Source organism: Narcine bancroftii, unplaced genomic scaffold (assembly GCF_036971445.1).
Source record: "Narcine bancroftii isolate sNarBan1 unplaced genomic scaffold, sNarBan1.hap1 Scaffold_152, whole genome shotgun sequence".
Taxonomy (NCBI): domain Eukaryota; kingdom Metazoa; phylum Chordata; class Chondrichthyes; order Torpediniformes; family Narcinidae; genus Narcine; species Narcine bancroftii.
This window is the reverse complement of record NW_027211887.1, coordinates 601795-673387: the sequence shown is the minus strand read 5'-3', so window position 1 is coordinate 673387 and position 71593 is coordinate 601795. Positions and strand designations below refer to the sequence as shown.

At 51.2% G+C, this 71593-nt stretch overlaps 1 long non-coding RNA gene across 1 annotated transcript; it reads right to left on the bottom strand.

The window, feature by feature from the left end:
- Window positions 1-31145: 31145 nt before the first annotated feature.
- LOC138750469 (uncharacterized) lies at window positions 31146-63530 on the bottom strand. Its single transcript, XR_011349348.1, has 3 exons — window positions 63471-63530; window positions 49903-49998; window positions 31146-31296 (listed from the first exon to the last, which is right to left on the bottom strand). It is a non-coding gene; the product is annotated as an uncharacterized lncRNA (long non-coding RNA).
- Between the last annotated feature and the right edge of the window lie 8063 nt (window positions 63531-71593).

Here is a 71593-nt window from a genome sequence, read left to right as displayed (position 1 = left end):
GCACTCGTGCCTGAAAGGGCAGAGAAGAGGCACAGGGGAAGGAGATGAGTGTTGGGGGAGGGGGAGGGGGAGGGGGAGGGGAGGGGGAGGGGGGGGGGAGGGGGAGGGAAAGGGGAGGGGGAGGGGGAGGGGAGGGGGAGGGGGAGGGAAAGGGGAGGGGAATGGGAAGGGGAGAGGGAGGGGGAGGGAGAGGGAGGGGGGGGAGGGGGAGGGGGAGAGGGGGAGGGGGAGAGGGGGGAGGGGAGAGGGAGGGGAGGGGGAGGGAGGGGGAGGGGGAAGGGGAGGGGGGGGCAGGGGGAGGGGGGGAGGGGGCAGGGGGAGGGGGGGAGGGGGCAGGGGGGGAGGGGGGCAGGGGGAGGGGGAGGGAAAGTAGATGGGGAGGGGACAAAGATGGGGTGTGAATGGTGAGGGGATGAATGCGAGGGGAGAAGAAGGCGGGGTGGATGGGGAGGAGAGAACACTGGGTGGATGGTGAGGGTAGAACACAGGGGTGGATGGGGAGGGGAAGGTGGGGGATGGGAAGGGGTAGAGGGTGGGGGGATGGGGAGGGGTAGAAAGTGGGGGGGATGTGGAGTGGTAGAAAGTGGGGGGAGGTGAAGGGATTAAGGCTGGGTGTGGATGGGGAGGAGAAGAAGGTGGGGGGTGTGGGGGAAAAAGGCGGGGAGTGATGAAGAAGGTGGGTAGTGCATGGGGAGGGTTAATGTGGGGAGAGAAGAAGGTGGGAGGTGGATGGGAGAGGGGTAAAAGGCGGGCAGAGGAACGGGAGGGAAAAAGGTGGGGGTGGATGGGGAGGGGAAAAAGGTCAGGAGTGGATGGGGAGGGGAAGAAGGCAGGGGCTGGATCAGAAGGTGAAGAAGGCGGGGTGTGGATGGGGAGGGTCGGACATGGGGGTGGATGGGGAGAGGAAGACGTCGAGGGGAGATGAAGGCGGGGAGAAGAATGCGGGGTGGATGTGTGGGGAAAAAGTGAAGGGTGGATGGAAATGATAAGAAGGCGGCGAGGGAAGAATGAGGATGGTAGATGGGGAACGAAACAAGTTATGGGGTGAATGGGCATGGGACGAAGGCGAGCGGAGAAGAAGGTGGTGGATGGGGAGGGAAGAAAGCGAGGGGTGGATTGGTAGGGGACTGATCTGGGGAGGGAAGAAGGTGTGTTGAATGGGGGTGGGGAAGAAGGTGTGAGTTGCAGGGGTTAGGGGAAAAAGGTGTGAGTTGAATGGCGGAGGGGAAGAATGTAGACAGTGGAACAGGCGGGAAAAACAGTGGGGGTGGATGGGGAGGGGAAAAGGTCAGGGGTGGATGGGGAGTGGAAAAAGGTGGGGGAGTGGATGTGGAGGGGATTAAGGCTGGGTTTGGATGGGGGAGGGGAAGAAGGTGGGGGTGTGGATCATTAGGTTAAGAAGGTGGGATGTGGATGGGGAGGAGAAGAAGGCGGGTAGTGGAAGGGGAACGGAAGTAGGTGGGTGGAGGATGGGGAGAGGAAGAACATGCGAAGGAAAGAAGGCGGAGTGTAGATGGGTAGGGAAAGAGGGAGGAAAGTAGTTGGGGGTAGATGGGAAGCAGATGAAGATGTGTGGTGGATGGTGAGGCTAGAACACGGGGATGGATGGGGAGGGTAAGACGGGGGTGGATGGGGAGGGTAGGACACGGGGGTGGATGGGGAGGGTAGGAAACAGGGGTGGTTGGGGAGGATACGACATGGGGGTGGATGGGGAAAGGGAAGAAGGTGGGGATGGATGCAGAGGTGAATGCGGGTGGTTGAAGGGGAGTGGAAGTAGGTAGGGGATGGATAGGGAGAGGAATAAGGTGGGGATGGAATGGGAGGGAAAGTAGGTGGGGGTCAATGGGGAGGGGAAGAAGGCGGGGGTGGATGGGGAGGCGATTAAGGCTGGTTGTGGATGGGGGAGGGGAAGAAGGCGGGGCTGGATCAGAAGGTGAAGAAGGCGGGGTGTGGATGGGGAGGAGAAGAAGGCGGGTAGAGAAGGGGAACGGAAGTAGGTGGGGGGTGCATGGTTGGAGGAAGAAAGTGAGGAGGGAAGAAGGCGGGGGGTGGATGGGTGGGGAAAGAGGGAGGGAAAGTAGTTGGGGGTAGATGGGGAGTGGGACAAACGTGGATGGTGAGGGGATGAAGGCAAGGGGAGAAGAAGGCGGGGGTGGATGGGGAGGAGAGAACACGGGGTGGATGGGGATGGTAGGACATGGGGGTGGGTGGGGAGAGTAGAACACGGGGGTGGATGGGGAGGGGAAGAAGGTGGGGGTGGCTGGAGAGGTGAATGCGGGTGGTTGAAGGGGAGTGGAAGTAGGTAGGGGATGGATAGGGAGAGGAATAAGGTGGGGATGGAATGGGAGTGGACTAAGGAGGGGTTGGATGGGGAGTGGAAGTAGGTAGGGGTGGATGGGGAGGGGAAGAAGGCAGGGGTGGATGGGGAGTGGACTAAGGAGGGGTTGGATGGGGAGGAAAGAATGCGAGGGGTGGATAGGAGTGGAAGGTGCGAAGGGAAGAAGGGGGTGGATAAGTAGGAAATGCGGGAGGGAAAGTAGGTGGGGGTGGATGGGGAGCGGACGAAGATGCTGGGTGGATGGGGAGGGTAGGACACGGGGTGGATGGGGTGGGTAAGACGGGGGTGGATGGGGAGAGGAAGACGTCGAGGAGAGATGAAGGCGGGGAGAAGAATGCGGGGTGGATGTTTAGGGGAAAAAGTGAAGGGTGGATGGACATGATAAGAAGGCGGCGAGGGAAGAATGAGGATGGTAGATGGGGAACGAAACAAGTTATGGGGTGAATGGGCATGGGACGAAGGCGAGCGGAGAAGAAGGTGGTGGATGGGGAGGGAAGAAAGCGAGGGGTGGATTGGTAGGGGACTGATGTGGGGAGGGAAGAAGGTGTGTTGAATGGGGGTGGGGAAGAAGGTGTGAGTTGCAGGGGTTAGGGGAAAAAGGTGTGAGTTGAATAGCGGAGGGGAAGAATGTAGACAGTGGAACAGGAGGGAAAAACAGTGGGGGTGGGTGGGGAGGGGAAAAGGTCAGGGGTGGATGGGGAGTGGAAAAAGGTGGGGGAGTGGATGTGGAGGGGATTAAGGCTGGGTTTGGATGGGGGAGGGGAAGAAGGTGGGGGTGTGGATCATTAGGTTAAGAAGGTGGGATGTGGATGGGGAGGAGAAGAAGGCGGGTAGTGGAAGGAGAACGGAAGTAGGTGATGGAGGATGGGGAGAGGAAGAACATGCGGAGGAAAGAAGGCGGAGTGTAGATGGGTAGGGAAAGAGGGAGGAAAGTAGTTGGGGGTAGATGGGGAGCAGACGAAGATGTGTGGTGGATGGTGAGGCTAGAACACGGGGATGGATGGGGAGGGTAAGACGTGGTTGGATGGGGAGGGTAGGACACGGGGGTGGATGGGGAGGGTAGGACACGGGGGTGGATGGGGAGGGTAGGACACGGGGGTGGATGGGAGGGGAAGGTTGAGGGGAGATGAAGGCTAGGGAATAGAATGGGGTGTGGATGAGTACGGAAAAAAAGTGTGGGGTGGATGGGGATGGGAAGAAGGTGGGGAGGGAAGAATGAGGGTGGTGGTTGGGGAGGGGAAGAAGGTAGGGATTAAGGTGGGGGATGAATGGGGAAGGGGAAGAAGGTGGTGGGGGATGAATGGGGAAGGGGAAGAAGGTGGTGGTGGATGGGGAGTGGACACAGTCGAGCGGAGAGAAAGACGGGAGGGATGGGTATGGAAGAAGGCGAGGGGTGAATGGGGAGGGGAAGAAGGTTAGGGTGGATAGGGAGAGGAAGAAGGTGCAGAGGGAAGAAGGCAGGGGTTGGATGGGGAGGTGAATGCGGGTGGTTGAAGGAAGTAGGCAGGGTGTCGATGGGGAGAGAAATAAGGCGGGGTGGATGGGAAGGGGGAGGGAAAGTAGGTGTGGTTGGAAGGGGAGGGGAAGAAGGCAAAGGGTGGATGGAAGGTGAAGGAAACGGGTGTGGATAGGAGGGGAAGACGGCGGGGAGTGGATGGGGTGGGGTTGAAGGCGGGGGGGGGAAATGGCAGTGCATGAATGGGGAGGGATGGAAAGAAGACGGGTGGATGGGGAGGGGAAGAAGGCGAGAGGAGGATGAGGAGGGGAATAAGGTGGGAGTGGATGGGAGGGGAACTAGGGGGGAGTTGGATGGGAGGGGAAGAATGCGGGGTGGATGGGGAGGGGAAGAAGGTGCAGAGTGGATGGGAAGGGGAAGATGACGGGTGGTGGATTGGGGGGCGAAGAAGTTGGGGTATGGAAGTTGAGGGGAAGAAGGTGGACTGTGGATGTGGAGGGGAAGTAGGCGGGGACGTATGGTAAGGGGAAGGGGATTGTAAGTAGGTCTGGGTGAATGGGGGAGTGGAGGGTGGATGGGGAGGGGAAGAAGGCGGGGGTGGATGGGGAGCAGACGAAGGAGGGGTTGGATTGGGAGGAAAGAATGCGAGGGGTGGATAGGAGGGGAAGGTGCAGAGGGAAGAAGGGGGTGGATGAGCAGGGAATGGGGAGGGAAAGTAGGTGGGGGTGGATGTGGAGCGGATGAAGGTAGGGAGTGGATGAAGAGGGGATTAAAGTGAAGGGATAAGAATGCGGGGAGTGGATGGGGAGGGTAAAATGTGTGGAGTGGGTGGGGAGGGAAGAAGACTGGGGTGGATGGTGAGCGGAAGAAGTCGAGGGGAGATGAAGGCGGGGAGAAGAATGCAGGGTGGATGTGTAGGGGAAAAAGTGAGGGGTGGATGGGGATGGTAAGAAGGCGGCGAGGGAAGAATGAGGATAGTGGATGGAGAACGAAACAAGTTATGGGGTGGATGGGCATGGGACGAAGGCGAGCGAAGAAGAAGGTGGTGGATGGGGAGGGAAGAAAGCGAGGGGTGGATGGGGAGGGGACTGAAGGGGGGGAGAGAAGAAGGTGTGTTGAATGGGGGTGGGGAAGAAGGCGTGAGTTGGATGGGGTAGGGGAAGAATGTGGACAGTGGAACAGGAGGGGAAAAAGGTGGGGGTGGATGGGGAGGGGAAAAGGCCAGGGGTGGATGGGGAGGGGAAAAAGGTGGGGGAGTGGATGTGGAGGGGATTAAGGCTGGGTGTGGATGGGGGAGGGGAAGAAGGCGGGGGATGTATCAGTAGGTTAAGAAGGCGGGGTGTCGATGGGGAGGAGAAGAAGGCAGGTAGTGGAAGGGGAACAGAAGTAGGTGGGGTGTGGATGGGGAGAGGAAAAACATGCGGAGGGAAGAAGGCGGGGGGCAGATGGGTAGGGAAAGAGGGAGGGAAAGTAGGTGGGGTAGATGGGGAGGGGACGAAGATGGGGGGTGGATGGTGAGGGGATGAAAGTGATGGGAGAAGCAGATGGGGGTGGATGGGGAGGGTTGGACATGGGGGTGGATGGGGAGGGTAGGACACAGGGGTGGATGGGGAAAGGGAAGAAGGTGGGGATGGATGCAGAGGTGAATGCGGGTGGTTGAAGGGGAGTGGAAGTAGGTAGGGGATGGATAGGGAGAGAAATAAGGCGGGGATGGAATGGGAGGGAATGTAGGTGGGGGTCGATGGGGTGGGGAAGAAGGCGGGGGTGGATGGGGACGGAAAGTAGGTGGGGGTCGATGGGGAGGGGAAGAAGGTGAGGGTGCATAGGGAGTGGACTAAGGAGGGGTTGGATGGGGAGGGAAGAATGCAAGGGGTAAATAGGAGGGGAAGATGCGGAGGGAAGAAGACGGGGGTGGATGGGGAGGGGATGAAGGCAGGAAGTGGATGGGGAGGGGATGAAAGTGAGGGGAGAAGAATGCAGGGAGTGGATGGGGAAGGAAGTATGCGGGGAGTGGATGTGGAGGGAAGAAGATGGGGGTGGATGGGGAGGGGAAGAAGATGGGGTGGATGGGGAGGGGAAGAAGATGGGGGTGGATGGGGAGGGGAAGAATGCGGGGGTGGATGGGGAGGTGAATGGGGGTGATTGAAGGGGAGAGAAAGTAGGAAGGGATGGATCGTGAGTGAAATAAGGCGGGGATGGATTGGAAGGGAGAGGGAAAGTAGGTGGGGATAGCAGGGGAAGAATGGGGAATGGAAGAAGGCGTGGGGTAGATGGGAAAGGGAAGTAGGCAGGGGTGGATGGGTGGGGAAGACCTCGAGCGGAGATGAAGGCGGGGAGAAGAATAGTGGGTGGATGGGTAGGGGAAAAAGCGAGGGGTGGATGGGGATGGTAAGAAGGCAGGGAGGGAAGAATGAGGATGGTGGATGGGGAGGGAAAGAAGGTGGGGGTGGTTGGAGAGATGAATGTAGGTGGTTGAAGGGGAGTGGAAGTAGGTAGGGGATAGATAGGGAGAGGAGTAATGTAGGGATGGAATGGGAGGGAAAGTAGGTGGGGAGTGGATGGGGAGGGGAAGAAGGTGATGGGTGGATGGGGAGTGGACTAAGGAGGGGTTGGATGGGGATGGAAGAATGCGAGGGGTGGATAGGAGGGGAAGGTGCGGAGGGAAGAAGGGATGGAGGATGGGTAGGGAATGGGGGAGGGAAAGTAGGTGGGGGTGGATGGGGAGCATATGAAGGTAGGGAGTGGATGAGGAGGGGATAAAAGTGAGGGTTGTAGAACGCGGGGAGTCGATAGGGAGGTAAGAATGTGGGGAATGGATGGGGAGTGGAAGAAGACGGAGGTGGATGGGGAGCGGAAGAAGACGGAGGTGGATGGGGAGCGGAAGAAGGCGGGGGTGGATGGGGAGTGGAATAAGGTGGAGGATGGATTGGAAGGGGGAGGGAAAGTAGGGGGGTTAGGAGGGGAAGAATGCGGTAGGAGGATGGGGAGTGGAAGAAGGCGCAGGGTAGATGGGAAGGGGAAGTAGGCAGGGGTGGATCTGAGGGGAAGAAGTCGTGGGGAGATGAAGGCTGGGAGAAGAATGCGGGGTGGATGGGTAAGGGAAAAGGTGAGGGGTGGATGGGGATGGTAAGAAGGCAACGAGAGAAGAACGGGGATGGTGGATGGGGAAGGAAAGAAGTTATGGGGTGGATGGGCAGGGGACGAAGGCGAGCGGAGAAGAAGGTGCTTGATGGGGAGGGAAGAAGGCGAGGGGTGGATGGGGAGGGGACTGATGTGGGGAGGGAAGAAAGCGTGTTGGATGGGGAGAGGAAAAAGGTGTGAGTTGGATGGGGAGGGGAAGAAGGCGGGCAGTGGAACTGGAGGGGAAAAAGGTGGAGGTGGATGGGAAGGGGAAAAGGTCAGGAGTGGATGGGGAGGGGAAAAAGTTGGGGGAGTGGATGTGTAGGGAATTAAGGCTGGGTGTGGATGGGGAGGGGAAGAAGGCGGGGGGTGGATCAGTAGATTAAGAAGGAGGGGTGTGGATGGGGAGGAGAAAAAGGTGGGTAGTGGAAGGGGAACGGAAGTAGGTTGGGGGTGGATGTGGAGAGGAAGAACATGTGGAGGGAAGAAGGCGGGGGGTTGATGGGTAGGGAAAGAGGTGGGGGAAGGGAGCGGGGACAAAGATGGGGGGTAGATGGTGAGGGAATGAAGGCGAGCGGAGAAGCAGATGGGGTGGATGGGGAAGCGAGAACTCGGGGCTGGATGGGGAGGCGAGAACATGGGGGTGGATGGGGAGGGTAGGACACGGGGGTGGATGGGGAGGGTAGGACACAGGGATGGATGGGGAGGGGAAGAAGGTGGGGATGGATGGAGAGGTGAATGCGGCGGGTTGAAGTGGTGTGGAACTAGGTAGGGGATGGATAGGGAGAGGAATAAGGCGGGGATGAAATGGGAGGGAAAGTAGGTGGGGGTGGATGGGGAGCAGAAGAAGATGGGGTGGATGGATACGGAAAGGGGGAGGGAAAGTAGGTGGGGGTGGATGGGAAGTGGATGAAGGTAGGGAATGGATGGTGAGAGGATGAAAGTGAGGGGAGAAGAACGCAGGGAGTGGATGGGGAGGGAAGAATGCATGGAGTGGATGGGGAGGGAAGAAGACGGGGGTGAATGGGGAGGGGAGAAGGCGGTGGTGGATCGGGAATGAAATAAGTTGGGGGGATGGATTGGAAGGGAGAGGGAAAGTAGGTGGGGTTAGGAGGGTTAGAATGGGGAGTGGAAGTAGGCGTGGGGTAGATGGGAAAGGGAAGTAGGCAGGGATGGATGGGAGGGGAAGACGTCGAGCGTAGATGAAGGCGTGGAGAAGAATGGTGGGTGGATGGGTAGGGGAAAAAGCGAGGGGTGGATGGGGATGGTAAGAAGGGAGGGAGCGAAGAATGAGGATGGTGGATGGGGAGGGAAAGAAGTTGGGGGATGGATGGGGAGGGGAAGAAGTTATGGGGTGAATGGGCAGGGGACGAAGGCGAGCGGAGAAGAAAGCAGGGGGATGGGGAGGGCAGAAGGTGAGGGGTGGATGGGGATGGGATGAAGGTGGGGGTGGATAGGGAGAGGAAGAAGGTGCATAGGGAAGAAGGCAGGGTGTAGATGGGTAGGAAAAGGGGAGGGAATATAGATGGGGGGTAGATGTGGAGGGGATGAAGGTGGGGTGGCTGGATGGGGAGGGGATGGCAAGGCGAGAAGATGGCAGGGGGTGGATGAGAAGTGAAGAAGGGAAGGTGGATGGGAAGGGGAGGGAAAGTATGTGGGGATGGATGGGGAGGGGAAAAAGGTGGGAATGAATGAGAAGGGGAAGAAAGCAGGGATGGATGGGGGGGTAAGAAGGCGAGTAGTGGATGGGGAAGTGAAGAAGACGTGGGTGGATGGGGAGGGAAAGATGGCGGAGGGTGGATGGGATGGGGTAGAAGGTGGGGTGGGAAGAAGGTGGAGGGTAGATGGAGGAAGGGGAAGAAAAGTTGGTGGGGGTGGATAGGGAGGGGAACAAGGCGGGTGGTGGATGGGAAGGGGAACTAGGTGGGGGGGTGAATGGGAGGGGAAGGTCGAGGGGAGATGAAGGCTGGGGAGTAGAATGGGGGGGGCGGATGAGTTGGGGAAAAAGTGTGGGGTGGATGGGGATGAGAAGAAGGTGGGGAGGGAAGAATGAGGGTGGTGGTTGGGGAGGGGAAGAAGGTAGGGGATTAAGGTGGGGGATGAATGGGGAGGGGAAGAAGATATGGGGTGGATGGGCAGTGGATGCAGGCGAGTGGAAAAGAAGACGGGAGGGATGGGGATGGAAGAAGGTGAGGGGTGAATGGGGAGGGGAAGAAGGTTGGGGTGGATAGGGAGAGGAAGAAGGTGCAGAAGGAAGAAGGCAGGGGTTGGATGGATAGCGAAAGGGGAGGGAATGTAGATGGGGGGTGGATTGCGAGGGGAGAAGAAGGCGGGGGTGAATGCGGGTGGTTGAAGGAAGTAGGCAGGGTGTGGCTGGGGAGTGGAATAAGGTGGGGATGGATGGGAAAGGGGAGGGAAAGTAGTTGTGGTTGGAATGGGAGGAGAAGAAGGCGGCAGGAGGATGGGGAGGGAAGAAGGCGAGCGGTGGATGGATGGTGAAGGAAGCGGGGGATGGATAGGAGGGGAAGAAGGCGGGGAGTGGAAGGGGTGGGGTTGAAGGTGGGGTGGAAGATGGCAGGGCGTGAATGGGGAGGGATGGAAAGAAGACGGGTGGATGGGGAGGGGAAGAAGGTTGGTGGTGGATGGGAAGGTGAAGAAGGCGAGAGGAGGATGAAGAGGGGAAGAAGGTGGGGGTGGATGGGTGGGGAACTAGGGGGGAGTTGGATGGGAGGCGAAGAATGCGGGAAGTGGATGAGGAGGGGAAGACGGTGCGGGGTGGATGGGGAGGGAAAGAAAGTGCTGGGTGGATGGGGAGGGGAAAATGGCGGGTGGTGGATTGGGGGGTGAAGAAGGTGGGGTATGGAAGTTGAGGGGAAGAAGGTGGAGTGTGAATGGGGAGGGGAAGTAGGCGGGGATGAATGGTAAGGGGAATAGGATTGTAAGTAGGTCTGGGTGAATGGAGGAGGGGAAGAAGGCGGGAGGGGGATGGGAGGGGAAGAAGTTACGGGGTGGATAGGAAGGGGAAGTCGGAGGTGGATAGAAGGGGAATAAGGCATGGAGTCGATAGGGAGGGGAAGAATGTGGTGGTGGATGGGGAGTGAAGAAGGTGAGGGGTGGATGGGGAGGTGAAAAGGGTAGGGGTGGAATGGGAGGGGAAGAGGATGGGGAGAATAAAGAGGGGAAGAGAGTGGGGTGTGGAATGGGAGGGGAAGAGGGTAGGGGGTGGAATGGGAGGGGAATAAGGTGGGTCGGCAATATGGTGGCAGGTGGGTGGGGAGGGAACAATGTGGGGGTTGGGTCTGGAGGGGAAGTATGTGGGGGTGGATGGGGAGAAGAAGATGGGGATGAGGAGGGGTAGATGGTGGGTGTTGGGTGGCCAGGGGAAGAAGGTGGGGGAGGATGGGGAGGGGAAAAGGTGGTGGTTGGTGGGGAGGGGTAGAAGTTGGGGGAAAAGAGGAAGGGAAGAGGGTGGGGGGTGAAATGGGAGAGGAAGAATGTGGAGGTGGAATGGGGAGGGGGTAGAAGTTGGGAGAATGGGGAGGGAAGAGGGTAGGGGTGGAATGGGGAAGGGATGAGGGTGGGGGTTGGATGGGGAAGGGAAGAGGGTGGGGGGGTAGAATGGGAGGGGAAGAAGTTGGGGTTGGAATGGGCAGGGGTAGAAGGTGGGGAGGGGAAGAAGGTCGGGAGGTACGATGGTGGGGGATGTGTGTGAGTGAAGGGGGTGGTTCGTGGGTGGGGAGGGAAGTTGGTGCGGTTTGGTAGGGTGGGAAGAAGGTGGGGTTTGGGTGGCGATTTGAATAGTTGGTGTGTGGGTGGGGAGGGGATAAAGGTGGGAGTTGAATGGGGAGGGGAAGATGGTGGGTAGGGAAGATGGTGGGTAGGGAAGATGGTGGGTAGGGAAGATGGTGTGTAGGGAAGAAGGTGGGGAGGAAAGAAGGTGGGGAGGGAAGAATATGGGGAGGAAAGAAGGTGGGGAGGGAAGGAGGTGGGGAGGGAAGGAGGTGGGGTGGGAAGGAGGTGGGGAGGGAAGGAGGTGGGGAGGGAAGGAGGTGGGGACGGAATGAGGTGGGGAGGGAAGGAGGTGGGGAGGGAAGGAGGTGGGGAGGGAAGGAGGTGGGGAGGGAAGAAGGTGGGGAGGGAAGAAGGTGGGTAGGATAGGAGAATGGGGAAGGGAAGAGGGTGGGTGTGGAATGGGGAAGGGAAGAGGGTGAGGTTGGAATGGGCAGGGGTAGAAGTTTGGGAGGGGAAGAAGGTCGGGAGGTACGATGGTGGGGGATGCGTGTGAGTGAAGGGTGGTGTGGATGGGGAGCGATGATGGTGGTGGATGGGTGGGGAGGGAAGATGGTAGGGGTTGGGTAACGATTTGAATAGAGTGTATGGGTGGGGAGGGATTAAAGGTGGGAGTTGGATGGGGAGGGGAAGAAGGTGGGGAAGGAGGAAGGTGGGGAGGGGAAGTGGTGGGGAGGGAAGGAGGTGGGGAGGGGAGGTGGTGGGTTGGCGAGGTGGTGGAGTCGGGGGGGCGTTGGGGTGGCGAGGAAGTGGGGAGGCGATGGAGTGGGGCGGCGCTGGGGTTGGAGGGCGGTGGGAAGCAGGAGGGGGTGGGTGGGTACTTGAAAAAGGTGGGGGTGGGTGGGTACTTGAAAAAGGTGGGGGTGGGTAGGTACTTGAAAAAGGTGGGGGTGGATGGGGAAGGGAAGAAGGTGGTGGGAGGATAAGGAGGGGAAAATGGTGGTGGTGGGTGGGCAGGGATAAAAGTTGTGGTCAAAATGTGGAGGGAAGATGGTGGGGCTTGTGTGACAATTTGAATAGTTGGTGTGTGGGTGGAGAGGGGTTAAAGGTGGGAGTTGGATGGGGAGGGGAAGAAGGTGGGGATGGAGGAAGGTGGGGATGGAGGAAGGTGGGGAGGGAAGAAGGTGGGGAGGGTGGAAGGTGGGGAGGGCGGTGGGGAGGCGGCGGGGAGATGGTTGGGTGTGGGGGGCGGTAGGGTGGTGAGGCGGTGCGGAGGGCGGTGGGGAGGTGGTGGGGTGGGAGGTGGTGGGGTGACGGTGGGGATGGGGGGCGGTGGTGTGGGTAGGTGGTGTGGTGTGGGGGGCAGTGGGGAGTTCATTGTGTGCGGGGGTTGTGGGGGGCGGTGGGGTGGGGGGTTGGTGGCTTGAGGTGGGGTGGGGGGAAGTGGGGTGGTGGGCGGTGGCTTGGGGAGGAGGTGGGGTGGGGGTTGTGGCTTGGGGGGTCGGTGGGGTGAGGTGGCAGGGCGGTGGGGTGGGGAGGTGGTGTGGTGTGGGGGGCAGTGGGGAGTACATTGTGTGCGGGGGTTGTGTGGGCGGCGGTGGGGTGGAGGGTTGGTGGCTTGAGAGGGAGGTGGGGTGGGGGGATGTGGGTGGTGGGCGGTGGGTTGGGGGGGAGGTGGGGTGGGGGTTGTGGCTTGGGGGTTCGGTGGGGTGGGGTGGCAGGGCGATGGGGAGGTGGTGTGGTGTGGGGGGGAGTGGGGAGTTCATTGTGTATGGGGATTGTGTGGGGGGCGGTGGGGTGGGGGGTTGGTGGCTTGAGGGGGAGGTGTGGTGGGGGGAAGTGGGGTGGTGGGCGGTGGCTTGGGGGGGAGGTGGGGTGGGGGTTGTGGCTTGGGGGGTTGGTGGGGTGGGGGGAGGTTGGGTGGGGAGGCGGTGGGGTGGGGGGCGGTGGGGTGGCAGGGCGGTGGGGTGGCGGGGTGGGGAGACAGAGGTGATGTGGTGGAGTGTGGGGGCAGTGCCGGGGGCGGGGCCGGGGGCGGGGCCGGGGGCGGGGCCGGGGGCGGTGCCGGGGGCGGTGGGGTGGGGAGGCGGTGCGGAGGGTGGTGGGGAGGGCGGTGGGTTGGGGAGGTGGTGTGGTGTTGGGGGGAGTGGGGAGTTCATTGTGTAAGGGGTTTGTGTGGGGGGCGGTGGGGTGGGGGGTTGGTGGCTTGAGGGGGAGGTGTGGTGGGGGGAAGTGGGGTGGTGGGCGGTGGCTTGGGCGGGAGGTGGGGTGGGGGTTGTGGATTGGGGGGTTGGTGGGGTGGGGGGAGGTTGGGTGGGGAGGCGGTGGGGTGGGGGGAGGTGGGGTGGCAGGGCGGTGGGGTGGTGGGGTGGGGAGGCGGAGATGATGTGGTGAAGTGTGGGAGCGGTGCCGGGGGCGGTGCCGGGGGCGGTGGGGAGGTGGTTGGGTGTGGGGGGGGCGGTGGGGTGGGGAGGCGGGGCGGAGGGCGGTGGGGAGGGCGGTGGGGAGTTGGTAGGGTGGGAGGTGGTGGGGTGGCGGGGCGGTGGGGTTGGGGGGCAGTGGGGTGGGGAGATGGTGTGGTGTTGGGGGGAGTGGGGAGTTCATTGTGTAAGGGGATTGTGTGGGGGGCGGTGGGGTGGGGGGTTGATGGCTTGAGGGGGAGGTGTGGTGGGGGGAAGTGGGGTGGTGGGCGGTGGCTTGGAGGGGAGGTGGGGTGGGGGTTGTGGCTTGGGTGGTTGGTGGGGTGGGGGGAGGTTGGGTGGGGGGAGGTCGGGTGGGGAAGCTGTGGGGTGTGGGGTGGCGGGGCAGTGGGGTTGGGGGGCGGTGGGTGGGGGGGCGTTGGCGAGGTGGTTGGGTGTGGGGGGCAGTGGGGAGGGGAGTCGGTGGGGAGGTGGTGGGGGGTGGTGGGGAGATGGTTGGGTGTCGGGGGGTGCAGGGGTTTGTGAGGAGATGGTTGGGTGTGGGGGGTGATGGGATGGGGAGGTGGTGTGGAGGGCGGTGGGGAGGCAGTGGTACGGGGAGGTGGTGGGGTGTGGGCACGGTACGGGGTGCGGTGGGGATGTGGTTGGGTGTGGGGGTGGTGGGGTGGGAGGCGGTGGGGGGATGGTGGGGTTGGTTGTCGGTGGCTTGAGGGGGAGGTGGCCTGGGGGAGGTGGGGTCGGGGGAGGTAGGGTGGGGAAGCGGTGGGGTGTGGGGTGGTGGTGTGGGGGTTTGGTGGGGAGGTGGTGGGGTGTGGGGGGCAGTGGGGTGGGGAGTCGGTGGGGAGGTGGTTGGGGGTGGTGGGGAGGTGGTTGGGTGTCGGCGCGGTGCAGGGGTTTGTGGGGAGATGGTTGGGAGTGGGGGGTGATGGGATGGGGAGGTGGTGTGGAGGGCGGTGGGGAGGCAGTGGTACGGGGAGGTGGTGGGGTGTGGGCACGGTACGGGGGGCGGTGGGGATGTGGTTGGGTGTGGGGGTGGTGGGGTGGGAGGCGGTGGGGGGATGGTGGGGTTGGTTGTCAGTGGCTTGAGGGGGAGGTGGCCTGGGGGAGGTGGGTCGGGGGAGGTACGGTGGGGAAGCGGTGGGGTGTGGGGTGGTGGGTGGCAGGGCGGTGGGGTTGGGGGATGGTGGGGTGGGGGTTTGGTGGGGAGGTGGTGGGGTGTGGGGGGCAGTGGGGTGGGGAGTCAGTGGGGAGGTGGTGGGGTGTGGGGTGGTGGTGGGGAGGTGGTTGGGTGTCGGGGCGGTGCGGGGGTGTGGTGGGGAGGTGGTTGGGTGTGGGGGGCGATGGGGTGGGGAGGTGGTGTGGAGGGCGGTGGGGAGGCGGTGGGGTGTGGGGTGGTGGGGTGGCAGGGCGGTGGGGTTGGGGGCTGGTGGGGTGGGGGTTTGGTGGGGAGGTGGTTGGTGTGGGGGGCAGTGGGGTGGGGAGTCGGTGGGGAGGTGGTGGGGGGTGGTGTGGAGGTGGTTGGGTGTCGGGGCGGTGCAGGGGTTTGTGGGGAGATTGTTGGGGTGGCAGGGCGGTGGGGTTGGGGGCTGGTGGGGTGGGGGTTTGGTGGGGAGGTGTTTGGTGTGGGGGGCAGTGGGGTGGGGAGTCGGTGGGGAGGTGGTGGGGGGTGGTGTGGAGGTGGTTGGGTGTCGGCGCGGTGCAGGGGTTTGTGGGGAGATGGTTGGGTGTGGGGGGTGATGGGATGGGGAGGTGGTGTGGAGGGCGGTGGGGAGGCGGTGGGGTGTGGGCACGGTACGGGGGGCGGTGCGGATGTGGTTGGGTGTGGGGGTGGTGAGGTGGGAGGCGGTGGGGGGATGGTGGGGTGGGTTGTCGGTGGCTTGAGGGGGAGGTGGCCTGGGGGGAGGTGGGGTGGGGGGAGGTTGGTGGCAGGGCGGTGGGGTTGGGGGATGGTGGGGTGGGGGTTTGGTGGGGAGGTGATGGGGTGTGGGGGGTAGTGGGTTGATTGTGTGTGGGGGCGGTGGGGAGGTGGTTGGGTGTGGGGTGCAGTGGGGTGGGGAGTCAGTGGGGAGGTGGTGGGGGGTGGTGGGGAAGTGGTTGGGTGTCGGGGCGGTGCGGGGGGGTGGTGGGGAGATGGTTGGGTGTGGGGGGCGATGGGGTGGGGAGGTGGTGTGGAGGGCGGTGGGGAGGCGGTGGGGTGTGTGGTGGTGGGGTGGCAGGGTGGTGGGGTTGGGGGCTGGTGGGGTGGGGGTTTGGTGGGGAGGTGGTGGGGTGTGGGGGGCAGTGGGTTGATTGTGTGTGGGGGCGGTGGGGAGGTGGTTGGGTGTGGGGTGCAGTGGGTTGGGGTGTCAGTGGGGAGGTGGTGGGGATGTGGTTGGGTGTCGGGGCGGTGCGGCGGGGTGGTGTGGAGATGGTTGGGTGTGGGGGGCAATGGGGTGGGGAGTTGGTGTGGAGGGCGATGGGGAGGCGGTGGTGAGGTGTGGGGATGGTACGGGGGGCGGTGGGGAGGTGGTTGGGTGTGGGGGGCGGTGGGGTGGGGAGGGCGGTGGGGAGGTGGTGGGGTGGCGCTTTGGTGGAGTTGGGCAGTGGGGTGGGGAGGTGGTGTGGTGTGGGGGGCAGTGGGGAGTTCATTGTGTGGGGGTTGTGTGGGGGGTCGATGGGCAGGAGGTGGGGTGTAGGGGGTGGTGTGGAGGTGGTTGGGTGTGGGGGCAGTTGGGAGGTGGTTGGGTGTGGGGGGCCACCAACCCCCCACTCCACCGCCCCCCACACAACCCCCGCACACAATGAACTCCCCACTGCCCCCCACACCACACCACCTCCCCACACCACCTCATTCCACACAACCCCCGCACACAATGTACTCCCCATTGCCCCCCACACCTCACCACCTCCCCACCCCACCGCCCTGCCACCCCACCCCACCAACCCCCCAAGCCACAACCCCCACCCCACCTCCCCCCCAAGCCACCGCCCACCACCCCACTTCCCCCCACCCCACCTCCCCCTCAAGCCACCAACCCCCCACCCCACCGCCCCCCACACAACCCACGCACACAATGAACTCCCCACTGCCCCCCACACCACACCACCTCCCCACACCACCGCCCCCCATCCCCACCGCCACCCCACCACCTCCCACCCCACCGCCCTCCGCACCGCCTCCCCACCCCACCGCCCCCCACACCCAACAACCTCCCCACCGCCCCCCGTACCGTCCCCACACCACACCACCTCCCCACACCACCGCCTCCCCACCGCCCTCCACACCACCTCCCCACCCAATCGCCCCCCACACCCAACCATCTCCTCACCACCCCCCGCACCGCACCGACACCGAACCATCTCCCCACCACCTCCCACACCCCACCACCTCCCAACCGACTCCCCACCCCACTGCCCCCCATACCCAACCACCTCACCACCACCCCCCACACCGCACGCACACACAATCAACCCACTGCCCCCCACACCCCACCACCTCCCCACCAACCATCACCCCACCGCCCCCCAACCCCACCGCCCCCCAACCCCACCGCCCCCCAACCCCACCACCCCGTTTCCCCACCCGACCTTCCCCCACCCCACCTCCCCCAGGCCACCTCCCCCTCAAGCCACCGCCACCCCACCCCACCACCCCCCACCGCCTACCACCCCACCACCCCCCACACCTAACCACCTCCGCACCACACCCAGGACCGCCCCCACACTCCACCACCTCACCTTCCCACCCCACCACCCCCCAGCCCTGCCACCCCACCGCCACCCACCCCACCGCATCCCCACCCGACCAACCCCCACCCCACCGACCCCCCAAGCCACAACCCCCACCTGACCTCCCCCCAAGCCACCGCCCACCACCCCACTTCCCCCCACCCCACCATCCCCTCCCACAACCAACCACCTCCCCACCGACCCCCCCACACAACCCCCACACACAATGAACTCCCCACTGGGTATGGGGGCAGTGGGGTGGGGAGTCGGTGGGGAGGTGGTTGGGTGGGGGGTGGTGGGGAGATGGTTCTGTGTAGGGGTGGTGTGGAGGTGGTTGGGTGTGGGGGCAGTTGGGAGGTGGTTGGGTGTGGGTGGCGGTGGGGTTGGGAGGTGGTGGGGTGGGAGGTGGCGGGGCGGTGGGGTTTGGGGGCGGTGGGGTGGGGAGGTGGTGTGGTGTGGGGGCGGTGCGGAGGTGAGGTGGTGGGTTGGGAGGTGGTGGGGTGGCGCGGCGGTGGAGTTAGGGGCGGTGGGTTGGGGAGGTGGTGTGGTGTGGGGGGCAGTGGGGAGTTCATTGTGTGTGGGGGTTGTGTGGGGGTCGGTGGGGAGGTGGTTGGTTGTGGGAGGGGGTGGTGGGGTAGGGGGAAGTGGGGTGGTGGGCGGTGGCTTGGGGGGAGGTGGGGTGGGGGTTGTGGCTTGGGGGGTCGGTGGGGTGGGGGGATGTCGGGTGGGGAGGCGGTGGGGTTGGGGGTGGTGGGGTTGGGGGTGGTGGGGTTGGGGGTGGTGGGGTGGCAAGGCGGTGGGGTTTCAGGGCTGTGGGGTGGGGGTTGGTGGGGTGGGGAGGTGGAGGTGAGGTGGTGGAGTGTGGGGGCGGTGCCGGGTGCAGTGCGGAGGTGGTTAGGTGCGGAGCGTGGTGGGGTGGTAGGCGGTGGTGGGGTCGTGTGGCGGTGGCTTGAGGGGGAGGTGGCCTGGGGGAAGGTCAGGTGGGGGAAGGTCGGGTGGGGAAGCGGGGTGGTGGGGTTGGTGGGCGGTGGGGTTGGGGGGCGGTGGGGTGGGGTGGTGGTGGTGGGGTGTGGGGGGCAGTGGGTTGATTGTGTGTGGGGGCGGTGTGTGGGGCGGTGGGGAGGTGGTTGGGTATGGGGGCAGTGGGGTGGGGAGTCGGTTGGGAGGTGGTTGGGTGGGGGGTGGTGGGGAGATGGTTCGGTGTCGGGGCGGTGCGGGGGGTGGTGAGGAGATGGTTGGGTGTGGGGGGCGATGGGGTGGGGAGGTGGTGTGGAGGGCGGTGGGGAGGCGGTGGTGTGGGGAGGTGGTGTGGTGTGGGGACGGTACGGGGGGCGGTGGGGAGGTTGTTGGGTGTGGGGGGCGGTGGGGTGGGGAGGTGGTGGGGAGGGCGGTGAGGTGGAGGTGGTGGGTTGTGGGGACGGTACGGGGGGAGGTGGGGATGTGGTTGGGTGTGAGGGGCGGTGGGGTGGGGAGGTGGTGGGGAGGCGGTGGGGTGGGGGGTAAATGGGCAGGAGGTGGGGTTGTAGGGCGGTGCGGTGGGTGGTGGTGGGGAGGTGGTGGGGTGTGGGGGGAAGTGGGGAGGTGGTTGTGTGTGGGGGCAGTGTGGGGGTCAGTGGGGAGGTGGTTGGGTGAGGGGGGCAGTGGGGTGGGGAGGCGGTGGGGTCGGTGGGAAGGTGGTGGGGGGTGGTGGGGAGGTGGTTGGGTGTGGGGGCGGTGGGGAGATGGTGGGGTGGGAGGAGGTGGGGTGGGGGGAAGTGTGGTGGTGGGCGGTGGCTTGGGGGGGAGGTGGGGTGGGGGTTGTGGCTTGGGGGGTCGGTGGGGTGGGGTGGCTGGGCGGTGGGGTGGGGAGGTGGTATGTGGGGGGCAGTGGGGAGTTCATTGTGTGTGTGGGTTGTGTGGAGTGGGTTGGGGGGTTGGTGGCTTGAGGGGGAGGTGGGGTGGGGGGAAGTGGGGTGGTGGCTTGGGGGGGAGGTGGGGTGGGGGTTGTGGCTTGGGGGGTTGTGGGGTGGGGGGAGGTGGGGTGGGGAGGCGGTGGGGTGGCAGGGCGGTGGGGTGGCAGGGCGGTGGGGTGGCAGAGCGGTGGGGTGGCAGGGCGGTGGGGTGGCAGGGCGGTGGGGTGGGAAGAAGGTGGGCGTTCGGTTGGGAGGTAAAGTATGTAAGTGGATGGGGGAAGGAGATTGGGGTGGATGGGGAGGGGAATATGGTGGGTGGTGGGAAGTAGGTCAGGGGTGAATGCAGTGGGAAGAATGTGGGGATGGGTGGGGAGTGGGAAAAGGTGGGTGGTGGGTGGGGAGGGGAAGAGGTTGGAGGTGGATGGGGAGTGGAAGAAGGTGGGGGTGGATAGGGAGTAGAAGAAAGTTGGGGGTTAATGGGGTGGGGAAGAAGGTGGGCAGTGGAATGTGAGGGGAAGGAGGTGGGGTTGGGGAGGGAAGAAGGTGTGGGGTGGGTGGAGATGGGAAGAATGTGGGTTTTGACTGGAGAGGGGAAGAAGGTGGGGGAGGATGGGGAGGGGAAGAAAGTGGGGGGGAGGATGAGGAGGGGTGAAATGAGGGGGTGGTTGTGGAGGGTGAGATGTTGGGGGAAGATTGGGGAGGGGAAGAAGTTGGGGAAGAATGGGGAGGGGAAGAAGTTGGGGGAAGAATGGGGAGGGGCTGGGTGGAATCAGAAGGGAAGAAGGTGTGGGTGGAATGGGGTGGGGAAGAAGGTGGGAGTTGGTTGGGAGAGAAGAAGGTGGGGCGTTGATGGCGAGGGGAATAGTTGGGGGCTGGATCGGAAGGGAAGAAGGTGGTGGGTGGGGAGGGAAGAAGGTGGTGGGTGGGGAGGGAAGAAGGTGGTGGGTGGGGAGGGAAGAAGGTGGTGGGTGGGGAAGGAAGAAGGTGGTGGGTGGGGAGGGTGAAAATGTGGGGGTGGGTATGGAGGGGAAGTGGGTGGTGGTGGAATGGGGAGGGGAAGAGGGTGGTGGGTGGAATAGGAGGGAAAGAAGTTGGGGGTGGGTGTGGAGGGGAAGAAGTGTGGGAGAGAATGGTGAGGGGAAGAGTGTAGGGATGGAATGGGAGGGGAAGAAGTTGGGAGGTGGAATTGGATGACAAAAAGGGGGTTGGATAGGGAGGGGAAGAAGGTGGGGGGTGGAATTGGTGGACAAAAAGATTGGGGTTGGATATGTAGAGGAAGAAGGTGGTGTAAGGGATACTGGAAAGTGAGGAGTAAAGTAAGTGCTAATTAAGAATGAAGTATGATGGGTATATCAGGGAGAAGGGATCATGGAATGTGAGGAAGGTTTAAACAAGTATAATAAAATAGGGGTCTTCCAAACAGGATAGCAAGTAGATAGATTTAGCAAATCTTGGTGGTTGATTAACAAAGACATGATATTTCCTGTGAAACAAGTTTGCAGGAAGACACATAAACTGATAAGAAGTTAGAATACACGTAGACAGAATTACCTAATGCTAAACCAATACAGGAGGAAGAAGAATGTTAAGGGGGAAGGTACCTCTGTACTGAAATGAAATGTATAAAAAGTTGCGTAAGCCCCAATATCAGTGTGTATTCCCAGGGTGAGGGGAAGCACCCAACTTTGCATTGTTGTAAAATTATAATAAATGTTCTTTGTTCTCAATTTTTGTCTCGAATTAAATCTGTGAAGGCAGCTCTGCTTCTCAGAACTGGGGTGGGGGTTGTCCAGGATTGCACTCCCTCCACTGACAAAGTGCCTGACTATGGGGGTAGGTGCACCCCGGCTGATTCAGCTGGACTCCCGGACGACGGGTAGCTGGTCAGTGGACAAAGTGAGTGATACCCAAGAAGAGGCATTGAGAAGAAATGACGGGAGGACGTTAAGGAAGCGCGCTAGGAATAGCTACTGGATTCCGGTAAGAGGAATTTTATTTTCCTGTCAATATGGGAGGAGGAAGTAGCAAGGGAAAAAGTCCTGAAGAAGCAAAGTGGAATAAGATACAAAAATATAGTCCGTTAGGATTAATGTTATCCAATTGGGGTGCGGGGAAAACCCGTGAGAAGGATAAGCAGACCATGGTCAGATATTGTTGTCAGGAATGGGTTATGAATCCCATAAAGGGGAGTGCGGTATATTGGCCAAAGTTTGGATCCGACGAGGACTGGATGTGTCAGGCATTGAACATCTGGCTCTACCAAAATCAAGGAGATAATACCGAGACTAGAGAATATGCAACCTGTTGCCTGAGTGGATTGTCTGATCAGATGATTTTGAGCGAGAAGGAATTTAGAAATAAGAAGATAAGGAACCTTCTGCCCCCGAAATAAAATGATGGGATGTGTTACATTCCCTTCCTCCACCTTATGTTTCCCCTGTGCCGGCTCCCATTCCTTCCCCCTCCCCTACGCTTTACCCTTCTTCACCTTCCCCTCCTCCACAGTTAAAGAAAGAAGGAAAAAGTAGGAGTGGTATGATGACTCGCTCACAGAGTGCAAGATTACCGCCTCAATTGACACGGGAGGGAGGAGACTTTGATTGTGAGGGTCATTCAGAAGAACAGTGTGAGGCCCTTCGGGAGGAAGGGGCAGGACTCTGATTTGTCTCCCTGAGGGCAGGAACCTAACCATCATAGAGGAGGAGATAAGCCAGAAACTAACTGGATGAGACCTTTACGAGAGGTTCCCTTGGGAGGGGATGCAGGGGGTCTCAGATTTGTGAATGTGCCTTTGACTAGTACTGAGGTGCGCAATTTTAAGAAGGAAATGACCTCTCGGATAGAAGACCCTCAGGGATGTGCAGAACAATTAGATCAATTTTTGGGACCTAATATATACCTGGGATGAATTAATGTCTATTTTTAAGGCTCTATTTACTTTGGACGAGCGTGGAATTATCCGCCAGGCAGGGATCAGAGTCTGGGATAGGGAACACCGGGGGGGGTGGGGGGGGGCCAGAGGCGATACCTGGAGAAGTTAAATTTCCCCTAGTAAACCCAAATTGGGATAAAACTACTAATGATGGTCGCACACGAATGGATGAGTTCAGGGTTAATCTAATAAGAGGAATAAAGGAGTCTGTTCCAAAAGGACAGAACTTTAAGAAGGCATTTGAGGTTCCCCAAGGTCCCGAGGTGAGCCCCAAGGTCCCGAGGAGAGCCCTTCTGCATTTCTGACTAGATTACGTGTCGCCATACAGCAATAAGGGGGTTTAGATATAGAATCCCCAGCAGGTGAACAGTTGGTATTGACGGGTTTTATTACAAATTCAGCCCCAGATATCAGGAAGAAATTACAAAAAACAGAGAATTGGCATGAACAGGGAATATCTCAGCTTTTGCAGATCGCACGAAGGACATATGTCCAGAGGTCTGAAGAAAAACAGAAAGGGAAGGCTAAGATTTTGATGCAGGCAGTAAAGGAAGTTGTGGATGGAAAGCAAGGAAGTGTTAGGAGCCGTGTGTCAGCTCCTGGATGTTGGGAGGAGCACCGGGTGTGGGGAAGTAGAGACCAGGGCAGAAGTAGGGGTAGAGGAGAATTCCGGGGATGGCTACCATTCCTGGGACCCCATGGAGACCCTGGCAGAAATTGGGAGACAGGAGCATTAGTTTGCTATTATTGTAAAAAGGAGGGACACTTTAAGAGGGAATGCCCAATGCGGGCCAGGGAGACGCGATCTTACGCATTGATGGAGGCAGATAATGAATAGGTGGTCACGGTTCTCAGTCAATGCACACCATGGGGCTGCACGGAGAACCATAGTAAATTTAAGCGTAGGACCCCACGGTGACAAAATGACTTTCCTAGTAGACTCCGGGGCAGCTCGCTCTAATAATGTATGATGGCCCGAGGGTGTTACTACAGAAGGGACGGTGATGATTTTGGGAGTGGAGGGGAGAGATTTTGTGGTCCCTAAATTAAAGATGTAAAGATACAAATGGGATGAAAAATTGTAACAGAGGATATCTTGTTAGTTCCCCAAGCTGGGGTTTGCTTGTTGGGACGTGATTTACAGGACCAATTGGCTATCGGTAACAGACCACAGGGATCAGGTATCGGGGTTTAATTTTATGTACTGACGGAGGAGGACCGGGGACTAATAAATCCTAGGGTATGGGCAAAAAGAGGCAATAGAGGAGGGTTAGATGTTCCTCCCCTGCAAGTTAGTCTAAAGGACCCTGACCAGGTAGTTCGACAAAAACGGTATCCAATTCCTATGGCTGGCCGAAAGGGGCCGCAGCCAGTAATTGACCAGTTGGTGAAAGATGGTATACTCGAACCTTGTATGTCACCTTTTAATACCCCAATTTTACCTGTCCAAAAACCAGACGGTACATATCGATTAGTGCAGGACTTGAGGGAGCTGAACAAAATTATTCTCACCCGTCACCCGGTTGTACCTAATCCCTATACAATAATGGGTAAAATCGATCCCCATAGTAAATGGTTTAGTGTGATTGACCTGAAAGATGCTTTCTGGACCTGTCCGTTAGCAACAGAGAGCAGAGACATGTTTGCCTTTGAATGGGAAAATCCTTTTACTGGACGCAAGAATCAATATCGGTGGACGGTCCTTCCCCAGGGCTTTACAGAATCACCAAATTTTTTGGCCATGTTTTAGAACAAGTACTAGATGAGGCCCCTCGGAGAGAGGATTGTTAATTAGTACAATATGTTGAAGATTTATTAATCATGGGGGAAATGTATGATTTGGTTAAACTATACACTGTTGATTTATTGAATTTTCTAGGGAATAAGGGTCTTAGAGTGAGTGAATCGAAGTTGAAAATTGTTCAATCCGAGGTTAAATACTTAGGTCATTTGGTTAGTCAAGGAATTAGGAAGATAAGTCCAGAGAGAATACGCGGTATTTTGCAGGTCCCGCTTCAAAAGAATGCTCAAGAACTTAGGAAATTCCTTGGTTTGATGGGATTCTGTAGAATTTGGATAGAGAATTATTCTATCCTGGTCAAATTTCTTTATGATAAACTTGCGACTCTAGGGGGCGAAACTGTTGTCTGGACGGAGGAGGAGATTAAAGATTTTACCTTGGTGAAACAGCGTCTTGCTAGTGCCCCGGTTTTGGCCATACCTGACCTAAATAAGCCATTTGAACCTATATACAAATGTGAAAGACGGTGTGGCCATGGGAGTATTAACACAAGAACTGGCAGGCTTTAGACAACTAGTTGCCTTTCTATCAAAGATTTTAGATCTTGTTTGTCGTGGTTGACCAGAATGTGTGCAAGCAATTGCAGCCACTACTATTTTAGTAGAGGAAGGACGAAAAATTACGTTTGGTGCCCCGATGATACTTCACACCCCTCACACAGTTCACACCATTCTCTTAAACGTGCCGGAAGGTGGCTTACTGATTCCAGAATTTTGAAGTATGACGCAATCCTTATGGATAGGGATGATTTGACACTGGTTACAAATAAAGATCAGAATCCAGCCGCCTTCTTGGTTTCTCCAGATTCTGATAAAGTCCCCAATAATTTAGAGCATGTATGCACAGAAGTGATTTGCAGACTAAAATTAGAGATGATTTAAGCGATGAACCTTTACGAGAGGGTGAAAGATGGTTCATTAATGGATCTTCCGGCTGCATTGATGGCATTCGTTATAGCTGGTATAGTGTAGTGGACGGGAATGAAGGAGTTGTGATTAAGGCCGGTCGTCTCCCCGGTACTTGGTTGGAACAATCCTGTGAATTGTATGCCCTCTGTAGAGCTCTTCAGGGTCTAGAGGGAAAGGTGGGCACAATCTATACTGACTCCAAGTATGCTTTTGGTGTAGTACACACCTTCAGAAAGATTTGGAAAGAGCGGGGAATGATAACCGGGAAAGGACAAAATTTGATCCATGAGAACTTAATTGTTCAATCCTGAGATGCTCTTATGTTACCTGAGGAGATAGCTGTAGTTCATGTACAAGGCCATCAAATTATTGATAGTCCTGAACCCCAGGTAACAGATGGGCAGATGAAGCTGCCAAACAGGCTGCACTATCAAAAATCATAGAGATGCAGCTGTTACACCCACCCCACATGAGATTCAAAAGACTCCCATCTTTTCACAGGAAGAGGAGGTTTATATGAGAATCAGGGAATGCGTCAAACTGCGGGTTATGGTGGACGGTAGAGGGACGCCAAGTCCTGAATAAGGCCTTGGCTCGTCAAATTAATGATCAGCTCCACCAGCAGACACACTGGGGAATGCAGGCACTTGTTGATGCCTTTGTACGGTCCTTTAATTGTTCTGGAATATATACCATAGCCAAACAAAGTACACGGGGATGTCCAATTTGTCAGCGAGTGAATAAGAAAGTAATGCGCCATGTAATGCCTGGGGTTCACGATATGCCCCTACGCCTATTTCAACGAATACAGATTGACTTCACGGAATTACCTAAGATAGGGGTTGATCAATATCTCCTGGTGATGGTGGATTATTTTACTCGATGTGTTGAGGCTTTCCCGACCCCTAATGATCGTGCTAACACCGTTATCCGTATATTACTAGAGGCTATTGTTCAGTGTTATGGCATTGTTCAAACCATTGACTAAGATCAAGGTACACATTTTACCTCTCAGGTACTCCAGGGTGTGTGTAAAATCTTGGGGATAGATTGGCAGTTACACACCCCATGACACCCCAGAGTTCAGGCCGTGTTGTGCGGATGAATCAGACCCTGAAAAATCAACTCACTCGACTTCATGAGGAAACTGGCCTCTCCTGGGTTAAATACTTACCTTTAGCTTTAATCAGGATTCGCACAGATCCTCGTAAGGACCTTGCTGTCTCACCATCTGAGATGATGTTCGGTCTTCCCTACATGGGCTTCCACACCGATTCCCCTACCCCTGAGGCTAACGACCTCTAAATATTTACAGGGGCTTTCCACTTCTTTGTATGACTTAAAACAGAAGGGATTATTCGCTCAAACCCCACCCTTGGACTATCCCATTCATTCCATTAAAGCAGGCAACACCATGAACTCTAACCTATATGGGACGGCCCTTATTGTGTACTTTTGATTACAGACACTGAAGTACGAACAAAAGAAAAGGGATGGACTCTCGTGCAATGTGTTAAGCGTGCTAATCCACAGACTAAAGACGTTGACAATATCCCCTCTCCCTGGCATGCAGTCTCGCATCCTTCTGGACTGAAAGTCACGCTCCACCGAAAAAAATTGTTATAATGTTATTTTTACTATTTGCGGTATTGTTTTCTTGCTGGTTCCCAATTTTTGGGAAACTACCCAATTGTACACAATGTATTAAGTCCTCCTGGAATAGGGGCAGCAGAGGTGATAGTTACTTTGAAGAATGGATAAGTTTACCTTTAGAATGCAAACGGGGCACAGGTAGGAAGTGCATTCACAGTGGGGTACCTTATTTAATATGGTTTAATTTAGGATCCAAACATGGACCAGGGAAGCAAAACTGTCCTAGGGGAGTGGCTTGGGTCTGCATCCTGGCCTCGACGAGTATTAAAATATGGTACAGAGGAGATGGTGGGAGAATTATAAGGCAAAACATCAGTCAGGGCTATAAATGGAGTAGGATTAAAGGGGATATATATGCTGGTGCTCGCAGACAGGTTGCTATTCACTGTTAGGTGACAATAAGTGGGTAGATTTGAGTCAACAAACAGCTGACTTGCTGGGGTTGAAGAATTGTTGGATTTGTGGAGGCCCAACTAGAGATGGTACCTGGCCCTGGCAAGGTGAGCCTTTGGATATATGGGAACTTCTACGCTTTAATGATACAACTAATAAAATTGAACTCCCCTCCCAAGCTTGGCATCTTGCAAATCATCCATTGGGTGACGAATGCATCCGGAAGGCTGAAGGCCGTCACTATAAGGGGGATTCCAGTTGTAAACGACTTAAGCTGCTCAAGAATACTACAGCGCCTGCCTCGCTCGACCGGGGCCGGGGCCGCCGCCTCCCCCTTGCCTCAGTCCGGGCACAGGGGGAGCAGCGGCGGCGGCCCCAATCCGGGCAGGAGCAGGGAGGAGGCGGCGGCCTCGGTCGGGTGGGGCAGGCGGAGGCCCCGATCCGGGTGGAGAGTTGTGGGTGGCGGCCCCGGTCCGGGCACAGGGAGAGCGGCGGCAGCCTCGGCCCTGGTCCGGGCAGTATGGACCAACCTAAGAGGGGAGGCAGACCCCTCCAGCCCGGGTAAGAAACCTGCATAGGAGAAGGTCACTCCGATATAAAACCTACGACCCAAGGACCTCGCTGCCACGTCCCAGCTTGCTTGGCCACGGCACACGAACCATGGGTGTAAAGGGTGGGGCCAGTACTGCGCACACTGCACTCCACCTAAAAGCTCCTTTGCGCAGGCTTGAGGACAGGTCCACGTCCTCCCCCTCCACGTCCTCCCCCTCCACGTCCTCCCCCTCCACGTCCTTTAAATCTTCGTCCACGAAGCCAAGCCAAAGAAGAAAAAGAAAGAACAAAGACATGATATTTCCTGGTAAACAAGTTTGCATAAACTGATAAGAAGTTAGAATACACGTAGACAGAATTACCTAACGCTAAACCAATCCAGGAGGCAGAAGAATGTTAAGGGGGAAGGTATTGAAATGAAATGTATAAAAAGTTGGGTAAGCCCCAGTATCAGTGTGTATTCCCAGGGTAAGGGGAAGCACCCAACTTTGCATTGTTGTAAAATTATAATAAATGTTCTTTGTTCTCAATTTTTGTCTCGAGTGAAATCTGTGAAGGCACCTCTGCTTCTAACAGTGGGGAGGGAAGAAGGTGGTGGGGGGTGGGTGGGTGGGGAGGTAAGTTGATGGGGTGTGGTGTGGGTGGGGAGGGAAGATGTTGGTGGTGGTTGTGGATGGAAGATGGTGGGGGTTGGTGGTGAGGGGAATAGTTGAGGGGTGGGTGGGGATGGAAGAAGGCGGGTGTGGGTGGGGAGGGGATTAGTTGCTGGGTTGTTGGGGAGAGGAAGGTGGGGGGTGGGTGGGGGAGTGGAAAGTTGGGATGAATCGGGAGGGAAAGAGGGTGGGGTGTGTGTTGTGAGGGAAGATGGTGAGGGTTGGTAGGGAGGGAAGAAGGTGGGGGTGTTAAGCATGGGGAATAGCTGAGGGGTGGATGGGGAGGTAAGATTGTGGGAGGTGAATGGGTAGGTAAGGACGTGGGGGCTTGATGGGGAAGAGAAAAAGTTGGGGGTGGGTGTTGAGGGGAAGAAGTTGGGGGGAGAAAGTGGGGGTGAAATAAGAGGGAAGAAGGTGGGGGTTGGATAGGGAGGGGAAGAAGGTGTGGGTGGAATGGAAGTTGGTGGCGGGTGGATGGGGAGGGGAAGAAGGTGGGGGTGGAATTGGAGGAGAAAAAAGATGAGTGTTCAATAGGGAGGGGATGAAGGTGGGGAGAGAAGAAGGTGGGGGAAGGTAGTGGGGTGGTGTGTGGGGAGGGTAGATTGTGGGATGGGGTGTGGGTGGGGAGGGAAGATAATGGGGTTTGGTAGGGAGGGAAGAAGGTGGGGATGGGTGGTGAGGGGAATAGTTGGGTGGTGGGTGGGGAGGGAAGAAGGCGGGATGAGGGAGGGGAATGAACTTAAGGCATGGATGTCCACATGGAAATTGGATATCGTGGCCATCAGTGAAACGGTTGCAGGAAGAGTATATTTGGCAGTTAAATATACCAGTATTTTGTTTTCGGCATGATAGAATAGTTGGGAGGGGTGGGGGGAATAAAAGGTGGAGTTGCATTGCTTATTAGAGAGGACATTATAGCAGTGCTGTGGCAGGATGGTTTGGTGGGATTGTCCAACTGGTTTATTTGGGTAGAATTGAGGAATGGTGTATTATAGACGACCAAATGGGCTGAGAATTAGAGGAGCAAATGTGTAAGGAGTTTGCATATATGTGTCATAAACATAAGGTGGTAGTTATGGAAGACTACATTAACTGGGATGCCCATAAAGTAAGAGGGCTGGATGGGGCAGGGTTTGTTAAGTGTGTTCAGGAAAGTTTTTTTAATCAATATGTCGGAGAACTGACTTGAGAGGGGGGAGTATTGGATCTCCTATTAGGGAACGAGATAGGTTAGATGACAGAGGTTTGCGTTGGGGAACACTTTGGGTCTAGTGATCACAATACTATTAGTTTTAGGTTAGTAATGGAAAAGAATAGAGGTGGGTCAAAGATTGAGATTCTTGATTGGAAGAAAGCAAATTTCAAGGGGATGTGAAATGATTTGGAGGGTGTGGATTGGGATATTCTCAGGGAAGAATGTAAAAGATAAATGGGGGATCTCAAAGGAGAAATTCTGAAGGCACAGAGTCTGTCTGTCCCTGTGAGGATTATGGGAAAGGTTAGAAATTGTAGGATGTCTTGGTTTTCTAAAGATATTTGGAACCTGGTTTGGAGGAAGAGGGATGTGTACAACAGATATAAACAGCAGGCAGCGGATGAACTGCTTGAGGAATATAAGAAGTATAAAAAAAAACAAGAAATCAATGAGATCGGCTAAAAGGAGAAACGTGGCTGCTTTGGCAGGAAAAGTAAATATAAATCCAAAGGGTTTCTTTATGTACATTAAAAGTAAAATAATAGTGAAGGATAAAATTGGACCCCTTGAAGATCAGGGGGGTAGCTCTGTGAGAAGCCAGAGGAGATGGGAGAAATTTTTAATGATTTTTTTAATTCCGTATTCACTAAGGAAAATAATATTAACCCAGATGAAGTGAAGAAATATGGTCGGGAGCTCATGGATAATGTAAGGATTAATGATTAATGTTGGCTATAATGAAAAATATCAAGGTGGATAAATTTCCAGGTCCTGGCAAAATAATCCCTCGGTCCCCGAGGGAGGTTAGTGAACAAACAATGGGGATGTTGACAGAAATATTTATAATGTCACTGGCCTCAGGGGAAGTGCCAGAGGACTGGAGGGTGGCTCATGTTGTTCCGCTGTTCAAATAAGCATCCAAAAGTATACCTGCTAATTATAGGCCTGTAAATCTAACAATGGTGGTGGGTAAATTAATGGGAAGTGTTCTTAGAGATGTTATATGCAACTATTTAGAAGGACAAGATTTGTTTCGGAGTAGTCAGCATGGTTTTGTACGCGGTAGATCATGTTTAACAAATCTTGTAGAGTTTTTCGAGGAGGTTACTAAAAAGGTAGATGAGGGGAAGGTGGTGGATGTTGTCTATCTGGAGTTTAGTAATGCTTTTGATAAGGTTCCCCATGAGAGGTTAGTAAGTAAGGTGGAAGCATTAAGTGTTAATGAAGTAGAGAAATGGATTCAGAAATTGTGGAAAATTGTTTATAGAATTGGAGGCCGGTCATGAGTGGAGTGCATCAGGGATCAGTACTGGGTCCACTGCTGTTATATATATTAACGATCTAGATGATAGGGTGGTAAATTGGATTAGTAATTTTGCAGATGATACAAAGGTTGGTGGTGTTGTGGACCGTGAGGATGATTATCAAAGTTTACAGGGTGATATTGGACAGTTAGAAGAATGGGCTGAAAGATGGCAGATGGAATTTAATACTGATAAATGTGAGTGCTACATTTTGGTAGGAATAATCAAAACCGGCCATACATGTTAAATGGTGGACAATTGAGGAGTGCAGTGGAACAGAGATTTGGGCATCATGGTACATAATTCCCTGAAAGTTGAATCACATTGGATAGGGTGGTGAAGAAGGCATTTATAAATCAGAGTATAGAACACGGGAGTTGGGATGTTATGTTGAAATTGTATGGCATTGATGAGGCCAAATTTGAAATATTGTGTGCAGTTTTGGTCACCAAATTGCAGGAAAGATATAAACAGAACAGAGAAGAGGTTTACGAGAATGTTGCCAGGATTTCAGGGTTTGAGATACAGGGAAAGGTTGGGCAGGCTGGGGCTTTATTCCCTGGAGCATGGAAGGTTGAGGGGTGTTTTGATAGAGGTATTCAAAAGTATAAGGGGAAGAAGTGAGATCGATGGTAATATTCAAGGAAATGTTGGATAGATATATGGACAGGATAGGTGTGGAGGGTTATGGGCTGAATGCAGGTTAGTGGGACTGGGTGGGAGAAGATGTTCAGCATGGATTAGTAGGGCCGAACTGGCCTGTTTCTGTGCTGTAAATGGTTATATAGTTACTGCATTCCCCTATCTAGCCTGCTTGTCACATCATCAAAGAATTCCAACAGCTTTATCAAGCAAGATTTTCCCATAAGGAAACCATGCTGGCTTTGGCCTGTCTTGTCATGTGTCTCCAAGTATTCCATCGCCTCATCTTTGACAATCGATCCAACATCTTCTCAACCACTGACGTCAGGCTATAATTTCCTTTCTGCTGCCTGTGTTCCTTCTTGAATAGTGAAGTGACATTTCCAATTTTCCAGTCCTCTGGGACCAAACCTGAATTTATTGATTCCTGAAAGACAATTTCCAGAACCTTCACAATCTCTACTGCTTCTTTCAGAACCAAGGGTGTAATCCATCTGGTCCAGGAGACGAATCCATGGAAAGGTGCAGCCAGTCAGAATTTTAATTTCATGGGAGTCCACATTTCAGAAGTCTTTCGCTGAAGCCGGAAAATTGACCCAACTGTGAAGGAAGCACACCAACACATGAAGGTTGTGCATAGTGTCGAAGGTTGCCGTAGGTTACCACAGGATATAGACAGGATGCAGAGTTGGACAGAGAAGGGGCAGATAGAATTCAATCCAGATAAGTGTGAAGTGATGCATTTTTGTAGGTTGATCATATAGGTGAAGTGTTTGGTTAAAGACAGGACTCTTAACAGTGTGGAATATGAGATGGACCTTGGGGTCCAAATTATAGATCGTTCAATATTGCCACACATGTTGATAGAGTAGTTAAGAAGGTTTCTGGAATACTGGCCTTCATTGGTCGGAAGATTGAGTTCAAGAAATGTGCGGTAATGTTGCAGCTCTATAAAACTGTTGAGGCCACTTTGGAATAATATATTCAGTTCTGGTTGCCTCATTACACAAAAGATGTGGAAGCTTTGGAAAGGGTGCAGAGAAGATGAACCAAGATGTTGCCTAGATTGGAGAACATGCCTTATGAGGAAAGTTAACAGACAGAGTTTTTATCTTAGGAGTATAAAGGGATTAGAGTTGACAATAGAGGTCTACAAGATTATGAGAGGCATCAATCATGGACCTTTTTCCTGGGGCAATAATAGAAAATACCAGCAGTCATGTGAAGAAGGTAAGGGGAGGAAAGTTTTGAGGAGACACTAGGAGTTAGGTTTTTACACAGTGTTAGAAATAGAAGTACCTTAACAGAAATTGCTCGAGACAAAAATTGAGAACAAAGAACATTTATTACAACAACAATGCAAAGTTGGGTGCTTCCCCTTACCCTGGGAATACACACATACACTGGGGCTCACCCAACTTTTATACAGTGAATTTCAGTATCAGAATACCCACCCCCTTACATTCTTCTGCCCCCTGGATTGGTTTGGCATAGGCAATCCTTCCTGCCTACGTGCAGTTTTTGGAGGACCAGGGGGTATCCTGTCGGTGTCCTCTCATGTTATTATCCCCATTGTCCTTATTCACAACCTTGCCCTTGTCCCCATTCACACCTTTCCAACTCTCAGAGCTACAGTCCCTTCATTTGCAGAGTTCGCTAATCCTGTCTAGGGTTTACTAATTTAATATGCCTAACTTGATAAATCTGTGTATGGCTTACTAATTATATATGTAGAACTTGGTACTTCTGTCTAGGGCTAGGAGACCCTTATCTCATCCAGAACATCTCAACTTCCTACATTCTATTATTCCTTACCTCCCCTTATCTTATTCATACGGTGGGCTCACTGATCCTGTCCAAAAGACTAGAAGATTCTAATCTTACATAGGCTGACTCTGTTTCCTGCATTCTAATTTCCATGCTTAGCCTGTTCTTACTGGTTTAATCCATCACTCCACATGTCTGCACTAGTTTCCCCATCTTTCATATTTTTATGTCAAGTTTCCTCATCTCTCACAATCCTCACTTCTCTTTTAGATCAGTGTCACTGATCTGTCAAATAAAATGTGCTATTGCTAAAGTTGGTCTTTCTCCCAACGAATTGGTGAAACAGCGCCTTATTAGCGCCCCAGTGTTGGCTTTACCCAACCTTAATAAGTCTTTTGACCTTTATACTAACGCAAAAAGGGGTGGAGCAACCGGTGTTTTAACACAAGAAAAGGCAGGCAGCAGGCAGCCAGTTGCTTTTCTCTCAAAAGTTTTGGATCGAATTGCAGTGTCATGAGCATCCATTTGGGAAACACACACCCCTTGAGTTATAGAAATAAGGGTCCGCAAAATCATGAAATGAATACCAGCCTTTAGGTAGGGGAGCACCACACTGACCAGAATAGTGAGTCCTGCTGCTATCAGGGCTGTGAGTATCAGGCTCCAGTTCTCAGTAAAAAGTCAAGTCCATCCCACATCAGTCCAAGGTTGCCAAGTCTGAACATGGGCATGGGAAGATTTTTGTCGAAGTCCTGAAGCAGTGTCTTTAACCGCCTGACTGTTGTAAGCATTGTCAGTCCTGATTCTCGCACAAATGCTGCCTCCAGCACCCAACGAGCAATAGAGAGCCAGGTGGTTTCGTTGAATCATTGCTTGTAGCTGTAGTCTTCCTTCAGCCCCTACATTCAGGGCCATCGCCGTCCGTTCGGCGACGATCTCCAAAGCCGCCTGGAGTCTGAACAAACGATTTAAATGCCCAGCACCTTTAGTATTCTGGAGCTGTTTACTTCGTTGATAATTGGAACTCCCCTTACAGTGGTGGGTGGCATTTAACAGTTGGACTGGCTGTGTAACCCAAAGGATGCTTTAGAATAGCACAGGTTGGGGAGGGGTGTTTCTTGTAACTTAATCTGTGAGTTGTAGCCTGCCTGCGAACATTAGCATATGTATCAACTCTCTCTCTACCACATGTACAATCCTGACAATTATCCTGTCTGCCTTTGTGCCCACATCTACCTTGTGCTAAACCATTAAAACTGATGTTGTAAATATCTGCAGAGTCCAAAAACCCATTAAAATCATCATATTGAGAGGTGTTCTGTGCCCCTGGTCCATATTTGAAATCTACATTAACCCCTAAGCAGACAGTTCCTGTAAATATTTATTGATATATTGGTCATTAGCCTCAGGGATGGCAGTATCAGTGTGGAATCCCATGTAAGGAAGACCAAACATCATCTCATATGGTGAGACAGCAAGGTCTTTACGAGGAGCTGTGCGAATCCTGATTAAAGCTAAGGGCAAGCATTTAATCCAGGAGAGGCCAGTTTCCTCATGAAGTCGAGTGAGCTGGTATTTCAAAGTCTGATTCATTCGCTCAACCCGGCCCGAATTCTGGGGGTGCCATGGGGTATGGAGCTGCCAGTCAATGCCCATTCTTTTACAAACCCCCTGGAGTACCCGAGAAGTGAAGTGTGTACCACGATCCGAGTCGATGGTCTGGATCATCCCATACCGTGGAATTACAGAATCCAGCAGTACTCTGATAACGGTGCTGGCACGATCATTCGGGGTCGGGAAAGCCTCAACCCATCGTGTGAAATGATCTACCATCACCAACAGGTACTTGTAAATACCTATCTTAGGAAACTCTGTGAAGTCCACTTGTATGCGTTGGAAAGGGCGTACAGCGATATCGCGACCACCAGGCATTACCTGGCGCATGACCTTATTAATCCTCTGACAAATTGGGCACCCCTGGGTACTCTGTTTGGCTAGAGTGTAAACACCTGAACAATGAAAGGAGCGAACAAAAGTGTCGACAAGTGCCTGGGCTCCCCAGTGTGTCTGTTGATGGAGCTGGTCAAACAGTTGCCGTGCCAAAGCTTTATTCAGGACTTGGTGTCCTTCGGCTGTCCACCACAACCCATCACTTGTTTGACGCATCCCCTGATCCCTCATATAAACCTCCTCCTCTTGTGAAAGGATGGGAGTCTTTTTAAGCTCCTGTGGGATGGGGAGGAACAGCTGCATGTTTAGCAGCTGCATCTGCCTGTCTGTTGCCCTGTGCTTCAAGGCTGTCACCAGTTTGATGACCCCGTACATGGACCACAGCTATTTCCTCAGGTAAAGTCAGAGCCTCCAAGGATTGGACAATTAGGTTCTCATGCATCAATTTCTGTCCTTTTCCCGTTATCATTCCCCGTTCCTTCCAGATTCTCCCAAAGGTGTGTACTACCCCAAAAGCGTATTTTGAATCTGTGTAGATTGTGCCCACCTTATTTTCCAGACCTTGGAGAGCTCGACAGAGGGCATATAATTCGCATGACTGGGCTGACCAGTGACCGGGAAGGCGACCGGCTTCAATAACTACCCCCTCATTTCCATCCACTATACTATATCCGCTATAGCGAGTGCCATCAATACAGCGGGAAGAGCCATCAATAAACCACCGTTCTCCCTCCTGTAAAGGCTTATCACTCAAATCTTCTCTAATCTTAGTCTGCAGGTCTATCACTTCCAAACATATATGCTCTAACTCATTGATTGTGTTGGGAGAGGTTGGAGCGACTAAAAAGGCTGCTGGATCATGTTCTCTACTTGTAGTCAGAGTTAGATCATCCCTATCCATCAAGATCGCTTCGTATTTCAAGTTTCTAGAATCTGTAAGCCACCTACCAGCACGCTGTAACAGAATATTGCAAACGGTGTGAGCAGTGTGTACTATCATCGGGGCACCAAATGTAATTTTTCGTGCTTCTTCAACTAAAATAGCAGTGGCTGCGATAGCTTGAACACATTCTGGCCAACCACGACAAACAGGATCCAAAACTTTTGAGAGAAAAGCAACTGGCTGCCTGCTGCCTGCCTTTTCTTGTGTTAAAACACCGGTTGCTCCACCCCTTTTTGCGTTAGTATAAAGGTCAAAAGACTTATTAAGGTTGGGTAAAGCCAACACTGGGGCGCTAATAAGGCGCTGTTTCACCAAGTTAAAATTATTAATCTCTTCTTCCTTCCAAACTAGTGCTTCACCCCCTAGAATCGCGAGTTTATCGTAAAGAAATCGAACTAGATTAGAATAATTTTCTATCCAAATTCTACAGTATCCCACTAGACCAAGGAATTTCCTGAGTTCTTGGGCATTCTTAGGAGGTGGGATCTGTAGAATACCTTGTATCCTTTCTGGACTGATCTTTCTGGTTCCCTGACTTACCAAATGACCCAGGTATTTAACCTCTGGTTGTACGAATTGTAATTTGGATTCACTCACCCTGAGACCCTTCTTTTCGAGAAAATTCAAAAGTGCAATGGTATATAGTTTAGCTGATTCATACGTCCTTCCCATAAATAATAAATCGTTGACATATTGAATTAACTGACAACTCTCTTCCCGAGGAGCCTCCTCTAATATTTGTTCTAGGACCTGGCCAAATAAGTTTGGTGATTCCGTAAAGCCCTGGAGTACGGTCCACCTGTATTGATTTTTACGTCCCGTAAAAGGATTCTCCCATTCAAAAGCAAACATATCTCTGCTCTTTGCTGCTAACGGGCAGGTCCAGAAAGCATCCTTGAGGTCAATTACGCTAAACCATTTACTGTGGGGATTAGGTACGACAGGGAGACGGGTGAGAATAATTTTGTTTAGTTCCCTCAAGTCCTGTACTAATCTATAGGTACCGTCTGGTTTTTGGATGGGTAAGATTGGGGTATTAAAAGGTGACATACAATGTTCTAGAATGCCATCTTTCACCAATTGGTCAGGTACTGGCTGCAGCCCCTTTCGGCCAGGCATTGGAACGGGATACTGCTTTTGCCTAATAATCTGCTCAGGATCTTTTAAGGTAACTCGCAGGGGAGGGATATGTAACACTCCTCTAGTGCCTCTTCCTGCCCATACTCCAGGATTTATGAGTTCCCGATCCTCCTCACTTAATACATATAGGTGAACCCCAATACCTGATTCTTGTGGTCTGGTGCCGATAGCCAATTGATCTTGTAAATCACATCCCAGCAAACAAACTCCAGCTTGGGGAACTAGTAAGAGATCCTCCGTTATAACCTTTTCTCCCATCTGTATCCTAACATCTCTTAATACAAGGACCGGGAAATCTCTTCCCCCTACCCCTGAAATCATTATTGTCCCTTCTATCCTCACACCCTCGGGTGGGTGTGTGAGAGATGGGAAAATTGATCTAAAATTATGAACATGGAAGAAACTAAAGTTCATCAGTAAATGGCTGTAACCAGTACAAACAGGATGAACTTGGGGGTTAGGATGCAGGAAAGCAGAGTCAGCACGATTAACATAAGAATCTTCTAGTCTTTGTGACAAGACCATAAGGTAAGGAACAATAGAATGTAGGAAGTTGAGGTAGTCTGGATCAGATAAGGGTCTCCTAGCCCTGGACAGAAGTACCAAGTCCTACATATCTAATTAGCTAACCATACACAGATTTATACATATGAAATTAGCCAACCCTAGATAGAATGAGTCAACTCTGCATATCAAGAGACTGTAGCCCCGAGAATCAGGAAGGTGTGAATAAGGACAATAACATGAAGGGACACCGACAGGATACCCCTGGTCCTTCAAGTGTACTGAAACTGCACGTAGGCAGGAAGGATTACCTATGCCCAACCCATCCAGGGGGCAGAAGAATGTAAGGGGGAGGGAATTCTGATACTGAAATTGACTGTATAAAAGTTGGGTGAGCCCCAGTGTGTGTGTGTATTCCCAGGGTAAGGGAAAGCACCCAACTTTGCATTGTTGTAGTAATAAATGTTCTTTGTTCTCAATTTTTGTCTCGAGCAATTTCTTTAAAGGTACTTTAATTTCTAACAAATGGGGGATCGTCCGGGATCACACTCCCTCCACTGACAGAGTACCCCGACGACGAGAGTAGGTGCACCCCGGCTGATTCAGCTGGACTCACGGGCGACGGGTGGCTGGTCAGTGGAAGAAGCGAGTGATATCCGAGAAGAGGCATTGAGAACAAACGACGGAAGGAAGCGCACTAGAGCAGTACTACTAGAACTCGGTAAGAGTATTTTACTTGTTTATAAGCATGGGAATAATGGGTAGCAAGGAGGAGAGTCCTGGTACAGGATGTGAACACCAGATAGCTACGTACAGCCCGCTTGGGTTGATGTTATCTGAGTGGGGCACAGGAAAGACCCGTGGCAAAGAGAAACTGACAATGATCAGGTATTGTTGTATTGAATGGGTTAAATACCCGGTTAAAGGGAGCTCCGTGTACTGGCCAAAATTCGGATCCGAGGATGAATGGATGTGTCAAGCTTTGAACCTATGGCTCTATCAAAACCAGAAAGACAATGTTGAGAGCAGGGAATATGCAGCCTGCTGGCTCAAGGGACCCATTGAACAACTGGTTTTGAATGAGAAAGAATTCAGGGATAAGAGAGAGGAGGAACCTTTTGTCCCTGAATCACAGGGTTGGGATGTGTTACATTCCCTCCCTCCACCTTATGTTCCTCCTATGCCGGCTCCTATCTTTCCTTCCCCTCCTATGACCTACCCTTCTGCACCTTCCCCACCTCCCCCACCACTAGAGAAGAGAGAAGAGAGCAGGAGTGGTATGATAACTTGCTCACAAAGCACTCGATTACCACCTCTGTTGGCAGGAGAGAGAGGTAACTTTAATTCAGAACAGCGTGAGACTCTTCAGGAAGAAAGGGCAGAACCCTTTGATTCATTTCCCAGGGAGCAGGAACCCAGACCTAATAAGCCAGAAACCAATTGGATGAGACCACTGCGGGAAGTTCCCATGGGAGAGGGTCTCGGTTTCGTAAATGTGCCCCTGACCAGTACTGAAGTGCGTAACTTTAAGAAAGAACTGACCTCCCTGATAGAAGATCCCCAGGGATGTGCCGAACAGTTAAGACCAATTTTTGGGACCAAATATATATACAATATGGGGGTCTCGACATAGAATCCCCAGCAGGGGAACAATTGGTACTAACAGGTTTTGTTACCAACTCAGCCCCAGACATTAGGAGAAAATTACAAAAGACAGAAAATTGGCATGAGCAGGGAATAACCCAGCTTCTACAGATCACACAAAAAGCATTTGTCCAGACATCTGAGGATAAGCAGAAAGCAAAGGCTAACATTTTGATGCAAGCAGTTAAAGTAATAGTAGATGAGTAACATGGAAAAAGGCACGGACTGTGTGCCAGCTCCTGAATATTGGGAGAAGCGTCGGGAGTGGGAGAGTAGAGACCAGAGATAATTTCATAAATCACGACTTCCCACTTCAGTCACTGACCAATATTGATTAAAATTCATGCTAAAAATTAAATGTCATAAATGATCGTTTTTCAATACTGTAGAATTAGCGAATTTAACTACCAGTTAATTCCAATTTATGAAATAAATTGTATTCAAATGTGATTTTGCACAGGGAGTACCTGAGAGTTGTGATGTTATAACATTTGCAGGGAGAAATGTTTGCGCAAATAGGGTGAGTTCTACACGTCTTATTTTAAGTGTATGTAAGATAAAGAAAGGATCTGATGTGTAAAGTGGCTGGATCAGCCAGTTGAAGGGGGAGTGTGCATGTCCCTTTAAGTGCACTGTGGCACTTGAAATTGAGGCTCCAGGCTCCTGTCTTGCAGTTAGAGGTATGGAGCCCTATCAATAGATTTAGTACATTTCTTCTACACATTCAGCAGTCAAGGTCCGTGAGTTTAAAGATCACCCACCTCTGGAGAATAAAGATACCTCTGGGGATTCTTATAAGTTTAATCATTCATTTCTCTGATGCATTTTCCTCCAGAGTGAAATTAATGCCTCAGCACAATTTCTCTGTATTGCCGCTGTTATTTAATTCATGATAACTTTCCCCCATTCATCAGGTTTATATTTAAATCCGGTAGTGCGGAAGTTACATTGTAAATAATCACGGAGGTAAACCCTGCGCAACTGGATTCAACTTAATGGAGAAATAAACCTGCGAACTGGTCTATGGTGGTGTGTGACTACTGCAATAGGTGGAATATGATTTACATTGGTGGCATCGTTCAGAACAATTGGGCGCATAGGAATAATAGCATTAATTACTCACAGATCTTGTACCTGATACTATTCACTACGTCCCGGCTTCAGGACTGGGAAATTGGCATGGTACAGAGAAATTGGCATGGCACCAATATTTCTTGATTCAATAATGACTCCACAAGCTCCAGGATTCATGCAGCTAAACTTTAAGTGCAATATTATAGAAACTAGCCGGTACTTAAATGATTGTGTGTGCAATCAACATTGGAAAAATATGAAAGGTAATACAGGTGCTCCCCTACTTATGATTTTACGATGACACAATAGCATGACTGTCATTTACTTTCATATAATGTGTTAAAGGTCATCACAAGCATCATTGATTTCCTCGTTGGTTAATCACATTTTCGGAAAGCTTACAGGGACTGTTGGGAGAGAGCAAGGTAGTGGGATCCGTATGGGGACTGATACAGCGCTGTCGTTAGAGAGTGGGGCAGCGGGATCAGTATGAGGACTGATACAGTGCTGTCAATGTTAGACAAGGTACGTCTCCAATTAAGATTTTTTTCAACTTATGCTGGGTCTGCTGGAACGCAACCCTATCGTAAATTGAGGAGCACCTGTGATGTTCTTCTATCTAAAGCCAGCTTTAGATAAACTCTTATCATTCTGACAAATCCAGGTCTAAGTCTAATTTTCCTCCAGCCTTTGAGCAAGCGCTTCCACTGCTGCATCTTACTGATCACCTCCTCACCAATGAATCAGAAGACCATGGTGTATGACACTCACTGCACAAGCAGTCTGAAAATGTGTACAAGCCTGTTCAACTTCATTTTACAAAATCAGCAATCGGTTCCAGGCTCCCCAATGCTCTCTGTGGAGAGAAAATTGCCAGATTTTTACCCTAGTGAAAATCTAGTGATTGGTTATATGTAAAAGCATGGCAAGAGGATCAACTAAAACCTGCCTGGGATGGTCCCTGCTGTGTACTTTTAATTACAGACACTGCAGTAAGAACAAGAGAGAAAGGCTGGACCCACATTCAAAGAATTAAACCAGCTTCTGAACCACAACATCACGACACACAGATTCAACCCTCAACCTGGCGTGCAGTTCCTCATCCTTCAAACCTGAAACTTACACTGCGCCGTGACAAAGTGCCGTAATGTTACATTTATTGTTGTATTTTAATGGTTTATACAGTTATTGTTGTATTTTTTATTGCCGTATTTTAATGGGTTTTACATTTATTGTTGTTTCCTATTTTAATGGTTTATACAGTTATTGTTGTTGTTTCCTATTTTAATGGTTTATACAGTTATTGTTGTATTTTATTGCAGTTTTTAATGGGTTTTACATTTATTGTTGTTTATTCTTTTTTTTGGAATATTGTTCGTTAAATGGATATGTCACTTCAGTACTCGCTATGTTTTAAGTCCTCCTGGAATAGGGGCAGCAGAGGTTACAATTGTGCTCCTTTAGAATGTAGACAGGGCATAGATTTAATGTATAGTCATAGTGGGATATGGGTTAACAAGGGATTCCAATACGGACCAGGGGAACTGAACAGCTTTAGTGGAGTACATCTAATTTGTATCTTAGCCTACACAGGTATTAAAGACAGGAGTTTTAAAGCGATAGCACAAAGGACATGGTGGGACAAAGACAGACAGAATGGTAGTCAGGATTGTACATGTCGCAGAGAGAGAGAGTTAATACATATGCTAATGTACACAGACAGGCTGCAACCCACAAGTTCAATGATACCCATGCTAATGTTAGCAGACAAGCTGCAACACACAGTTAAATCACAAGAAACAATCCCCCCCCAGCTTGGTCTCTTTTCATCACCCCGTGAAGGGGAGCACCAGTTACCAACAACGTGAGCTGCTTGACACTTTAATATCAGGCTCCAGACAGCCTTCGGAGATCGGTGGCCCTAGGGTTCGGGGCTGAAGAGGACATCAGATACTAGCCACAATTCAACGGAACCACCTGACTACTGCTACTCGTTCGCTGCTGAAGGCAGCGTTTCTCACAGACTGCTACTTGTTCGCTGCTGAAGGCAGCGTCTCTCACAGACTTCGTCAGGACAATGCTTACAAAAGTCGGGCGGTTAAAAGACACTGCTTCAATGTTTCAACGTGAATCTGCCCATGCCCATGTTCAGACGTGGCAACTTCGGACTGATGTGGGATGGACTAGACTCTTTACTGAGAACTGGAGCCTGATACTCGCAACCCTAATAAGCAGCTGGACTCGCTACTCTGACCTTCATGGTGCTCCCCTACCTAAAGACTTTACACAGGTGTTACATTTCGGTTATTGACCAGCTGGGTAAAACTACACCTTACACTTGAAAGATCAGTATTACTGATCTAAAAGAAAAGTGAGGAAGGGGGTGGGGGGGATCAGTCACACTGACACTAGTAACCAAAGATCAGTAACACTGATCATGGTGAAAGATCAGTATTACTGATCTAAAAGAAAAGTGAGGATTGTGAGAGATGGGAAAATTGATCTAAAATTATGAACATGGAAGAAACTAAAGTTCATCAGTAAATGGCTGTAACCAGTACAAACAGGATAAGCTTGGGGGTTAGGATGCAGGAAAGCAGAGTCTGCACGATTAACATAAGAATCTTCTAGTCTTTGTGACAAGACCATAAGACTAAGATAAGGAGTGGTAAGGAACAATAGAATGTAGGAAGTTGAGGTAGTCTGGATCAGATAAGGGTCTCCTAGCCCTGGACAGAAGTACCAAGTCCTACATATCTAATAAGCTAACCATACACAGATTTATACATATGAAATTAGCCAACCCTAGATAGAATGAGTCAACTCTGCATATCAAGAGACTGTAGCCCCGAGAATCAGGAAGGTGTGAATAAGGACAATAACATGAAGGGACACCGACAGGATACCTCTGGTCCTCCAAGTGTACTGAAACTGCACGTAGGCAGGAAGGATTACCTATGCCCAACCCATCCAGGGGGCAGAAGAATGTAAGGGGGGAGGGCACTCTGATACTGAAATTGACTGTATAAAAGTTGGGTGAGCCCCAGTGTGTGTGTGTATTCCCAGGGTAAGGGGAAGCACCCAACTTTGCATTGTTGTAGTAATAAATGTTCTTTGTTCTCAATTTTTGTCTCGAGCAATTTCTTTAAAGGTACTTTAATTTCTAACAGGTGTAATATACTAGACCGGGCTACCCTGGAATATACTAAGAATATCATCCTATCACTGTGGGGTCCTATGTTTAAATTTACCAATGGTACTCCGTGCAGCCCCGTGTATTGACTGAGAACCGTGACTTTCCTATTCATAGTCTGTTTCCATCAGGGCATACGATCGCGTCTCCCTGGCTCGCATGGGGCACTCTCTCTTGAAGTGTCCCTCCTTGTTACAATAGTAGCAGACCATTGTTCCCACTTCCCACTTCCTAGTTGGGTCTCCCCGGGGTCCCGGGAATGGTTGGCGTCCCCGGAATCCTCCTCTACTCCTTCCTCTACTCTGGACCCTATTTCCCCACCCCTGGCTCTCCTCCCAATGCCCAGGAGCTGGCACAAAGTCCCTACCTTTTCCTTGCTGTCCCTCCACAGCTCCCTTAAATGCCTGCATTAAAATCTTAGCCTTTTCCTTCTGCTTATCCTCAGATCTCTGTATAAAGGCTTTTTGCGCAATTTGTAGAAGCTGGGTTATTCCCTGCTCATGCTAATTCTCAGTTTTCTGTAATTTCCTCCTTATGTCTGGGGCTGAATTTGTAACGAAATTCGTTAATTCTAATTGTTCCCCTGCTGGGGATTCTATATCCAGACCCTCATATTGCTGTATAGCCGCACGCAATCTATTCAAAAATGCCGAGGGGGTCTCGTCGGGTCCCTGAGGAATTTCGAATGCCTTTTTAAAGTTCTGTCCGTTTGGAACAGATTCCCTGATTCCTTTAATCGGATTAGCCCTATACTCTTCCATTAATACCCGACCATCATTGGTATTTTTATCCCAATTAGGTCTAGCCAAGGGGAATTTAGCTTCTCCAGGTCCCCCTTGGTGATCCCGATCCCAGACTCTAATCCCTGCCTGGCGAATCATTCCACACTCATCCAGGGTAAACAGAGTCCTAAATATAGCCGTTAATTCATCCCATGTATATATATTCGGTCCTAACAATTGATCTAATTGTTCAGCGCATCCCTGGGGATCCTCTATCAGGGAAATCATTTCCCTGTTAAAATTACACACCTCCGTACTGGTCAAGGGCACATTTACAAAACCAAGACCCCCTCCCACGGGAACCTCCTGCAGGGGTCTCATCCAGCTAACTTATAGCTTATTATTTCTGAAATCCTGCTCTTCAGAAACTGACTCACAGTATCCTGCCCTTTCTTCCAGTAGGTTCTCACTCTGCTCAAAACTAACCTTGCCTCTGTCTCTCATAGGCAATCTAATACTTTGCGAACGGGTTAACAAGCCACCCCTATTCTCTTCTCCTTTTGTTAGTTGCGGGGGAGGAGGGGAAGGTGCGGAAGGGTAGAGCACAGGAGGGGGGGATAGATAGGAACTGGTAAAGGAGGGGCATAGGGTGGAGGAAAGGAATGTAACACATCCCATCCTTGCGTCTCAGGTACAAGGGGTTCCTCATCCCTCTTGTCCTCACTTCTCTTTTCGCTCAGGACCAGTTGATCAACCGATCCCCTGAGCCAGCAGGCGGCATATTCCGCCTTTGATTCTTATACAGCCAGATGTTAAGTTCCTGACACATCCAGTCATCCTCGTATCTGAGCCTCGGCCAATATAGCGAGCACCCTTTAATAGGGCCTTTAATCCATTCCAGACAACAGTACTTAATCATGATAAGTTTGTCTTTTCCCCGGGTTCTCCCCGAACCCCAGTCAGATAACATTACACCTAACGGACTCTGTTTGGTTATCTGATCATCCAATCCTTCACTTGGATTCTCTTTCTTACTGCCCATACCTCCCATACTGACAGGTATAAAAATTTCTCTTTCCAGATCCAGTAGCTATACTTATCGCGCTTCCTTAACGTTCTCCCGTCGTTTGTTCTCAATGGCTCTTCTCGGATATCACTCACTTCTTCCACTGACTAGCCACCCGTCGTCCGTGAGTCCAGCTGAATCAGCTGGGGTGCACCTACCCCCGTCGTCGGGCACTCTGTCAGTGGAGGGAGTGTGATCCCGGACAAACCCCCATTTGTTAGAAAAAGAAGTACCTTAACAGAAATTGCTCGAGACAAAAATTGAGAACAAAGAACATTTATTATAACAACAATGCAAAGTTGGGTGCTTCCCCTTACCCTGGGAATACACACATACACTGGGGCTCACCCAACTTTTATACAGTGAATTTCAGTATCAGAATACCCACCCCCTTACATTCTTCTGCCTCCAGGATGGGTTTGGCATAGGCAATCCTTCCTGCCTACGTGCAGTTTCTGTGAACTTGGAGGACCAGGGGTTATCCTGTCAGTGTCTTCTCATGTCATTATCCTCATTGTCCTTATTCACAACCTTGCCCTTATCCCCATTAACACCTTTCCGACTCTCAGAGCTACAGTCCCTTCTATGCAGAGTTCGCTAATCCTGTCTAAGGTTTACTAATTTAATATGCAATACTTGATAAATCTGTGTATGGCTTACGAATTATATATGTAGAACTTGGTACTTCTGTCTAGGGCTAGGAGACCCTTATCTCATCCAGACTATCTCAACTTCCTACATTCTATTATTCCTTACCTTTCCTTATCTTATTCATACGGTGGGCTCACTGATCCTGTCCAAAAGACTAGAAGATTCTTATCTTACATAGGCTGACTCTGCTTCCGGCATTCTAATTTCCATGCTTAGCCTGTTCATACTGGTTTAATCCATCACTCCACATGTCTGCACTAGTTTCCCCATCTTTCATATTTTGATGTTAAGTTTCCTCATCTCTCACAGTATAGAGTGAGTTTGACTGTGTGACATTGTTATGTGAGTGATTCCCACCATGTAAACTTGTTAAGTGTCTGAGTTTCACAGTGTAACCTTGTAATTTCGCTAAATTCGATATTGAAAAAGTTATGTTACTGAGTTCCTCAGTGTAGCCTTTTTAGGTGAGTGAGTTCCACAGTTTAACCATGTTATGTGAATGAGTTCCACAGTGTAAACGTCACGTGAGCGAGTTCCACGGTATACTTCTGTTTACTTAGTGAAACCCATATTCAAAACTATATATTAGTGTGTCCCACAGTACAAACTTGTTGTGTGAGTAATTTACACAGTGTGACCTTATGTGAGTGATTCCCACCATGTAAACTTGTTATGTGTCTGAGTTTCACAGTGTAACCTTGTAATTTTGCTAAATTCGATTTTAAAAATGTTATGTTAGTGAGTTCCTCAGTGCAAATTTTTTAGGAGAGTGTGTTCCACAGTGTGAGTGAGTCCCACCATTTGACCTTGTTATATGAGAGAGTTTGAAAGTGTGACGTTGTTATGGAAGTGAATTCCACAGTGTTAACCTGTCTAGTTAGCGAGCCTCAGAGTGTAACATTGGTATAGAGTGAGTTTGACTGTGTGACATTGTTATGTGTGAGATTCCCACCATGTAAACTTGTTATGTAAGTGAGTTTCACAGTGATACCTTGTAATTTCGCTAAATTTGATGTTGAAAATGTTATGTTAGTGAGTTCTTCAGTGTAACCTATTTAGGTGAATGAGTTCCACAGAATAACCTTGTTATGTGAGTGAATTCCACAGTGTAACCGTGTTATGTGAGTCAGTTCCACACTGTAAACGTCATGTGAGAGAGATGCACAGTATAATTTTGTTTACTTAGTGAAACCCTTATTCTAAACTATATGTTAGTGTGTCCCACAGTGTAAACTTGTTGTTTGAGTAATTTACACAGTGTGACCTTGTTATGTGAGAGTCCCACCATGTAAACTTGTTATGTGTCTGAGTTTCACAGTGTAACCTTGTAATTTTGCTCAATTCGATATTGAAAATGTGATGTTAGTGAGTTCCTCAGTGTACCCTTTTTAGGTGAGTGAGTCCCACAGTGTAAACTTGTCAAGTGAGAAAGTTGCACAGTATAATTTTGTTTACTTAGTGAAACCCATATTCTAAACTATATGTTAGTGTGTCCCACAGTGTAAACGTGTGTGAGTAATTTACATAGTGTGACCTTGTCATGTGATTGATTCCCACCATGTAAACTTGTTATGTGCCTGAATTTAACAGTGTAACCCTGTAATTTTGCTAAATTCGATTTTAAAAATGTTATGTTAGTGAGTTCCTCAGTGCAACTTTTTTAGGTGAGTGTGTTCCACAGTGTGAGTGAGTCCCACCATTTGACTATGGAAATTGTGGAGGCACTGGTCAACATTTTCCAAAGGTCCCTGAGGATTGGAGAGTGGCTGATGTGGTGTCGCTTTTTAAGAAAGGATGGAGGGAGAAAACGGGAAATTATAGACCGGTTAGCCTGACATCAGTGGTGGGGAAGATATTGGAGTCCATCATAAAAGGAGAAATAGCAGAACACTTAGTCAGTAATAATAGTATAAGGGCTAGTCAGCATGGATTCCTTAAGGGTAAGTCATGCTTGACTAACCTTCTGGAATTTTTTGAGGATGTGACAAAGAGGGTGGACTCGGGAGAGCCAGTGGATGTGGTGTATTTTGACTTCCAGAAGGCCTTTGATAAGGTACCGCACGGGAGTCTAGTGGGCAAGATCAGGGAGCATGGTATTGGAGGTAAGGTGCTGACAGGGATAGGAAATTGGATAAGAGATAGGAAACAAAGTGTTGGAGTAAATGGGTCTTTTTCAGAATGGCAGGATGTGACGAGTGGAGTGCCTCAGGGATCGGTGTTGGGTCCTCAGTTGTTTGTAATTTATGTTAATGATTTGGATGAGGGGATTATAAATAACATGAGCAAATTTGCAGATGACACTAAACTGGGTGGCGGTGTGGGGTGTGAGGAGGATGTAAGGAAAATGTAGAGGGACTTGGACAGGCTGGAGGAGTGGGCGGCTAAATGGAAGATAAATTTCAATGTGAACAAATGTGAGGTTATTCATTTTGGGGGAAGTAATAGGAAAGCTGAGTATTATTTAAATGGAAACAAGCTAGGGAGTGGGGAAGTGCAAATGGATCTGGGTGTACTTGTTCACACATTGTAAACTTCATGTTAGTGAGTTCCTCAGTGTAAACTTGTTTCGTGAGTCGTTTACACAGTGTGACCTTATCATGTGTGTCCCAAAATTTGACCTTGTTTCCTTAGTGAAACCCATATTCTAAACAATATGTTCGTGTGTCCAATTGTGTAAACATGTTGTGTGAGTAATTTACACAGTATCACCTTGTTATGTTAGTGATTCCCACCATGTGAACTGGTTATGTGTCTGATCCAACAAATCTCTCTCTGCAAACCCTACGGAACTTTCCTGAGTGGCAAAGCCTTGTTAACTTTATACATGTTCAATTCCGTGCACAGTATCAGAATTGCCTACAACCATTGAACTTGGAAGAATGAGAAGTGAGATTGAACTGTGAACCAAATAACTTTTCTAAAATGTATACACACATCATACACACACACACACACACACACACACACACACACACACACACATGGGCTTAGACTTAGAAGGGGATTAAGGTTAGTTAAGTTAATATAGATAAGTTAAAGTTTGATTCTGTTTTCATGTTTAAAAATAATTAAAAACAACTTATGTTTAAATAACTGCTTGCCTTGGTGAATGTCTATTGCTGCTGGGTTTTGGGGTCCTTTGGGCTCATACCACCCCCTCCAGCCATGTGTCTCCCGGAACTGGGGGTCTCTGTGCTGCTCCCTGTCTCTGGGAGCTGGGGGTCTCTGCACTGTTCCCCATCTCACAGAGCTGGAGGTTTCTACACTGCTCCCTGTCTCCTGATATTCTCCACCAGTCCTCCAACACAACCCAGACTCCCTGGAGGTGCAGAAGGATTAGTGAAAATGTGGATAGTTTCGCCAGGGTGGGGTCCATACAGGAGCTTGATAACAGCAGGGAGTCCATGGAAGGGGGATGGAGGGCATTCAATGGTGTGCCAGCAGGACGCTGCTGAGGGTGCAGATTCCCTTGGGCTTTCGAGGGGAGAAGGCACTGGTTATTCCACTGGTTTAGGTGAGGCCAGGGTCCAAATTAGAGCTGGCGCAGGTCATCGAGAGATGACATAACAGGTGCCTGGAACTGTGATGAGAATAGTAAGGGCTGGCAGAGGTAGGTAGGAGGGGGTAGTTGTGTTCCGACGAGGGATTGCTGAGGGAGAGGCCACATGGATGGGACTTCGAGGCAAGGACCTTCTGATTGTCTGCAGGGATGGGGCCTGTAAATAGACTCGCAGACATCCAGAACATGGCATCTTTGACCCACTACCATCAGGAAGTAGATATGGAGGAACAAAATCAGGCTGCCAGGCAGGGAAATAACTTCTTCCCACAAGCCATGAGATTGACAATGCAATGTGAGTTGAATGGGTCCATCCTCAACATCATCCCCGCCGGGTCCATCCCCTATTCTGTCCCCTGCCAGATCTGTCTCAAATCCCGTCCCCCACCGGGTCCAACCCCAATACCGTCCCACACCTGATCCATTCCCAATCGCATCCCCAGAGACAGGGAGCAGCACAGAGACCCCCAGTTCCGGGAGACACATGGCTGGAGGGGGTGGTATGAGCCCAAAGGACCCCAAAACCCAATACCGTCCCTCACCTGATCCATTCCCAATCGCATCCCCGCTGGGTCCATACAAAATCCCATCTCCCGCCGAGACCATCCCCAATACCATTCCCACTCATTCTGTCACTAATCCTTTTGCCCATCATGTCCTCCCACATATCCTATTCCCCATTGGTCCCTCCCCAAAGCCCCTGATCCCCACCAGGTCCATCCCCAAAGCCATTGTCCCCACCAGCTGGTCCCCAAAGCCCCCACCTCCCTACTGGTCTCATCCTGAAGCCCCATCACTCCGCTGGGCCTGCCCCAAAGGCCCATTCCCCATCATGGGTGATCTAGTGAGAGGATCGGTCTGGTGGGAGGAGAGACATGATGGGGAATGGGGGCTTTGGGGATGGGCCTGGTGGGTGACAGGGGACAGTATTGGAAATGGACCAGGAGGACAGAGACCACCCCTGGAGTTTCAGTTCACCATCGGGTCACTCACCTTGGCCGACGGACGTTCTTTGATCTGCGGGAACCCGAATTCGGTGCAGTTGGGGTTTGTCTCCCAGATCTGCTCCCTGGCTGAGGTCACCAATACCTGTTGGGACAGAAACCATCTTCACCACTGGCTCAGGGTGGGGGAAGCAGGAGGGTGACAAGGGGAGGGGGTGCAGTGTCTGTGTACCAGGTCAGGGACATGGGACGAGTCCTAGAACTGGGGTGGTGGTGAAGGCTGAAACCTAGGGGCATTTAAGAGGCTCTGAGTCATGTGGATGAAAGATGAATGGAGGGTTATGAGGGAGGAAGGGGTTAGTTATTTTTATTTTGGTAGGAATACATCGGTCGGCACAACATCGAGGGCCGAAGGGCTTGTACTGTGCATCTCATATTCGATGTTAAACCTTTTGGTCTTTGAGCACGCGGACATGTCGGGGAGGGACCGTGGCCAATTGGCACATTCCAGGCTGCAGGAGTACATGCTGATGGATGCACGGAGGCTGACACAGCCAACACGAGATGGAACATAATCCTCCCATTACCAGGCACTGAGGGGCTGAGGCCAAGGGGAATCCCTCCAATAGCAGAAGGGGGCAATAACTACATGGTATCAAAGTGGTGGCAATGAAGCTAATCAGAGTTGTTTGCAGCAATGTGCAGTGAAAGGAATATGTGGATGCAACACGAGGAGGTGAAAAGACTTGGAACGGTCTTCCTCTTTGGAAATAATTTGTGAATAAAGTCAACTTTGCTGGGTGGGGGAGGGGGGAAGAGAAAAGCTCTAACTCAGTCAACTTTGCTTCATGAGATACATTCACCGATCCAGGATATCTCCTCTGCACCCGCTCCAAAGACCAAGGTCAAATTTATTACCATTGGATAGCACAAGTACTACCTGATGAAACAGCATTCTTGGGGTAAACACATGCAAACACACAACCAAGCCCTCGCACCAACAGACAAATGATACACGTGCAGCACGTCCAGAAAAATAACTCAATATTGTTGAATAAATAGCAGAGTCGAGGAGTATTTGTATGAGCAGCTCATCAATCATTCCACGTTCTCCATGCATGGTGGTACCGGCTCTGATGTTCCTGGATCTCTTTCCCGACGGGAATAGCTGGATGATGCTGTTGGCCGGGTGAAGGGGTCTTCGATGATTTTGTCAACGATCCTGGTAGATCACATTAATATTTGGGGTGGGGCTGGGCAGAGGGCGTCCCCAGTGTTTCTCTCGGCCACTCCTGGTCCCGTAGATAGAAGACCGATCATTTAAAAATATATATTATTCAGAAATTAAACACCACAAAGAATTCACACAATTAATAATAATTCAAATCAAATACATAGTTAAAAGAAAGAATAAAAAATCCCCTCATACCCTACCCCCATCTCCCCTCCATCCCCTTGCCAAAAGAAAAATAAAAATGAAGACAAAGGACTCCCAGGAGGAATGCCGATTACTTTAACATTCCTTTTCATAAACTGAGGCCTTATAGAGAAAGGGAATGTCAGAGCTTCATTTAAATATTCACTCCCACCCTTTGTAAATATGGGCTCCATATTCTTACAAAATATATGGGTGTTGCCATCTGCTAACCAGGACGCCATCCAGTACACAAGATGGCTGACGAACGTGGTGACTGCGCAGATTCCGCGGGGACAAACAAACTTTGTCCCAGGTGAAAACCCACATGGCGGGAAGCAATGAGCAATGGAGGGAACACCCACCAATCTAAGGCCGACGCTGCCGTCTCGTAAGTCCTGTCGTCAGCAGCGGGAGAGAATATATGCAGAGCTGCCGGTGCAACAAACGTGTCTTCAACTTCGACTTCTTGGGTGTGTGTCATTCTTTCCACATTTCGGGGTATCGTGCATCCTTCATTGGTGACCCCGGCAGGTGCAACCGCCAGATGATGGACCAGGTGGCTCTTCAAGCAGTTTAGTTGAAGCTGTCAATGTTTTGGGCGTCACAGCCACACGTGTGGTTCGAACAGACCGAGGCCCAATTCTACCAGATCACCGCCAAGGACATATGTGACTACTATGTGGTGAGCTCGTTCGAGTAGGACATGGCAGCAGGGGTCTTCGACCCCCTGCAGCATCCTCCAGAGCAAGGTAAATACAATACCCTCAAGGAGCGATTAACCCCCATCTTTGGGTTCCCACGGACAGAGTCCCATCCACCCTCCTGAACCAAATGCTCGCCCTTGCTGAGGGACACAGGACTTGTCTGCTCTTTGAGCAGATTTTGCTGGAACAGCTGCCCATGTGCCTCCCCCTGCACATGGTACCAAAGCAGGCAGGAGGGTGGAGGCCATGTGGTTACTATCCCTGCCCCAACAGGACAACCACAGTAGAATTTTACCTCTGCAGGAAATTGGACTTACGATAAACCTTACTAAGTGCCAGTTCAGGCTGGATATGTTTGACTTCCTGGAGGGTCGAATCAATAGGCATGGAGCTAAATCCCTGCTTGAAAAGGTAGAGGCTGTTTGGTGATTCCCCAAACTCCCCCCCACCACAGTAAAGGGACTGCAAGAATTCACTGGTATGATTAACTTTTATCACCGATTCATACCGACAGCAGCCCACATCATGCACCCACTTTTTGCACTTATGGCGGAGAAACAAAAAGAGATTAGCTGGGACAATGAGGCTTTGGAGGTGTTCAGAGGGCCAAGGATGCACAGGCCCACACCACCCTTCTGGTACACGCCAGGCCGGAGGTGCCAACCATTCTTTCAGTAGATGCTTCCAGTACAGCAGTAGGGGGCGCACTGGAGCAATTCATCGAAGGGCAATGGCTGCCCATGACCTTCTTTAGCAGGCACCTCTGGCCACCCAAGCTCAAATACAGTGCCTTTGACCGAGAGCAATTTCTGCTGTACCTGGCAGTCAGACACATCAGGTATTTTTTGGAAGGTAGACAATTTAGGGTCTTCATGAACCAGAAGCCATTAACCTTTGCCTTCCATAAAGTGTTGGACCCATGGTCGGCCAAGCAGCAGCGAAACCTCTCATATGAGTCTGAGTTCATTACAGACATTCAACACGTCGTAGATAAAACCAACATTGTGGCCGACGCACTGTCCCACCCCGCGATCGAGTCTGTCCCAGGGAATAGACTCTGCAGTCCTAAGCAGGGCACAGCCGCAAGACACTGAGCTCGTGTCATATGGGACAGCAGTTTCCTGGCTCAGGCTGGAGGCTGTCGCCATTGACCCTGGTAAGTAGATGCTGCTCTGCGACTTCTCCACTGGCAAACTCTGCCCCATCGTGCCGGCAGCGTGGAAATGACAGGTTTTCGATGAGGTGCACAATCGGGGGCACCCAGCCATCAGAACTGTCAAAATGGTGGCCAGTAAATTTGTCTTGCACAGCCTCCAAAAACAAGTTGTCATTGGGCCAAGACCTACACACTCAGCCAGACGTCCAAAGCGAGACACACGTCAAGGCACCCTCAGATATTCAAGCTAGCATGATATAGGTTCAGTCACATCTATATTGTCATAGTAGGGTCACTAACAGTCTCCCGCAGGATGAGTTATCTTCTCACCATGATTGACTGCTCCATGAGGTTCCCAGAGGCAGTCCAGCTGTCTAATATAACCACTGAGACCTGATTAACACCTGGGAGTCACATGAGTCCTGGAGTTTATGCCTTCTGATAGAGGTACAAAGTTCATGTTGGGACTCTGGGCGGCACTGGCCAACTTGCTGTGATGCCAGCTTCACCATACCAGGGTGTACCACCCTGAGTCCAGTAGGTTGCTGAAGAGGTTCCACAGGCACCTAAAGGCAGCCTTGATGGCTTTGGCTTGAAGGGCCGAACTGGACAGATGAGCTAACCTGGGTCCTCCTGTGGATCCGCACTGCACCAAAAGAAGACCTCAACACCTCAGCAGCCGAGATGGTGATACCAGGAATTTTTTGGCCGCTGCCAAGAATCCAGAGGACCTGACGGCCTCAATGACAAAACAAAAGGAAAGACGGGAACTTGAGCCCCTCTGCAGCCTCCTCTGTACAGCCAGGCCAAATACTTGGATCCCAAAATTTCAGGGACCTGTGAGTACATTTTTGATCAAAGGGTGGCCATAGAAAGTATTCAGACACAACGCATCGACATATGTGCTGTATATCGATGCGAAGGAAGAGACCTTCACCATCAACCACCTCAAGCCAGCACATCTGAACTTCAGCAAACTCAGCCCCCACTCAGCCCCCACGATGCAGAGTTTGAAATTTAGATGCAAAGTTAATAACATCCATGATGGTAGGGATGTATTATTTAAGAAAAATTCTCTGTAAAATTCAGGAGATCAACCATTTCCCTTTGTGATTTATTCGATTGTAGTGAGCCTAGGTCCTTTTCAATTTCTTCTTGAGTGGCTCTGATGGATATAAATTTGTATAAATCTGTGTCATTAATTTCTATTGGATTATATGAGAGTTAACTTGCTCCAGTTTGAATTGCATCAGTTGTCCTTCACCTTTCTTCTGTTCTCAGTTGCCAGGACAAGACCATGTGGCTTTCTCTCATCAGGTCGTTTTCAGCTCTAGAAGGATGTGACCTATTGGAGCTTTTTTTGTTTAAAAATTCCTTGGAACTAGACTGTTGGAACTCCTTTTCCAATTTCCAAATTTGTTTCCAGCTCTTCTATTTCTCCCATGTATTTCTTCTTCATCCCTTTTGTATGTGATATTGTTTGTCCCCATAAAATATAAAACTATTGGGAGAGGAGGCACAGTTTGACTCGCAGAATAACTTTATCTGGTCGCTTACATCCTTGCCAAAATCTGGTTTTTGAAGATGGGTGGGGTTCGAACGCCATCTCTGTGACTTAGTTGTTTTTTCTGGCATCGAGATAGACAGGGTCAAAGGTTCAAGATAAGTATTCAGACGAATGTTCTCCGAATTTGCTGTGTTGATAACAAAGAAAGGCCAATCCGAGTCGAGGAAAAATGGAGGCATTGGCCTCCACACATCTGTCAAATTTTAATCTTTCAGGAAAGCCAAGGTAGTTTTGCCTGCTTTTATTCGGGATATTCTCGAGGTGACTTGTCCAGAACAGGATCCAAGCAAAAACTAAAGCCACCCCCTCCAAATATATTTTGTCGTCCCCTGATACCTTGAGAAAAATATTCTGAATAAAGGAATCATTTTCACTGTTAGGTGGTGGGAGATTTAAAAGTCTCCAGGGTTCTGAGTAAATCTGACCATCAACTAATACATATCAGCCTTGTGGATCAATCATCGTCTCTCAAAGTGTTGTTATTGATTACCCTGGCCTTGGTGTGAACAGATGATGTTAATACCTGTCCTATCGATTCTTTCCTCAGTTTCTTAGGCTCCTGTGTGAGAAGATGGATTTCTTATAGAAAGGCAATATCAATTTGCAGTTTTTTTTCCTGTCAGGTGGGCTGGCCTCCGACTTCACTGGCAGGCCTTGAAGTGGCCCCGCCATTTTCATCACCATAAGGCCCCTCGATCTGTTCTGGAGGTTTCCACGTTGATTCCTTGTTGTTTTTGCTTGCAGATTTACTTTTTATGTCATTCTGCTGATCCTGGAGCATTCCCTCATCACTTGTAAGTATTTTGACTCCTTTTTCTCCCGGAAATAATTGTCTCGACAGACAACTGTCAGAATTAGCTCAATAGCTGAATCTAGTTGCTTCGACTTTGGTCTCTGGTCCATACTGCAGCTGTCTGACCAAAAGTGGGTTTGGGGGTTTTTAATAGATGTAAAATGTTTGTGTTTGGAGAGCCCCTGGGCCAGCGTCCATCTCACTTCACTACATCATGCGACCCTCACTAGGAGATCATAAGGAAAGTTTGCTTGAATGGAAATTTGTGGTGGTACGTCATCGGCCAACTGCAGGGGGGAACCTCTGTACCTGAAGAAGTGCAAGGAGACAGGACAACACCTGGTCAGCTGTCAATCAGTCGGCCTGAAGGGATCAAGCCCAACCCGGTTGGGTGTCAATCACCCTCCAGGATAAAACCCTGCGCTGGCCTCCCGAGGCCTCACTCAGAGTTACTGCAGCTACCCCCAGCCTGGCTCTGTGGAAGTCTTTGTGGATTAAAGCCTGTTGTACTGTCTTTACCTTGTGTGCATCTGATTCTTGCTAACAGCGCACCACAATTTAATCCACAAAATGTTCCCATGCCTGTCATGGAAAAACTCCTGAGCTCAGGGAGCTTCGAAGTTGACCCACACCACCCAGAAGCCCAGACACGCTTTGAGATATGGCAGCACGCGGTCGAGGCAATCATCGAGGCGCATGCAGGTGGCATCCTGGACTCAGATCGGAAGAGGCCGGTCCTACTCCGGTCAAAGATGGGTCCCCACGCCTTCCAGGCAACCAAAGGCTGCTCCATGTGCAAGAGCACAATGGACACCTTTGAGAAATTGTACAAGACCCCCATTAATGCGGTCTGACCAAGGTACCTCTTCAACACCCAAGCAGAGCAACCCAGGGAGATGGCTTACTTGGGACACCTGCGAGAGTTGGCCCGACCGTGTCTGGCTGAACCCGGGGAAGGCTGACCCGGGACGCCTTCGTCCGAGGGCTACGCTTGTGGGCCATCCAGCAGAAGCTGATGGAAGATAATGTCTACGCCCTGACCAAGACAGGGCAAGTGTTCTGAAACCTGGAAACTGCAGCAATGCACATCGAAGCCTTCGATTCTAAGTTCACCCTTGTTCCCTCATGGCCCTCTCACACTGCAGCTGCAGCCATAGACCGAGCTGTGGAGGAGAACGTCGCTGCATCAGGTGCCCGGCATTCCTGTAAGTACTGTGGGTCCTGGTGTGGGTCAGACTGACTATCATGCCAACACTGCTCAGCTAGGAACCAGTACTGTTCCCGATGCGGCAAGAAAGTTGACTTTACTAAAGTGTGGCTCTCAAAATCAGCCGGCAGCTCAGTGGCCCTCTATGACCTCCCCACTTCCCCGCGGACCCCTCCAAATACGCGAGCGGGGTGGTGCCAATTTTCCCGCTACAACTTCTGCCTTCCACAACTCTGACGGTGCAGCATCTGGCTCTGCCAGTGACGATTGCAGCATGTACCCCGAGTACCTGGACTAGCCACAGCGCTCGCCAGCATCACTTCTGTCTCATGGTGTGACATCAATTCTGGCTGACATAATGACGTTACTGCCACCGGCCCCAACGATGTCACTTCCTCCGACACAATGAACATGGCTGGGGGAAGCACCCATGTGACGCCGCCATCTTGGGCCAAGCAGCGGCCGACACAGCAGGCCCCCGATGATGATGAGAATGACATAGTCAACACAGGTAATGTTCAGGCCACCCAGCTGATGCTCTCCATGACTCCGGACACCATCAGTTGCTGCACGCCACACCCCATAACCAACGTCGATGTGGTCAACACGAGCAATGACTAGGACACCCTACCGACGCTCCACAAGCCTCCAGATGCCATAACCGGAGAGCGATGTCTCTGACCCTGAGATGGTCCTGGCTGCCACCACTCCGACCAGTGACATCCCTCATGACCTCAGGAGCTCTATGAAGGTCGTGCAAGTCAACGGGCAGGTAACAAAGAGCCTGTTCGACAGTGGCAGCACAGAAAGCTTCATTATCCCGAGTGTGGCCCACTCCCCGACATTAAAAGTCCACCCCACCACCTGCTCGATCGCCCTCGCTGCCAAGAATAAGACTGTTGGTACCCTCAGGCGCTGCTTGGCTGATATTACTGTGGGAGGGGAGACATACACAGGGTTCAGGTTCCTGGTCATGCCCAAACTCTGCGTCTCAGTCCTCCTGGGCCTCAATTTCCATTGCCACATGCAAAGTATCACCCTTGCCTTCGCGGGCGCCAACCTCCACTCACGTTACACAGTATGCCAACCTAGCAGTCCTGCCAACCTTCGGCCTCTCGCATCACCCCACCGGCACTCTTCCCTCATCTTATATAAGGCTGCAAGCCGATTGGTGCCAGAATTAGGCGCTATTGTTCCGCAGACAGAGACTTTATCAAGGCGGAGGTGCGGCGACTCCTGGTAGAAGGTGTCACAGAGCCCAGTAACAGCCCCTGGAGAGCCCAAGTCCTGGTGGTTGAAAGGGGTAGTAAGCCGAGAATAGCCTTGGATTACAGCCAGACTATTAACCGGTACATCCAACTGGATGCCTACCCCCTGCCGAGGATCGTTGACATGGTCAACGAGATAGCCCGCTACCAGGTTTTCTCCATGATTGACCTGAAGTCGGCGTATTACCAAATCCCCATCCACCTGAAGGACAAACCCTACATCACCTTCAAGGCAGACGGGAGCCTGTACCCGTTCTGCCGAGTTCCCTTTGGGGTCATGAACGGGATCTCCATCTTCCAGCAGGAGATGGATCGCAAGGTAGACAGCACAAGCTAAAGGTGACGTTCCCGTATATGGATAATGTCACTATCTGCGGCCGTAAACAGTAGGACCACGATGCTAACCTGGAAAAATTCCTCCAGATGGCTGGGGAGCTGAACCTCACTTACAACAAGAAGAAGTGTGTGTTTAGCATCACCCACCTCGCCACCATGGCCCATGGTGTCCTCAGCCCAGATCCAGAAAGAATGCGCCCATTAATGGAGTTACCTCTCCCCCACACGCTAATAGCCCTCTGCAGGTGCCTTGTCCTATTCTCCTATTACTCGCAGTAGGTCCCTCGCTTCTTGGACAAGGTCCACCCACTAGCCCAAGCTACAACTTTTCCCCTCCCACCTGAGGCACAGGCAGCCTTCATTCGCATCAGACACGACATCGCAGACGCCATGATGCAGGCCGTGGATGAGGAATCCCCATTCCAGGTGCAGAGCAATGCCTCTGAGGTATCTTTCACCACTACCCTCAACCAAGGGGGGCACCTCATCACTTTCTTGTCTAGCACCCTCCACGGCTCCAAGCTAGGGCATTCCGCCATTGAAAAGCAGACCAGAGGTAATGGCCAGGTGGAAAGGGAGAATGGCACCGTCATGAAGGCGACATTCCTGGCCCTCAGATCTAAAAATTTGCCAATATCTCGCTGGCAGGACATCTTGCCCAAAGCCATTCACGCCATCTGATCTTTACTTTGCACCACTACAAACACAACCCTGCATGAATGCCTCCTTGCTTTTCCTAGGACATCAGTGAATGGTTCCTCCTCCCTTCCTGGCTGACCACCCCAGGGCTGGTTCTGCTTCGGAAGCACATCAGGGGCCCTAAAACGGACCCACTGGTTGAAGTGGTTAACCTCATACATACAAACCCTCAATACGCCTTTGTGAGGTATCCGGATGGCCACGAGGACACTGTGCCAATTCGAGACCTGGCAAGGGCTGGAGACCCTGAGACCGCCTTGCTGGCTACTGACCATGCCGCGTACCCGATCGTGCAGCATTAGAGCACAACACTGGAGCCTGAGCTGCTTGCCTTGCAGCCAGACGTCCAGGCATCTACCCCCCATGCAACAGTGGAAGAGCTCCCAACAGTCCGGGAGTTCACCGCTGACACCCCTTTTCAGACAGTCCCTGCAATGGATGCTTCCCTGTCGGTCCCCTCCCCGGAGGAGCACCATATGGACATGCCGGCCCTACAGCGGTCCGGCAGACAGAGGAGGGTGCCTGAGCAGCTTAACCTCAAGCTCAAGGGTAGCCAAACTTGCTTAATGTAAAAGCCACAAACAATAAAGCTCAGATGCTTGAGAGTCAGTCGCAGATGAACAAAATTCCCACAGACGTTTTCATTGTTACATCCACATTTTGTAACAAAAATATTATAGCAATGTTCAGAAATGGATGTTAAATACCATCATATTTATTCATGCCTGCAGTTTCTAAACTGTTAATTTGTATTCGTTTCAGTTATCATAAAGACACAAACATGTTAAAAAAGGAGAGATATTTTAATCAGATTCCACCCTACAAAATTAGTCATTAAAATCATATCTTTTTATGACTAAAATAAAATTCTACAAATATCAGGCTATTAAAGACGCAAGTCGGGCAAGCGAGGGGGTGGGGTAATCGCCAGTGCGAGTCGGTGAATTGAAGGTGGGGGGAAGAAACCGGCAGCGCGTGTAGGCCGGGCGAGAGGGGTGGAGACCAGCAGTGAGAGTTGGCCGGGCGAGGGTGGGAGGAGACCAGCAGCACAAGTCATCCAGGTGAGAGGGGGGGACCTGCATCACGAGTTGGCCGGGTGAAGGGTGGGGGAAACGGCAGCGCGAATTGTGTGGGCAAGGTGGGTGGAGATCAGCAGTGCGGGTCGGGGCGGGGGTGTTGGGGAGACCGTCAGCACGAGTTGGGGGGTGGGAGACTGGCAGCGAGTCGCATACATGTGGCTCGCTAGTCGCGGTTTGGCCACCCCTGCTCGAGCTGATGGTGGGGCGGGGGGGTGGGGTTTGGTGGGTTTTGTCCTGCTGCTGTTGTGTTACTGTACTGTTGCTGTTACTATTGTTGTGGGGTCACCCTCGGGTGTTGTGTTCCAGTGGGTTCCAATTTTTAAAGGGGGGTAATTGTACTGATATGATGGTATGCGCTGGCTGCCCCTCCCTTCGGGTGTCCTTCTACCTTGGGTCCTCCCTTAGTCCTGCCCATGTGACTCTGGCCCATAAAAGTCGAGTCCCCTCTCCTTCCCACTCATCTAGCCTTGGACCCGGGCCAGCAGTCTCTCATGAAATAAGTCCTATCGTTCCCCTCAGTCTTTGTCCGAGGCATTATTGGGGCAACTGAGACCGCCCAACAATGATCTTTTAAAAAGACTGGAAAGAACGGGAACATGTGACAAAGTATCTTACCAAATAAAGATAAAAATAAATAAAGAGTTGGGGTCGCAAAATCAGGGGAATGGGAGAAGTAAACAAGGACGGGTTTTAAGATGACGAGTGGAACAGCTTTTGATAGGTTAAATAAACAGTTGCTCAGTTAAATGACCAGATAAATTAACAAAGGAGTGGTTATGAACACAAAGAAATGCATAAAAAAGGTCGTTGTACATCAGTGGGTCTGCCTTCTCTGAAGGAGACCTGATCTTGCAAGAAAGTTGAATCACTTCACTCACTGTGAGATGATTTCATCAGTAAGCTGGGTTTCTCACAGGAATCAGTTACAATTTAATTCTCTTTTCTTCTTCAAATATAATTAAAAACTACTTTTCTTTAAGTAACCCAGTGCTGTGGTGCCTATCTTTTATTGATGGTTTTTGGGGTCCTCTGGACTCCGTAACAATATGTACTATAACCATATAACCACTTACAGCACAGAACAGGCCAGTTCCGCCCTACTAGTCCATGCCGTAACAAATCCCCACCCTCCTAGTCCCACTGACAAGCACCCCTCCAGTCCTCTCCTATCCATGTAACTATCCAGTCTTTCCTTAAATGTAACCAATGATCCCACCTCGACCACGTCTGTCAGAAGCTCATTCCACATCCCTACCACCCTTTGCATAAAGAAATTTCCCCTCATGTTCCCCTTATAATTTTCCCCCTTCAATCTTAAACCATGCCCTCTAGTTTGAATCTCCCCCATTCTTAATTGAAAAAGCCTATCCACGTTTACTCTGTCTGTCCCTTTTAAAATCTTAAACACGTCTATCAAGTCCCCTCTCAATCTTCTACGCTCCAGAGAAAAAAAACCCAGTCTGCACACACTTTCCCTGTTACTCAAACCTTGAAATCCTGTCAACATTCTCGTGAACCTTCTCTGCACTCTCTCTATTTTGTTTATATCTTTCCTATAATTTGGTGACCAAAACTGTACACAGTACTCCAAATTTGGCCTCACAAATGCCTTGTACAATTTCATCATAACCTCCCTACTCTTGAATTCAATACTCCGATTTATGAAGGCCAACATTCCAAATGCCTTCTTCACCACACCATCTATCTGAGTATCAGCCTTGAGGGTACGATTTACCACAACTCCTAAATCCCTTTGTTGCTCGGCACATCTCAATAGCCTACCATTTAATGCATATGACCTATTTAGATTTGCCTTTCCAAAATGTAACACCACACACTTATCTGTATTAAATTCCATCAGCCATTTCTCAGCCCACACCTCCAGCCTTCCTAAATCACCTTTTAATCTACGGTAATCTTCCTCACTGTCCACAACACCACCAATCTTTGTATCATCCGCAAACTTGCTTATCCAATTCTCCACCCCTACTTCCAGATCGTTAATATATTTTACAAACAATAGTGGACCGAGGACCGATCCCTGAGGAACTCCACTAGTCACCGGTCTCCAATTGGACAAACAATTTTCTAACACTACTCTCTGACACCTCCCATTCAACCATTGCTGAATCCATTTCACTACCTCCTCATTTATACCTAATGCCTCCACCTTTTTTCCTTACCTCCTGTGGGGAACTTTGTCAAAAGCTTTACTAAAGTCTAAATAGACAACATCCACAGCTTTCCCTTCATCAACCTTTTTTGTAACCCCCTCGAAATACTCAATCAGGTTTGTCAAGCTTGATCTACCCCTGACAAAACCATGCTGATTACTCCCTAGCAATCCCTGTACCTCCAAATATTTGTAAATACCATCCCTCATGTGAGAGATGGGAAAACTGATCTAAAATTATGAACATGAAGGAAACTAAAATTCATACATCAGTTAATGGCTGTAACCAGTACAAACAGGATGAGCTTGGGGATTAGGATGCAGGAAAGCAGAGTCAGCACGATTAACATAAGAATCTTCTAGTCTTTGTGACAAGAGCCACCATAAGACTAAGATAAGGAGTGGTAAGGAACAATAGAATGTAGGAAGTTGAGGTAGTCTGGATCAGATAAGGGTCTCCTAGCCCTGGACAGAAGTACCAAGTCCTACATATCTAATTAGCTAACCTTACACAGATTTATACATGTTAAATTAGCCAACCCTAGACAGGATGAGCCAACTCTGCATACCAAGAGACTGTAGCCCCAAGAATCAGGAAGGTGTGAATAAGGACAATGACATGAAGGGACACCGACAGGATACCCCCTGGTCCTCCAAGTATACTGAAACTGCACGTCGGCAGGAAGGATTGCCTAATGCCAAACCTCTCCAGCAGGAGGCAGAAGAATGTAAGGGAGAGGGTATTCCTATACTGAAATCAACTGTATAAAAGTTGGGTGAGCCCCAGTGTATGTGTGTATTCCCAGGGTAAGGGGAAGCACCCAACTTTGCATTGTTGTAAAATAAATGTTCTTTGTTCTCAATTTTTGTCTCGAGCAATTTTTTTAAAGGTACTTCTATTTCTAACACTCAGAACACTTTCCATCAACTTGCCCACCACAGACGTCAGACTCACGGGCCTATAATTCCCAGGATTACATTTGGACCCTTTCTTAAACAGCGGAACCACACATGGAGTAATTCATGTTCTGTTCTGGGATTTTAAATAAATATTAAGAAAGAGAGAAAGTGTTCAGCCTGGACTAGAAGGGCCAGGCTGCCTGCTTCAGTGTGTCATTGTGAGATGGTTCTAGGAATGGTGCATCTTTGAATATCTGTACCATGTCTAAAGTCTAGTAACTTGTCGTGTAGAACTGTAAGGTCAGGCAGCTTTTACACCTTAAAAGGAGATTTTCTTTGGGGGTTTCCTCAACTTATAATCATATAATTAATAATAGATCAACATCAGGCAGGTTTTACACCTTAAAAGGAGATTTTCTTTGGGTTTTCATTGGTTGGTTTGAGTGACATCACAATCCCCATTCACTATATAAACATCATGCAGTGGGCAAGTGATCGGATTATCTGATTGATTTTCAGCTATATTCAACGACTCTCGCATCTAATTATGCTTCAAAAAAATAAAATTACCCCAATATATTTCCGATCTCACCACCCCACTAGAAAAATGGATACGATAATAGAAGAAGACGACGAAGATTTCACAATCGTCCTGAAAGACTCAGGGAGTTCAGGTCACTGTCACCCCAGAGAACATCCAGTTCGCATTGCATGGGAGGAGGATACGCCGATAAGACCATGGCGGATCCTCCTTAGAAACATCTTGAACCGGGTGGCAGTGACCTGGAGAATGTGCTGCTGTCTTCAATGAAGAACCATCCTTGGGCATCTCCAATGCCCCATCCTTGGGCATCTCCATCGCCTGCCCGAGAACATCAACATTATGGTGCCCATCATCTCTGCATAGAAAGTGTATAATTGTCTAAAATGCCTATTTTTAATAAAATATGGAATGTTAACTTTATAAAACCGAGTGCAGGTGTCATATCTGCTTTTACCTCTATGTCTGGCAGTTCATGCTCTGCGCAAAATCAAAACTCTGCCTGCACATCTCCTTTAAACTTTCCATCCTCTCCCCCTCTCTCATCTTCATGCTGTGCCCTCTAGAATGGAACATCATTATTGTGAGGACAAAGGTTCTGACTGTCCACCCGATCTGTGGTATTGGTTGACAATGTAATGAAGTGAATGTGCTGGGTAGAAGAGTTAAGATGTTATGATAACCCTATTCTGAAAGATAGAGCAGACTTTTAAATGATTATCACCTCTTCCATAAATAAAGCCAGCCCCTGGTCTTCTGCACAAATAACACTATTCCCTGCTGTTACACATAACCAGCTGTCAGACGCAGCCCATTCATAAACGGGTTCCCACCCAAAAACAACTGATGGCACAACAAGCTTGTCAAAGAGAATGTGGAAACATCAAAAGCCTGCAGAGGGAGCAGAGCAAAGGCCCTAATGACTTTGCTCCAGTGTCTTTAATTTAACTAACCCTGTTCAAAATCATGATCACTGGGGAAGCAACATTGACATGTGCCAAGTGCTAAGCTCACACTGTCTTAAAGGCCCCTTTTGATCATATCTGCCACAAATCCATATCTTTTCATTCTAGAAAGCCAATTCTATGATAACCATTTTCCTGTCTTTAGAAATAAGAAAACACTGTAACACCTCAGCTTGAAACAATCCCCTCGAAGAAATGGTCACTTAATCAAATGCACCAAAATGTCTTCAATATTGTATTCAGTAACCTTGTACTTTGAATGAGGTTCAACAGTACTGGGGAGGTGACCTTGTCGACCCAACCCTAATTACTGCTCATTCCCACTAGTAGGACTCGAATCAATTCTCTGTGTGTTGGACTTTGTGGTTTGGTTGGACTTCTTGTACCTTGACAGGACTAAAGTGTAACATTGGCGGAGTCGGTAATCTCTCGCTGGGAAGATCACTATGTATGGTGTAAGTGGCCACAAGGTCACTGGGACATCGGACGGAGCACCAGTGCACCTTGGGACCCTTGAGCCCGAACTCTTTCCCATTGTGGTCCCTCATACGAGGTTGATCTGGGTCCCTGCCGAGAGAAAAAGAACCAGGCAAAGAATCCAAGACAGCGCATATGGTGCCAAGGGCTTATGCTGAGATTAGCTACAGTGTTTCCATTGGAAGGAGATTATCTGACTCTTGGGTATCATTTTAGGGCAGCTGGTTGCGTTTCAACCAAGTCAATTTTAAACTATTTGAACATATGGTGCCTTTCGGGCACTAAAAACATCCCCAACCTCTGCCCCGGCTGTGGGATGCCCACGATTTGACCGTCCATTTCAACTGTTTGTCACCTTAAAAGAGGAAAGTGTGACAGCGGTTCGGACACAGTATCGTGGGAAGGAACGGAGACTGGTGGCATATTTTTCTTTTCAACTAGACCCCGTAGCCCAGGGGCTCCCTCCGTCACCCAGATCCTACCTGCCTTACCTGCCATGATTACGGTTGCCCAAACACCATGTTCTATCAGCAAGTTAAAGTTTATCCACAGCACTGGGTGGCTTCATTGCTGACATCGACATAATCACGGCACCTTACACAAGGTTGCAAGGTGTACACCTTACACCATACAAGGCTGAACTGCTACAAAATATCGCTTCTGTCAAACCCCGACCTGACTTTTTACAATTGCACTATGATCAACCCTTCTGCCTCACTCAGCACCCACCCCCAACCCCACCACCCCCCACCCCCCACCACCCCCACCCCCACCCCCCACCCCCACCACCCCCACCCCCACCCCCACCCCCCACCCCCACCACCCCCCACCCCCACCACCCCCCACCCCCACCCCCCACCCTCACCACCCCCACCACCCCCCACCCCCACCACCCCGCACCCCCACCACCCCCCACCCCCACCCCCCACCCCCACCACCCCCCACCCCCACCACCCCCATCCCCACCCCCACCCCCACCACCACCAATGGAACTGGACAACCCTGAACAAAACGGTCTCCACAGGAATAAACCTCAAAGGAATGAGACCTGATTTAAAGGACACACCAATACCCTAACCCTAACCCTCCCTCCCCATCAACCACTCCCTCCCCATCACCCTTCCATCCCCATCAACCCCTCCCTCCCCATCAACCACTCCCTCCCCACCACTTCTCCCTCCCCATCACCCCTATTTGTCCACCAACCCCTCCCTCCCCATCACCCCTATTTGTCCACCAACCCCTCCCTACCCATCACCCCCTCCCTTCCCACCACACTTCTCTGCCCACCAACCCAGGGTGAACACTGGAAGGGATGCTGGAGTCAGAGAGAAACTTCTGACAACACAATTTTCTCATGGCTGCACTGCCACATAGTTTGCCATGAGGATGTTACACAACCCCACCCATCCCCTCAGAACTGGCTACGCATCCTGTTGATTAGGCGGCCGAACCCGGAGCTTGGGCACAGCCATTTGCAATGGCTGTGACATCTCCAGATGGGCCACCTATAGGCAGTCCACCGTAAAAACTTCCTCTCTCCCCCCAATGTCCAGGGTGAAGGTTCCGCCGGCTTGTTGCAAGACTTTGTATGGCCCCTCGTACGGTCGCTGTAGTGGTGCACCTTGTGGTTCCTTCCGCACAAAAATGAACTGGGCTCAGTCGAGCTCTTTGGGAGATGAAATGGCCGGGTGCCATGGCGTACAGGTGGTGGGGGAGCTAGGAAGGCCAGTTGCCTGCGTAGGTTTGCCAGCAGGTTTTTGTCGGTGGCTGTGATGTCAGGGTCTGGGCTGAAAAACTCACCCTGCAGGGAAAGCAGTGCGCCATAGATCATCTCCGCTGCTGAAGCCTGCAGGTCCTCCTTGAGGGCCGTCCTAATCCCGAGGATGACCCTGGGTAGTTCGTCCGCCAAGTTTGATCCAGAGACCTTGGCCATATGCGATGCCTTCAGGTACCTGTGGAACCTATCTACCAACCCTTTGGACTGCGGATTGTATGATGTGGTGTGGTAGAGCTTGACCCCCAGGAGCTTCGCCATCTGAGTCCACAGGGCAGACCTGAACTGCCTCTCTGTCGTTAGTGACATGCGCTGGAACTCCGAAATGGGTGATCTATTGGCTGACCAAATTCCTGGCACATGTTTCCACGAGGCCTTCTTAATCGGGAAGGCCTCTGGCCACCTTGTGGCCTGATCCACCATCCTGAGGAGGTAACGAGCCTCCTTGGACACTGACAGGGGCTAACTGCCGGGTCGAAGTTCTGGATGGGGGCTCGTGTGTGTCACTGGACCTTGGATATCTGGCACCTGGTACAGTTCCTGGCCAGTTCTGCCACCTCCTTCTTCAGCCCGTGCCACACAAACCACTCTGTGACCAACCGCACGGTTGTCTTTACTGCTGGGGGAGCGAGGTCATGGATCAGACTGAAGACCTACACCCTCCACTGCGGCGGGACCACTGTTGAGATGTCGCAGAGCAATGTATCCGGGCTGCTGGACACCTGGATATCCTTGAGTTTGAGGCCCGACATGGTGGTCCACAAGGCCTGTGACTCTCCATCATTCCTCTGTGCCTGAGCGAGTTGCTCGTAATCCAGGCCAGGCACGACAGTGTTGATGGCTGGACGGGAGAGCACATTTGCCACTACATTGTCCTTGCCAGCCCTGTGTCGGATGTCGGTCATGAACTCAGACACGTACGAGAGGTGGCACTGCTGTCTGGTGGACCACGGATACTTTGGCATCGCCAGAGCTTTGTATGGCCCCTCGTACGGTCATCAGTGAGGGTCTTGTGATCTGTGAAGGCTGTGAACAGACTACCCTCGAGGAAGTAGCGGAAATGCCAAATGGCCAAATACAGCACCACGAGCTCTGGGTTAAAGTCACTGTATTTGAGCTCTGGTGGGCATAGCTGCTTGCTGAAAAAGGCCAGTAGGCACCATTGTCCATCGAGCCACTGTTCCAGAACCCACCACTGCCATAGCTGATGCATCCATGGAGAGCACCGTGTGTTCTTCCAGCCATGGTTGGACCAGCGCTGGCTAGAGCTTCCTTTGTCATGATTAAAGCCCTATCCGCCTCCTCTGACCACAATAAAGTCTTTTCTTTTGTGGCCATGAGTGCAAACAATGGGCTCATGGTGCGCGCGACTCCAGAGATGAAACGATTGTAAAGGTTCACCATCCCCGTGAACTTCCTTCAATCTGCTGCTCCAGAACTCCACCAATCGCTGTTCCTGAGGTATCAACTGTGAGGGCTGTGGGTGCATTTGGCCTGGGTGGACTGGAGCGCAGCTTCCACGAATACTCGTGCAGAGTCGTCCCAGGTCAAGTCTTTCGCCTTGCCAGTCATCAGGGTGAAAAGTGGGCGTATCACTCGAACAGCTGCAGGGATGAACCTCTGAGAAAAGTTCACCATCCCCATGAACTCCTGCAGTCCGCTGGTCATACTGAGCCTCGGGGATTTGCGGATGGCCTCCACCTTGCTGAGTAGTGTTGTGGCCCCGTCTTTGGTAATCCTGTGACCCAGGAAGTCAATCGTGCTCAGTCCGAACTAACATTTGGCCAGGTTGATTGTAAGGCCCAACTCACATAGGTGATTGTAGAGTCTCCTCTGCCTTTATTGAGGCTGGAAAGGCTACTTTTATACAGTTGGAGTTCCCGCCGTTAGGTTGATTGGCTGACATCAAACGCATGAATAACTTAAACGGGATCCCGCCTGCGGGAACATTCTTGCATACGACTCCCCTTCTTCCCCAGCCTGGTGTTGCTTTGTTAGCTGGGCAGCCTGGCCAGCCCCATTTTAGGGCTGCCGGTCTTGCACTGCCCCAGCTTCCAACCGCGCTGGTTCCCAATGCTGGGGATCACGTTAGTGAGTTATGCCGCTGTTTATTACCGCGTGTTGTGCTGGCCTGATCTCCGCACTTGTGGGCTACCATTATCTTTATATAATATTTTCCAATCATTTTGATCTATTTTTCTGCCCAAAACATTTTCCCACTTTCATCTTGGTTTTTGCAATTGTGTGTGAGAGTCTGTGAATGCATTAGTGAGTACATGTGCATGCAAATATGTGTTTGTGCACGAGTTCATGAGGATGCAGGCGTACGTTCATGTGTGTGTGTGCACGTGTGTGTGTGTGTGTGTGTGTGTGTGTGTGTGTATATATGTCCATTTGTGTGTGCACATGAACGTGCGTGTGCATGTGTGCATGTGAGTGCATGTGTGCAATAAGCCGGCATGCCTGTGTGCGAGTGTGTGCACGAGTGGGTGAGTATGTGCATGTATGCATGTTTACATCTGTGTGATTGTATGTGTGTGCATGTGAGTGCATGTGCGCAATAAGCCGGCATGCCTGTGTGCGAGTGTGTGCACGAGTGGGTGAGTGTGTGCATGTATGCATGTTTACATCTGTGCGATTGTATGTGTGTGCACGTTTGTGTATTCACATGTGTGTGTTTGTAATGGAGAGGGGTTCATGAGGGATCTCATTGGTAGCCGTACACAGCATCGACCGAATTATGTGGGGCATCTCAGTCTGGGCATCCTGACAGTACGCAATGGTCCACCCTTTCGACGAGAGCCAGGAGGATTTCCTTCCAGAGCATCCCATTTTTGTGTTCAACTTGCCCATTACCTCTTAGGTTATAACTTGTCATGCGTCTGGTCGCGATACCCTTCGCTGTCAGGTACTTTCGCAGCTCATCACTCATGAAACTAGACCCCCAGTCACTGTGGATGAAAGCAGTGTAGCCAAACATGGTGAAGATCTGCCCCAGGGCCCTGCTGACGGTGGCCGTAGAGGTGTCTGTTCAAGGGATAGCGAAAGTGAAGCCTGAGTACTCGTTCACTACTGTGAGGAAGTAGACGTTTCGGTTCCTGGAAGGCAGGGGCCTTTTGAAGTCCATGCCAAGATGCTCAAGATACAACATGGGCCTGTGGCATACAGAAGAAATGGGTTTGATACTCCATGCAGACCCAGCAGGACTCAGTCATGTCCCTGACGTCCCTGATGGTATATGGCAGGTTCTGGGACTTAATGACGTAGTACAACCTGGTGACACCCGAATGGCAGAGGGACTCATGCAATGTCTGCAGCCTGTCATTGTGCAGACAAGGCCTGTGTCCCTCGGCAAGGGCGACCATTTGGCTCAGGAGGGTGGATGGGACTCTGTCCGTGGGAACCCAAAGATGGGGGTTAATCACTCCTTGAGTGTATCGTATTTGCCTTCTTTGGTTCACAGTTCAATCTCACTTCTCCTTCTTCCAAGTTCTCTGGATGCACGCAATTCTTATGTTGTATATAAATTTCACCAGGCTTTGGTGCTTGAAAGGTAAATGTTTACCACTCAGGACGGTTCTTGTAGGGATTTTAGAGAGAGATTTGTTGTTCCAGGATCTCCACAACTGAGGTACCACCATTAGTCACCTCAATGTCTCACTGATGAAACTTGCCCCGTCAGGGTTTTCCAGATGGTAACTTCTTTCTTCAAGCTACCACAGAGTCCCATTCCTCTTACTCCATACAACAGGAGTTCTTTCTTCTGCTCAAGCTGTTGTTAGATAAACAGAACCGGGGCGTGACTTTCCTGTAAGCACCCTGCAGAAAGGTACTTGTAGTCATCCTGGCTCCATTTCCAAACAATGGTCATTCATTTTATGACATCAGTTCGATTAACACCTACTTGTGAATGTGCATAATATTCTCCAGAGAGCTTCAATCTTTCTTCAGTCTTTCAAATAAGATCTGTTTTAAAATGTGTGTGTATGTATGTAACCTACACTAAATTTCAAATCTTACCAAATTCTCCAAATATATTTATCCATTACAATATCACGTAAGGAGCATTTAAGAGACTCCTAGACAGGCATACATGGGTGAAAGAAAAACAAGGTTGTAGCAGGCGCACAGTGCGGTATTATGAACCGCGTCCGTCAGTTCACAGACTTACATGACACATCGCGGGCTAACAGTGCTGGGCACCAAAGTACAGCGAGTGGATCAGATGAAGCACCTGCCTAAAGGCTCAGGGCGCTAATGGCTCGTAGCTTTAACCTGCTGGTTCTGTGGACCGGAAGGTGTTCACTAACGAGCTCATTAACAGGCAGGGTATAAAAGGTCTGTGCATGTCTGCAATAAAGTACTATTGAGTTGACTACCTTTGTGTGTGTTTGCCTTTATTTAGTAGCATCTACAGCAGTAGCTGCTACACGGTATTATTTTTTTGTCAGAAATATCTAGATCAACATAACATCGTGGGCCAAAGGGCTTGTACCGTGCTGTAATATTCTGTCATTTCTTGACTTTGAATATCTGTAGTAGGCAGTGTGAGACTTCAATAATGAGCACAGCAACATTGCAGTCAGGAGTTTGTATCTCCTGGTTGACTTGAGCTTTTCTCTTTTGTACACAATGCTTTATTGTTCTGGTCAGTAAGAAAAGAAGTATCGTGCATGTTAAA